This window comes from Coenobita brevimanus, chromosome 70 (assembly GCF_032717465.1).
Source record: "Coenobita brevimanus isolate Jiangsu-jjx chromosome 70, ASM3271746v2, whole genome shotgun sequence".
Classification (NCBI taxonomy): domain Eukaryota; kingdom Metazoa; phylum Arthropoda; class Malacostraca; order Decapoda; family Coenobitidae; genus Coenobita; species Coenobita brevimanus.
In genome coordinates, this window is record NC_137023.1 from 140,001 (window position 1) to 202,500 (window position 62,500).

The following is a 62,500-nucleotide window of genomic DNA, read 5'->3' on the forward strand; positions in this document are numbered from 1 at the left end:
TCCTTCTTTCCTTCCATCCTCTTCTGTCTTTCTTTCCTTCATTCTTTCCTCTTCCTTCTGCCTGTGGGTCACTTTACACTCCCTCTTCTGTCTTTCTTTCCTTCATTCTTTCCTCTTCCTTCTGCCTGTGGGTCACTTTACACTCCCTCTTCTGTCTTTCTTTCCTTCATTCTTTCCTCTTCCTTCTGCCTGTGGATGACTTTACACTCCCTCTTCTGTCTTTCTTTCCTTCATTCTTTCCTCTTCCTTCTGCCTGTGGGTGACTTTACACTCCCTCTTCTGTCTTTCTTTCCTTCATTCTTTCCTCTTCCTTCTGCCTGTGGGTCACTTTACACTCCCTCTTCTGTCTTTCTTTCCTTCATTCTTTCCTCTTCCTTCTGCCTGTGGATGACTTTACACTCCCTCTTCTGTCTTTCTTTCCTTCATTCTTTCCTCTTCCTTCTGCCTGTGGGTGACTTTACACTCCCTCTTCTGTCTTTCTTTCCTTCATTCTTTCCTCGTCCTTCTGCCTGTGGGTGACTTTACACTCCCTCTTCTGTCTTTCTTTCCTCCATTCTTTCTTCTTCCTTCTGCCTGTGGGTGACTCTACACTGAGTGACAAGCCAAATGGTTTCCTGTACACCGAGAAACCATTTACTACACTGGGTGGTAACCATATAACCAAATTATAGTGCCTGGTGGTTTAGTGGGTAATTAAGGCGCTCCAATCGGATTGAGCCAGTGAAGGTTTATATCCAAGGGATGGTTGGGGTTTATTGCTCATGTAATGCCACTCAGGGATGAGTGAGGCTGGTCACTCTCATCTTAAATGTCAGGACCAACTTGCCTAGCCCTGGGCTCCTACGTTCATCTTTAGACACCATAGGATTGGATGATGGATGGATGGACTATTATTATTATTATTATTATTATTATTATTATTATTATTACTACTACTACTACTACTACTACTACAATTACTACTACTACGACGCCTACTACTAGTTTTATAATAATAATAATAATAATAATAATAATAATAATAATAATAATAATTATTATTATTATTATTGTTATTGCCATTATTATTATTATTATTACTACTACTACTACTACTACTACTACTACTACACAGTCTCTCCCAAGCTGACAGAAATTCGGGGTCAAAGGCTAACCACTAAATGAATCGCAAAGGAAGAAATGTTGCGAAATCTCCTTATGCCCACGAGAGAGAGAGAGAGAGAGAGAGAGAGAGAGAGAGAGAGGAGGCTGCAGAATTGAAGTCAGTGATCGATGGTGTCCTTCTTTGACAATGATGTGTGTGTGTGTGTGTGTGTGTGTGTGTGTGTGTGTGTGTGTGTGTGTGTGTGTCGCAGGTGTGTGTGTGTGTGTGTGTGTGTGTGCAGTGTTGGCCACGACTCAGCACTGTGCACACTCGCTGGGTAGGTACTTACACACTCCTATACGCCTTTCACCTCAACTTGGCCCAGATTTTCGTCCTTTTGCAGCTTATTTCACGTAGCTCAGTGGCAGACAATACTACGGCTCTACATCCTTTCCACAGCACTTCTTCGTGACTAGCGGCTTATTTCACGTAACTCAGTGGCAGAAAAAGACAATACGACGGCTCTACATCCTTTCCACAGCACTTCTTCGTGACTAGCAGCTTATTTCACGTAGCTCACAGAAACAGATAATACTAAGCTCTACATCCTTTCCACAGCACTTCTTCGTGACTAGCATCATATTCCAGTGCTGATCTATTGCGTAAACTCAGCATTCACGATGGAGAGATGGCAATTTTAGGCCAAGTTAGAGTGAAAAGAGTATAGTGCGCGTGGCTGCCTCTTTGATTCAACATTACAGGCTTCAAACGTTATTTCCTAGCGATTTAGGCGGTTGAGGAAGCTCCCAAACACCTTTTCCTAAGCGATTTATTTGGCTTATCACACCTAACTCTCCTATTTTGTGTTATATAAATCCTTCAAGCCATATTCTACATGATTTTTTCTTGGCAAGGGAGAAGGAACCAAAGGCCAGGAGCCCGTCAAGTGTTCCCTCCAAGAAAAACAAAAACCAGATAACAGAGCGCCAAATTCAAGATCCGTTCATTTCGAGATGCCTGGACACACTGCGTTTGAAAGACTGGAGATCGTAGGCAGTAGGAAAAACAGACACAGGGAGACAGTTCCAGAGTTGGCCTGTTGCATCCATGAAAGACTGGGAGTAGCAGTTAACTCTTGCATTAGAGAGTTGGACACAAAAGGGATGAGAGTTTGCTGCTAGACGGGTGCTACGCGCCCGTCGTAGAGGTGGAGGGATGCAAGCAGACAGTTCAGAGGAGCAGTGACCATTGAAGTAGGGATAGAAAAGAGATAAAGAGGCAACAGTGCGGCGAAGAGACAGAGGTTGAAGGGAGTCAGTAAGAGGAGGAGAGTTAATGAGATGAAAAGCCTTTGACTCCACCCTGTTGAGAAGAGCTGTATGTGGGGAGCCTCCCCACACATGAGAGTTGTACTCCACACAGGGGCGGATAAAACCCCTGTATAGAGTCAACAATTGTGCAGGGGTAAAGAAAGAGCGGAGTCGGCTTAGCATACCCGATCTCTTGGAAGCAGATTTTACAAGAGATGTAATATGATCTTTCCAAGACAAGTCCCGAGCAAATGAAACCCCAAGCATGTTCAAGGATGGTGCAGGATTAAGCTGAATATTATTAAACATTAGAGGGTATATCAGTGGAAGATTTTGTCGGGTTGATAGGTGTAAGAACTGAGTCTTAGATGCATTAAAAACAACCAGATTATTTTTACCCCAGTCAGAGATACGAGCCAAGTCAGACATTAGGTGTGCCATAGCCTCATCCCTTGTTTGTTGAAGTAACTGCTGAGATGGGCGTTGCGGGAACCGAATGGAAAGGTGAAGGGTGGAGTCATCAGCGTATGAGTGGATAGGGTTAGATGTACAGCTTAGGTCATTGATGAATAAAAGGAAGAGAGTTGGTGATAGGACAGAGCCCTGAGGAACACCACTGTTTATAGATCTAGGAGAAGAACGATGGCCGTCTACAACAGCGGCTTTAGAACGACCAGAAAGGAAGCTAGCGATGAAGGCACAGATAGAAGGATAGAAACCGTAGGAGGGCAGTTTGGAAATTAAAGATTTATGCCAGACTCGATCGTAAGCCATTGAGATGTCAAGTGCAATGGCAAAGCTTTTAAAGTCCCGAAAGGAGGATGGCCAGGAGTTTGAAATAACGTACAAAAGATTACTAACCGTCCATATTCAAAAATAATACCGTTTTTCTTGCCAGCAGCGTCGGTGGTGGAGCAAAGCAGCGATGGCGTCTGGAGCAGATGAAAGTCACGCCTCTGAGCACTTCACCGCCGTGGATTATGCCCTGTTTAGCCTCATGCTGGCGGTGTCCGTGGGCATCGGGGTGTGGACTGCCTACAGGAGCCGCGGCAGGGAGTCCACGCAGGAGTACTTGCTGGGGAGTGGCGCCATGACACCCTTCCCTGTGGCACTGTCCCTCCTTGGCGGCATCATCTCAGCTATATCCATACTAGGTTAGTCTCTCTGTCTGTCTGTGTCTGTGTCTCTGTCTGTCTCTCTCTCCTTGGTGGCATCAACACTGCTATATCTATACTAGGTTAGTCTGTCTGTCTGTCTCTGTCTGTCTGTCTGTCTGTCTGTCTGTCTCTCTCTCTCTCTCTCTCTCTCTCTCTCTCTCTCTCTCTCTCTCTCTTTATCATCTCAGCTATATCCATTCTAGGTTAGTCTCTCTCTCTCTCTCTCTACCTACCTACCTACCTTCTTACCTACCTACCTAAGTGCATCAACAGGCCCCACACCATACTAATTCTCTCTCTCTCTCTCTCTCTCTCTCTCTCTGCCTACCTACTTACCTACCTACCTAAGTGCATGAAGAGGCACCACACCACACTGCTCTCTCTCTCTCTCTCTCTCTCTCTCTCATCATTCAACAACACGACTGATGCAACAAACTCCTATACATTCTCCCAAACACATGTCTTTCAGCGATTTAACATGACAATCCACCAAGTCAAAGCAGAATGTTAATGGCAAAAAAAATGAAGCAATGGACATCTCTCCTTGTCAGTCTCTAATTCTCCATCCTCTCCACTTCATCCCTCCACCTCATCCTTGGTCTCCCCCTCCTCCTCACTCACATACACTCTCCTAGTCAGTCTCCCATTCTCTCAAAGTCTTTCCCTTAACACATTTCAACCTCATCCTTATTCTACTTCAGGGAATCCCACTGAAGTGTACTTACATGGGTCTCAGCTGGGGGTGACACTGCTGGGCGTGATTCTGGGCAGCATCGTCACCCACCAGCTCACTCTTCCCCTTTTCTACGACCTCCGTCTTGTGTCCATTAGCCAGGTAAGTGTTTGGGCTTCGCTCTTGTCACTCTATCTATCTATCTATCTATTGCCAGACGCCTTAATCCCTTATACGGGGTGGCCACAAACAAATCGCCTCCACGTCACCCTGTCCCCCGCCATTTCACTGCCCTGCTCCCAGTTCACACACCCCTCTCTCCTATACCTCTCCACTCCATCCCTCCATCTCATCCTTGGCCTTCCCCTCCCTCTCTCCCCCTCTAACTGGGTCTAATATGCCATAGGCCTACTCTTTTCTGCTACTACTACTACTACTACTACTACTAATAATAATAACAATAATAATATCACCACCTCTACCACCACCACCCTACCACCACCACCACCACTACTACTACTACTACTACTGCTACTACTAGTAATAATAATAATAATAATAATAATAATATCACCACCTCTACCACCACCACCACCATCACTACTACTACTACTACTACTGCTACTACTACTACTACTACTAATAACAACAACAAAACAACAACAGCAACAACAACAATAATAATAATAATAATAGTAATAAAACACCTCACTCCACTTTATAAAGGCCATGTCTTTACGTCACAGTACCTTGAGCTGCGGTTCAGGTCGCGGGCTGTGCGTCTGCTGGGCACCATGTGTCAGCTCATAGTGATGTTCATCTATATGGGCGTGTGCCTCTACGCGCCCTCCCTCGCCCTCTCCACCGTCACCGGCCTCTCTGTTCTCGGCTCCATCGTGCTTATGGGCCTCGTGTGCACCTTCTACATCTCTGTGGTGAGTGGCAAGGCGGGGATCAGCGAGACAGCCACAGTGTACGGCCAGACTTGCTCGAAATATGTGATCGGCGAGATGAAACGAAGCAGCGGGTTAGGCACGGCTATGGAGGGGCAGGATAAGTGGATACAGCATCAAGGAGGGCTGAGGTGGGGGATACGGCGACCATCTCGGCGGCTGTATCCGAGGCAGACATTCTTCTTATGATTCTGCCTCTTAGAGCAGAGCGAAGGGCTGCTGTGGCGGGGCAGTCGAACAAATAATGATGTAGCGGCCACTCCTCGAGTTGGTGGCAGTGGGGGCAGGGTTCAGGATTCCTCCCTGTTAATTGAGAAGCAGGGGTAGCCCATCCTCAGGCGACGTAGAAGCACGATGAGCGAGTTGGGTGTGCGAGGTGGGGCGGAGAGGGACTCATAGTTGGCAGCTGTTGCATACCAGGTTGCGGAGCGTGAGTCCTCTGCAACTCGCTCCTCGATCGACTGAGCCTGGAGATGCTGGCCCCTGCTTTCCTCTTAATGCGAGAGGCGAGTCATGAGGGGGAAAGTGATGTCAGGTGGGGTGGTTGCTGAGCGAGGACCCTGAGCCTTAGGTCTTCCCGTCGATCACGTGTCTGGAGCAAGTGTGGCTGGACCGTTAGAGGAGTTGACGGAAATTCAAATCAAATCAGGTTCATCTTAAGTTTGGTCCTTTGCGTTCACTTAAACTTGGTACATTGTGGATTATGCCAATTTGATTCACTCAGGTTTATCAGTGCCTCCTTAGATCCAGCTTCCTTAACCAACGGGGCTGTGTGGTTGCAGGGTGTGAAGGCCGTGGACAGTAAGATGTAATAAGCAACATTAATCGCTTAGGAAAAGGCGTTAGGGAGCTTCCTTAACCAACGGGGCTGTGAGGTCGTGGACAGTAAGATGTATTAAGCAAAAGAAATCGCTTAGGAAAAGGTCTTAGGGAGCTTCCTTAACCGACGGGGCTGTGTGGTTGCAGGGTGTGAAGGTTGTGTACAGTAAGATGTAATATGCAAACTAAATCGTTTAGGAAAAGGCGTTAGGGAGCTTCCTTAACCGACGGGGCTGTGGTTGTAAGTGTTAGATGTAATAAGCAAAATAAATCGCTTAGGAAAAGGCGTGGGGGGGCTTCCTTAACCGACGGGGCTGTGGTTGCAAATGTTAGATGTAATAAGCAAAATAAATCGCTTAGGAAATGGCGTTAGGGAGCTTCCTTAACGAACGGAGCTGTGTGGTTTGCAGGGTGGTGTCAAGGTTAATCAAAATAAATCGCATAGGAAAAGGTGTTATGGAGCTTAACCGACAGAGCTGTGTGGTGTCAAGGTTAAGCAAAATAAATCGCATAGGAAAAGGTGTTCGGGAGCTTCCTTAACGAACGGAGCTGTGTGGTTTGCAGGGCGGTGTGAAGGCGGTGGTGTATACTGACGTGATGCAGACGCTGCTCATGTTCGGCGGGGTGCTGCTCGTGGTCATCATCTGCTGCCAGGAAATCGGTCTGGGCAGGGTCTGGACCATCGCTGACCAGGGCGCCAGGATAGAGTTCTTCAAGTGAGTCACCAGTAGTTTAAATTTCAAATGACCGAAAGTGCCAGAATGAGCAGTGGGAGTACCGTTTGAATCGTGTGAAAATGAGTATGTTTGAATTTTAACCGTGATGCACAACTCTCTCTCTCTCTCTCTCACTTCCTGTGTGCGTGTGTGTGTGTGTGTGACGGAAAGTGTCAGAATGAGCAGTGGGAGTACCGTTTGATTCGTGTGAAAATGAGTATGTTTGAATTTTAACCGTGAAGCACAACTCTCTCTCTCTCTTCCTGTGTGCGTGCGTGTGCGTGTGTGTGTGTGTGACGGAAAGTGCCAGAATGTGCAGTGGGAGTACCGTTTGAGTCATGTAAAAATGAATGAGTTTGAATTTTAAACGTGAAGCACTGAATTTAATCTCTCTCTCTGTCTGCCTCTCTGTCTCTCTTCCTGTGTCTGTCTCTGTCTCTGTCTGTCTGTCTGTCTCTCTTCCTGCGCGTGTGTGTGTGTGTGTGTGTGTTGAGAAGAGATACTATGGCGTGCATTTACTTTCACTAAATCTACTGTCATTTTGCGCACATATAAAACCCATTTATTCGAGTCAGCTTCATAAAATATCAACGACACAGAATTAAATAAAAATAACCACACAGTAGTCATTTTAAGAGCCAATATTAGAGTTAGGTTTATAATATTCAACGACACTGGAGTTATAAGGAGAAAAAATATATATATGACTGTACAGTAAAAGGCCGAGGATGAGATGGAGGGATGGAGTGGAGCGGTATATGAGAGAGGGGGGTGTGAGCTGGGAGCAGGGCTGTGAAATGGCGGGGGACAGGGCGACATGGAGGTGATTTATTTGTGGCCACCCCTTATGGGATTCAGGCGACTGGCAATAGATAGATAGATAGATAGATAGACAGTAACAGGACGCACTACAGCCTCCCGTTTCTGCCCCAGCATGAACACAAGCCCCTTCGTGCGTCACACCTTCTGGTCCACCACGGTCCTTGGATTCTACTTCACCTTGGAGGTCATCGGCATCAACCAGCCCAGCTACCAGAGATTTGCGTCAATCGGCAACCTCGCTACGGCTCAAAGGTTAGATGCCCTTGTTTATATCTCTGTCTATCCATCTATCTATCTACCTACCTATCTATCTGTCTATTTATTGCCAGACGCCTTAATCCCGTAAGGGGTGGCCACAAACAACTCACCTCCATGTCGCCCTGTCCCCCGCCATTTCATTGCCCTGCTCCCAGCTCACACGCGCCTTTCTCATATACCTCTCCACTCCATCCCTCCATCTCATCCTTGGCTTCCCTCTCCCTCTCTACCCCTCCACCTCACTCACATACACTCTCCTTGTCAGTCTCTCACTCTCCATCCTCTATACATGACCAAACCACCTTCATGTGTTTCTTCTAACGCTTCCTACCACATCCACATCCACACCACAAAGCTCCTTCACTTCCTCATTTGTCAGTCTGTCTCTCCAAGTAACTCCACACACACATACACTCTCTTCGTCAGTCTCTCACTCTCCATCCTCATCACATGGCCAAACCACCTCAGTGTGTTTCTCCTAACGCTTCCTATCACATCCACACCACACCACAACGCTCCTTCACTTCCTCATTTGCCTGTCTGTCTCTCCATGTAACTCCACACACATACACTCTCCTCGTCAGTCTCTCACTCTCCATCCTCTCCACATGGCCAAACCACCTCAGTGTGTTTCTCCTAACGCTTCCTATCACATCCACATCCACACCACAACGCTCCTTCACTTCCTCATTTGTCAGTCTGTCTCTCAATGTAACTCCATATGCTCCTCTCAAATAACTAGTGTTTAATATATATGGGCCTCGTAAGCCTCTTGTTTTTACTAGAAATTGGGAATCTCTTTTGCCGTGGGTGTGTGGCTGGTGTGGGTGTTTTACTCCTGTTAGTACCATCTGATGCTTGTTACGTGTTTTTCCCAAAGGCTAGTCATTTCTTTGGCTCTGTGTGTGTGTGTGTGTGTGTGTGTGTGTGTGTGTGTGTGTGTGTGTGTGTGTGTGTGTGTGTGTGTGTGTGTTAATTTACATGTCTTTCCCACAGGCTGGTCATCTCTTTCGCCGTGGGGGTGTGGCTCCTGTGGGGTCTGTTCTACTTCTCCGGCCTGGTTGCCTATGCCGCCTTCAGAGACTGCGATCCCTTGGCCTCAGGCAGGATACAGAAGCCCGACCAGGTCATCCCTTACCTGGTCATGCAGAAGCTGGGTCACCTCACTGGCGTTCCCGGGGTCTTTGTGGCGGCCGTCTATGGAGGCGTCCTTAGGTGGGTGATGTAGTGGGCCTTCCTTGTCTTATCAGCAGCTATCATCATCTCTCTTATCATCACTCTCACATCCATCATCACTCATTCATAATCACTCTCACATGCATCATCACTCACACATCCTTTATCATCACTCACATCTTTTATCATCACTCTCACACCCATCATCACCATCCTTTATCATCACTCTCACACCCATCATCACCATCCTTTATCATCACTCTCACACCCATCATCACCATCCTTTATCATCACTCTCACACCCATCATCACCATCCTTTATCATCACTCTCACACCCATCATCACCATCCTTTATCATCACTCTCACACCCATCATCACCATCCTTTATCATCACTCTCACACCCATCATCACCATCCTTTATCATCACTCTCACACCCATCATCACCATCCTTTATCATCACTCTCACACCCATCATCACCATCCTTTATCATCACTCTCACACCCATCATCACCATCCTTTATCATCACTCTCACACCCATCATCACCATCCTTTATCATCACTCTCACACCCATCATCACTCTCACACCCATCATCACCATCCTTTATCATCACTCTCACATCCATCATCACTCACACCCTTCCTCATCACACTCACATCGTTTATCATCACCCACATCCATCATCACTATCCATCCCTCTCACATCCTGTATCGTCACTCTTGCATCACTCAATCCTGCATCATCCTTGAACATGCTTGGGGTTTATATTGGAAAGATCATATTGTATCTCTAGTTTGAACTGCCGTATCTCATTCCCCCATCATCTACTGTCCATGTACTTTCCTATCTATCTATTTATCTATTGCCAGATGCCTTAATTTCGTATGGGGTGGCCACAAACAAATCGCCTCCATGTCACCCTGTCCCCCGCCATTTCACTGCCCAGCTCCCAACTCACACCTCCTCTCTCATATACCTCTCCACTCCATCCCTCCATCTCATCTTCGGCCTCCCCCTCCCTCTCCCCCCCTCCACCTCACTCACATACACTCTCCTCGTCAGTCTCTCACTCTCCATCCTCTCCACATGGCCAAACCACCTCAGTGTGTTTCTCCTAACGCCTCCTATCACATCCACACCACCCAAAAATATAAGTGTTCCATGTCGTCACACCAGAGGCAGTCTACAGTTCATGGAGGAAACAGCTCCAATGTGCTTCTGTTTTCAGGTGCATCAGTTCTTATCCTATTGATCCAACGATATATTAGTCCATTTCTCAATATATCACTTACTTTTTTTGTTTTTTGTTTTTAATATTCTATCTATCTATTGCCAGACGCCATAATCCCGTAAGGGGTGGCCGTTTGACTTTGAGTTACTTGTTTTACGGGGAGGGGCACTAACCCTCCACCAACCCACTTGTTGACACGTAGGCAGCACGTATGGTTTGGTTATATGGTTACCACCCAGCTTTGTAAATGATTTCTTGGCTTACAGGACTATCGTCATTTTCTTCTATCCACATGACAATACTGAGCCTACTACTCCTTTCTGAAGTTCTCTTGCAGCCATTTTGTTCCAGTTCCCTCTCCCTATCACAGCTTTCACAGCACACATCAGCCTTCCTCTGCAAGTGACTATTCTCCACATTTCAAACTTTAGCATTTACTTACACTAGTCATGCAAGAAAAAATAAATATATATAATAAATTTCTTGATAAAGTTGTCATCTATGTATGTATCAAACAACACACGGGGGCAGGGTGGCACAGTGGTAAAGTGTTGGACTCGGGACCGGGGGGTCATGAGTTCGAGCCACGCCTGGTAGCTGCCATGCCGAGAGATGTAACACCCTCCTGTCACCTAGCGGGGCTATATGATCTAATAAGGTCCAGCTCGAGGGATAATTTCCTTTTCAAACACCACATTCATACTTACCAAACACTGTCCCACTCTCCACACAGTTCGCTGTCCAGTAACGGCAACTCTATGGCCTGCCTGCTGTGGGAGGATTTTCTGAAGGACATTCCATACTTCAGCAGGATGTCCGATGCCGCAGCCACCAGGGTCCTCAAGCTGATATGTAAGGCTTTCTTCTCATGTCATCAGCAATAGTTCAGCAGTTTTGTGGGATCCATAAACTTTAAAATTCATTCCTCCTGTTATCAATACACTCTCAGCACTGCATGTTGTCCACGGCGCTGATAATTTTATACAAAGGAACCGGAGTATAACATCAGCATAGCGTACTGCCAAACATTTTCCTTACATCCTGGTAGACATTATGTTATCCATCTAATATCCAATCCTACGTTGCCCCAAGAGGAACGTAGAAGCCCGGGGCTAGGCAAGTTGGTCCTGACATGCAAGATGAGAGTGACCAGCCTCACTCATCCCTGAGTGGCATTAAGTGAGCAATAAACCCCAACCATTCCTTGGATATAAACCTGCACCGGCTCAGTCCGATTGGAGCGCCGTAATTACCCACTAATTTTGTAACACTTGTAGTAGTAGTAGTAGTAGTAGTTGTTCCCTAGGCAGTCTGGCCGAACAGCCCCGAGTCCCTAGGTTACTGATGGTGTGTGTTTGCGGCAGCTGTGGTGATGGGCGTGTCTGGCATCTGTGTGGGGGTGCTGGCGGGCAACCTCGGCAACATCTTCCACGTCATCGCCAGCATCTCAGGAGCCGTCATGGGGCCGATGCTGGGTATCTTCCTGGCTGGTATGAGTACACCCTGGGTAAACACAAAGGTGGGCAAGGGTTCGCACTCTCCAGTCTTATTATTCATCGTCTAAATCCTACGTTATCCTGTAAGGGGTGGCCATAAACAAATCGCCTCCATGTCGCCCTGTCCCCGGCCATTTCATTGCTCTGATCTCAGCTTACACCCCCCCCCTATCTCATATACCTCTCCACTCCATCCCTCTATATCCTACGTTATCCCGTAAGGGGTGGCCACAAACAAAACGCCTCCAAGTCGCCGTCACCCACCATTTGACTGCCCTCCCCCCCCTCCCTCATATACCTCTCCACTCCATCCCTCCACCTCATCCTCGGTCTACCCCTCCCTCTCCCTCCCTCCACTTCACCTACATACACCCTCTTAGTCAGTCTTTCATTCTCCATTTTCTCCACATGTCCAAACCACCTCAGTGTATTTCTCCTAATCTTCTCAGCCACATCCACATCCACCCCACAACATTCCTTCACTTCTTCATTCCACCTTATCCTCAGTCCCCCCCTCCCTCCACTTCACCTACATACACCCTCCTAGTCAGTCTCTCATTCTCCATTCTCTCCACATGTCCACAGCCTTACACTCTCCATATATCCCTTATTACTTCATCATCCAGTCCTACGTTGTCTCATGAGGAGCGTGTTAGTCAGAAAGGATGAGATGGAGGGATGGAGTGGAAAGGTATATGAGAGAGGGGGTGTGTGAGCTGGGAGCAGGGCAGTGATATGGCGGGGGACAGGGCGACATGGAGGCGATTTGTTTGTGGCCACCCCTTACGGGATTAAAGCGTAATAGTAAAAAAGGATGAGATGGAGTGGAGAGGTATATGAGAGAGAGGGGTGTGAGCTGGGAGCAGGGCAGTGAAATGGCGGGGGACAGGGCGACATGGAGGCGATTTGTTTGTGGCCACCCCTTACGGGATTAAGGCGTAATAGTCAAAAAGGATGAGATGGAGTGGAGAGGTATATGAGAGAGAGGGGTGTGAGCTGGGAGCAGGGCAGTGAAATGGCGGGGGACAGGGCGACATGGAGGCGATTTGTTTGTGGCCACTCGTTACAGGATTAAGGCATCTGGCAGTAGATAGATAGATAGACAGTCTGCTGGGAATCTATCTATCTATTGCTAGACCTTAATCCCATATGGGGTGGTCATAAACAAATCACCTCCACGTCGCCCTGTCCCCCGTCATTTCACTGCCCTGCTCCCAGGTCACACCCCGCTCTCTCACATACCTCTCCACTCTTTCCATCTCATCCTTGAGCTCCCCTTTCCTCTTCCCCCCTCCACCTCACTCACATACACTCTCCTCATCAGTCTCTCACTCTCCATCCTCTCCACATGGCCAAACATTGTAACACACGCCAGTAACTACATCAACACATATCCACACAAACCCACACAGATTCACCAGACCCAACCACAATCAACAGGGAGCAGTGTCGGGCTTCCTGGTGGCCCTCTGCTACAACGTGTGGGTGGTGGTGGGCAAGTTCCTGCGGGGGGGAGGACACCCTGCCCACCTCCCCCTCTCTGTTGGCGGCTGCCATGAGAACCTCCTCCAGCCTGTCAACGCCTCCACCATCGCCTTCGTCAGCAACATCACCACCGCCACACTCAGCACCAACCTCACCACTGACCTGACTGCAGACTTCACCACCATGGCACCTGATGCTACCAGGTTAACAAACAGTGTCGCCAAACAGGAAACTTTCTCTTTAACTACAAGTATTTCGTTTTGGTAACATCATTCAAATAATTTCCCGTACACCAGGAAACCATTTACTACGCTGGGTGGTAACCATATAACCAAATCATGGAGCCTGGTGGTTTAGTGGGTAATTAAGGCGCTCCAATCGGATTGAGCCGGTGAAGGTTTATATCCAAGGGATGGTTGGGGTTTACTGTTGACACAATGCCACTCAGGGATGAGTGAGGCTGGTCACTCTCATCTTAAATGTCAGGACCAACTTGCCTAGCCCTGGGCTCCTACGCTCCTCATGGGGCAACATAGGATTGGATGATGGATGGAGGGATGCAACATCATTCAACAAGAGAACTACTCATGAAATTCCTTTTTGACAATAAGTAGAGCACGAGAAGATGTTACGCTCTCTTGCTGTACCTCTTAGTTGTCTGGAGCTTCATCATCATCATCATCATCATCATCATCATCATCATCCCAACATTTTTTTTCCCAACCAAGGATGTGGTGGGACAGGGTCAGAGGGCAAGAAAGAAAAATGGCAGGAGGAGGACTAATCAAGAGAATGCCTAGTTAAATGAGCCACATACTCATTCACTCACCATTCAAGCTCCTGGAATCCTGACTCCACATCACAGACATAACTTTCCACACTTATGTCTATTTATCTATCTATCTATACCCCGACGCCCTAATCCCGCAAAGGGTGGCCGCAGACAAAACGCCTCGAAGTCGTACTGTCACCCACAATTTGACTGCCCTCCCCCCAACTCACTTCCCCCTCCCTCATATGCCTCTCAACTCCATCCCTCCACCTCATCCTCAGTCTTTCGTACTTCACCTTACTTACCAGCAAGAACCACTCTCCTGACTGTCACATCACATCGTAAAAAGAGGTGCCAAACTGAGTCATACGTTAATACAAGATTCTTTCATGCAGCTCAATCCCCTGTCAAGTTCCTAGCCTTGTCAACCTCCATGCCTCACTTCCTCACACACTCCTTCGCCATAACATCCACCTTCTTCGTCTTCCACACCTCCAACCTTCACCCTGAAAGAGATATACCCTTTTCACTATACTGTTTACATCCATCCTCTCCCCTGTCAGCTTCCTAGCCTTGTCAACCTCCATACTTCACTTCCTCACACACCCCTTCACCATAACATCCACCTTCTTCGTCTTCCACACCTCCTCCAACCTTCATGTTGAAACAGATTTATCCTTTTCACTACACTATTTGCCCCCTGGGGGTAGGGGGGTTTTCAAGAATACTCCCCCAGTATCCCTGCTTGTCGTAAAAGGCGACTAAAAGGGTTGGCGGAGGGTTAGTGCCCCTTCCCGGAAAACAACTAACTAAAAAAACAAACAAGAAGCCTCGGACAAGGACTGACCAAACGATGACGACCCAGGACCGGACAAAGGACTTGGTAATGAGTACATGGAATGTAAGAGGAGCGAATGATGAGGTGAAAGAGAGAGAGAGATTGTCCAGGTGCTTGAGGGTGCGAAAGTGGATGTATGTGGAATAACTGAAACAAAATGGAGAGGAGAAAGTGTGAGAGAATGGGAGTATGGATGGGGTATATGTGCAGGAGTAGGTGAGAATGAGAGGGCAAAGGAAGGAGTATGTATAGTTGTGAGTAAAAGATGGAAGAGGAGCATAAGACAGTATGGATCAGTTGGGTCAAGGATTGTGTGGGTAAAGTTGAAAGTTGGAATACAAATGTGGGCGATTGTATGTGTGTATGCGCCAACGCAAGATCGTGCTAGAAGAGTGAGAGAAGAGTTCTGGACAAATGTAGAAGTGTGCATGGAAAAGTTTGGAAGGAATGAGAGAGTGTTTTTGATTGGTGATATGAATGGTAAAGTTGGGAATGTGAAGGTGGATGGAATAGTTGGTGAGTGGGGTGTGCCTGCTGAGATAGATGAGAATGGGAGTGCGTTAGTGGACATTTGTGCTGGGAGGGGGTTGGTGATAGCCAATACCCTCTTCAGGCATAAAATGATCCACAGGTATACATGGCGAGTGATGAGAAGGGTGGGTGGTGAACTGAATGAAAGGAAGGCAATGATTGATTATGTGTGTGTGGATGAAAGGATGCGAAGATGTGTAAAGGATGCAAGAGTTTATAGAGGTTGGGGGAGTGGACTTTCTGACCACTACTTGGTGGTGGCCAGAATTAGAATGCAAGTAAGATGGAGGAATAGAAGAAGGGAAAGACGAGAGGAAGGAGTAGTTGCAAGGAGAGTGGAAAGGTTACAAGAGGATGAGAAAAAGGCAGAGTATAAGAGAGAAGTGGAGGAAGGATTGGGAAAATATGAATTGGAGCAGATGGGAGACGTGGAAGGTGTGTGTAAGATATTTACAGAAGAAATATGTGCAGCATGTGATGTGGTGTGTGGAAGGAAGAGAAGACGGAGGGGGGTGCAAGGATCAGCGTGGTGGACTGAAGAGGTGAGACAGGCTGTGGCACAAAAGAAGAAAGCATACAATGAATGGATGAGAAATAGGGGTGTGGAAGAAGTTGAGAGGCGGAAGAGAGAGTTATATGTGGAAAGAAAGAGAGAGGTGAAAAGATTAGTAAGAGAGAGTAAGAAGAGAGTGGATGAGGAATTTGGAAGGAATTTGAGTGTAAAGTGGAGGGACTGTAAGAAAATGTTCTGGAGAGAAGTGAAAAGAGTAAGACAGGGTGGAAGTGAAGTTAGCAGGGGAGTGAAAGATAAAAATGGTAGATTACTAGTGGAGAAGGGAGAAAAAGTGAACAGATGGAGAGAACACTTTAAGGAATTGTTGAACGTAGAGGATGGAAGTAATGCGAGTATAAGTGGCTGGGGAATGGCTGGGAGGAGGAGGGAGGTGAGAAGACAGGAAGAAATCAGTAGGATAGAAGTTGTGGAAGCAATGAAGAAAGTTAAATCAGGGAAAGCCCCAGGAATTGATGGAGTGTGTGGTGAAATGCTGAAGCATGGGGGAGAGATAGTAGAGAATGGATGTGGAAGATGTGCAGATTGGCCTGGGAGGAAGGTAGAGTCCCGGAGGATTGGAAGTCAGGTATAATTATTCCCTTGTACAAAGGAAAAGGGGAAAAAGAAGTGTGTGGTAATCATAGGGGTATTTGTCTTCTTAGTATAATAGGAAAAGTGTATGGTAGGATACTTATAGACAGAGTTAGAGAAAGAACAGAGAAATTAGTTGGAGAAGAACAGGAGGCTTTAGGAAGGGAAGAGGTTGTGTAGATCAGATATTCATTCTTAGATCTTTAGTGGAAAAGTTTCTAGAGAAGGGAAAGAAGTTGTATGCGGCTTTCATGGATTTGGAGAAAGCATATGACAGGGTGGATAGACAAGGATTGTGGAAAGTGTTAAGAATATATGGAGTAGATGGGAAGTTGTTGAATGCTGTGAAGAGTATGTACGATGGTGCGAAGGCTGCAGTGCGTGTGGATGGTGAACTAAGTGAATTTTTCTCTTTGAAAGTTGGTTTGAAACAGGGATGTGTCATGTCTCCATGGTTGTTCAATCTGTACATGGATGGGGTAATAAAAGAGGTACAAGGAAGGGTAGTGGATGTTGGAGTGGCCCTGGTGAGAGAGGATAGTGTTTGGAAACTCCCTGTACTGCTGTTTGCAGATGATACTGTGTTGTTGAATGAAGACGAAGGGGAGCTGCAAGGCTTGGTGGATGAGATTGGGAGAGTGTGTAACAAACGGAATCTAAAGGTGAATGTAGGGAAGAGTAAAGTGATGGTCTTTGAGAGAGGTGAGGTTAGTGAATGTACAGCGAGGTTGGATGGTGAGGAATTGGAAAATGTGAGTACGTTTAAGTACTTGGGTAGTGTGATGAGTAAGGATGGAGGTTTGGAGGGTGAAGTGCTTGAAAGGGTACAGCAGGGAAGAAAGGTTGCTGGTTCTTTGAAAGCAGTGATAAGAAACAGGGAAGTGAGCATGGAAGTGAAAAAGTTACAACATGACAGTATTGTGATACCAACTCTAACGTACGGAAGTGAAGCTTGGACATTGTTGGAAGGACACAAGTCAAGAGTGAGAGCAGTGGAAATGAGTTATTTAAGAGGAGCCTGTGGAGTCACGTGGAAAGACAGGCTGACGAATGAAGATATAAAGGAGCGTTGTGGTGTGGATGTGGATGTGATAGGAAGCGTTATGAAAAACACACTGAGGTTGTTTGGCCATGTGGAGAGGATGGAGGGTGAAAGACTGACGAAGAGAGTGTATGTGAGTGAGGTGGAGGGGGGAAGAGGGAGGGGGAGGCCGAGGATGAGATGGAGGGATGGGGGGGAGCGGTATATGAGAGAGGGGGTGTGAGTTGGGAGCAGGGCAGTGAAATGGCGGGGGACAGGGCGACTTGGAGGCGATTTGTTTGTGGCCACCCCAAACGGGATTGAGGCGTCTGGCAATAGATAGATAGACTACACTATTTACATCTATCTATCTATCTATTGCCAGACGCCTTAATCTCGTAAGGGGTGGCCACAAACAAATCGCCTCCATGTCGCCCTGTCCCCCGCCATTTCATTGCCCTGCTCCCAGCTCACACACACACCCCTCTCTCATACACCTCTCCACTCCATCCCTCCATCTCATCCTTGGCCTCCCCCTCTCTCTTCCCCCCCTCCACCTCACTCACATACACTCTCCTCGTCAGTCCATCCTCTACCATATCATCTAAAGCCACTCTCTACACTCCATACCATTCCTCATTCCACATCCCTCATGACTCGCACTATTTCTCATCCTATCCACACTCCACACTCATTCCCCAAAACCTTCATTTCTACAGTACTGACTCCAGGCTTTTCATTCCACACCAATCTTGCACTCAATGTTACTGTGGCACTCAAACTCCCTCATTTGGTCCTTTAGCATAGCCTCCATAATCATTCCTGTTTCACATCAGCACCTGGCTTGGTCATGTGGAGAGGATGGTGAGCGTGAGACTGACGAGGAGAGTGTATGTGTGTGTGGAGTTACGTGCAGAGACAGACTGACAAATGAGGAAGTGAAGGAGCGTTGTGGTGTGGATGTGGATGTGATAGAAAGCGTTAGGAGAAACACACTGAGGTGGTTTGGCTATGTGGAGAGGATGGAGAGTGAGAGACTGATGAGGAGAGTGTATATGAGTGAGGTGGAGGGGGGGAGAGGCATTCCCCATCACATCACACTGTACATCACCTTCCCCCTCAGCAACCATCACTCTGCCCTCATTCACACATGCCTCCAGATCACGATGTTTACATTCACAAAACTCCGCACATCCACCCTCCATGACTCATTCTGTCCTAAACCCTCTCTCAATAGCCTGACTTTTTTTTTTTCAGTAATACACCCGTCCATACACAATATATGGTATGTGTATTGAAGAGCCCTGAGTACATTACATATACTTATCTCATTCTGTCTCTCTCTCTCTCTCTCTCGCCTTAATCCCATACGGGGTGGCCACAAGAAATCGCCTCCATGTCGCCCTGTCCCTCGCCATTTCACTGCCCTGCTCCCAGCTCACACCCCTCTCTCCCATATACCTCTCCACTCCATCCCTCCATCTCATCCTTGGCCTCTCCCTCCCTCTCTCCCCCTCCACCTCACTCACATACACTCTCCTCATCAGTCTCTCACTCTCCATCCTCTCCACATGGCCAAACCACCTCAGTGTGTTTCTCCTAACGCTTCCTATCACATCCACATCCACACCACAACGCTCCTTCACTTCCTCATTTGTCAGTCAGTCTCTCCACGTAACTCCACATACACATACACTCTCCTCGTCAGTCTCTCACTCTCCATCCTCTCCACATGGCCAAACCACCTCAGTGTGTTTCTCCTAACGCTTCCTATCACATCCACACCACAACGCTCCTTCACACTTTAACACAGATATCAAACCACTCACTTATGACACCCCTACACAAGCTTGACTGCCAATATAAAAACTCTTAACAGTAATCAGTGGCTTTCTGTCCATACCATACGCACACCAAACCTTCCCTATACCCCACTGATTACCTTGGCATATGCTTTTCCCAAATCCTCAGGGAAAAGGGACTGATTAGGGAGGCTGCCAGAGATTGAGCAGTGTGGAGAGCTGCTATTAGATGACCAAATTTAACGCAGGCAGGCATGTTGCAGCCTTTATAAACAATGGCGGGGGACAGGGCGACGTGGAGGCGATTTGTTTGTGGCCACCTTGTACGGGATTGAGGCGTCTGGCAATAGATAGATAGATAGTTCTTTTCAGATGCAGTTCACATTCTTCCATTACATTTGAGCTGGGAGCAGGGCAGTGAAATGGCGAGGGACAGGGCGACGTGGTGGCGATTTGTTTGTGGCCACCCCGTATGGGATGAAGGCGTCTGGCAATAGATAGACAGAAATCCCCAACCACTAGTTAAGCCATCCTGTTCATCACTCAGTGTGTTGATATATTGCTTACTTATTCCATGATAATTCTTCCATTTAACTTTCCAACAACAATCAACAGACATATCACAATCATTTTGGCACTCAATTCACTTATTTCTTTTTTTTTCTTTCACACGGGCACAACTACAGCCTTTGGTCTTATTTCCTGGTAATGATTCAGTGAGTTTAATTCTTTACATATGCAAATGTTTGAGGGTGTGTGGTGTGGTGCCGGCAGGGGTGAGGGCAGGACCGTGTATGACGTCTCCTACTGCTACTTCGGCATCACTGGCATCCTCATGACCCTCATCATCAGCAACCTCATATCCTTCTGTACTGGTGAGCTGTCTTGTTGTAATGTCCACTCAGCACTGGTAATAGAATCATGGCACACCAACAGTTAGCTCTGGCAGCATCGACAAACTGGATGGCAGTACACCGACTAGCACCAGTAGTGGCAGACGGTGGTACCTTTTATCAGTGGTTGGGATCAGGCAGTTCCAGGTGGTAGTACATCAACAGTCAGGGCTGGTAGCATTGGTGGGAATGAATGGTAATGCAGCACAGATAGGAATGGCAGTCCTGGTGGGCCGAGTTGCATCAGCAGTACTTCCTGCTCTGTCACCTGCTGTTGTCATGCAGTACCAGTATGTTGTGACAGGTGATTAGAATGGCAAGACCATAATTCTAGGTTTAGGTAATGCAGTTCCACGGGACATTTTAAAATTCTGAACACTGCCCCTCTATACAGACCCAACACCACTTTTTCACAACACATAATTCAACTTTAGAATCTGAAATATAAAATGTACCATAGTTTATCAGATGCACATACTGTCAAAGCAGAGGAATAGTGGCCATGTGCAGTTTGCCACAAGGGTGTGCGAAGTAAGTTCATCTTGTGCAGCATTTGTGGCAAGTGGGTGCATAAAAGATGTAGTGGTATTAGAAGTAGACTTCGAGATAATGCTGCTTTCATGTGTACAGTGTGGTGGGGAGAGCATGTGGAGACTGTCAGGCGTGAAAGGATTGATCTTGCTGGTGAGTCTCTTGAGTGTGTTGAAGTTTTGTTATTTAGGGGACAAGTTATTTACTGGAGGTGGGGCTGCAGCTAACTCCGTGGCTGGGGTAAGGAGTGGTTGGAAGAAGTTCAGGGAGCTGTTGCCTCTCCTGACATTGAGAGCGCTCTCCCTCTGTGCTAAGGGATCATTGTATGCGGCGTGAGTTAGAACTGTAATGCTGTATGGTAGTGAGACCTGGACAGTAAAGGAAGAGGATATTCGTAGGCTCAAATGTACAGAAATGACAATGATTAGGTGGATGTGTAGTCTGCCCTTGAATGTAAGGCCTGGGGGGTTAGGTTTACAACTGAAGAGTTGAGAGGAAGGATGGGACTGGAGTGTATTGGTGCTGTGATGAGGGACAGATTGAGATGTTTGGACATGTGGAGAGGATGAAGGATGACAAATGGATGTGGAAAATGACAGGTGTGAACGTCGAGGGTAGAGTTGCAAGAGGCAGACCGAAAAAGACTTGGGATGAAGGCATGCAGTGTGACCTAAGGGATAAGGGACTGAACAGGGAGGCTGCCAGAGATCGAGCAGCGTGAAGAGCCACCATTAGGTAACAAAGGCAGATGCATGCAAGTATGATGAAGCCATTATAAGTTATACAACATAAAAATAATTCATACAAATGCAATCAACTTTCAAATTTCAATGGTGCATCCCCCCAAAAAGATGCCATACCACCTTAATGAAATCTCAACATGGTTTGGTAGTATGCTGTTATGTTTTATATATGCTTCTGAAGCCCTCAAATTAAATAAGTGTTAAATTCCATGCCAACAACGACTTAAAACATCAGGATATTCCAGTACAGCAACTCTCTGTCAGTTCTTGCATACTTCACAAGACTAATTTCCATACTTGAAAGTTGGTGAAGCCTTCCATGTTTTAACCAGTGATGTAACCAGCAGCAGAGGGAGACAGACTGAAAAGAGCAGCCCTGTTGGATTCACTGGTCTCGTTTTTGAAGACTCCACCACGCTTGCATGTATTGCCCTTGGTCACCTAATGGCGGCTCTCCATGCTGCTCGATCTCTGGCAGCTTCCTTATTTAGTCCCTTAACCCTGAGGTCACACTCAATGACCTCGTCCCAGGTCTTTTTCAGTCTACCTCTTGATAACCCTACCCTCAACATTAACATTTCTCACCTTCTGCACCCAATTATCATCCACCATCCTCTCCACATGCCCACACCATCTCAGTCTACCTCTCCTCATCACAACACCAATACACTCCAGTCCCATCCTACCTCTCAACTCTTCCATCGTAAACCCAGCCACCCCAGGCCTTGCACTCAGGGACGCACTGCACATCCACCTAATCATTGTCATTTCTGTACGTTTGAGCCTGTGAATATCCTCTTCCTTTACTGCCCAGGTCTCACTACCATACAGCATTACACTCCTAACACATGCCGCATACAAAGATCCCTTAGCACGGAGGTAGAGCCCTTCAATGTCAGGAGAGGCAACGGACCCCTGGACTACTTCCAACCACTTCTCATTCTAGCCACAAAGCTGCTCCATTACAAAGCTAAATTTATTACAAGGGCATATTATAATACAGTACTTGTATATATCAACTGTTCATACAAGCTCACCCCACCTCAATCAGACTTAGTTCCATATCATAACAATCTTTTTTTGGTAACCTGTTGGATAATACATACAAATATTAAGCTGATACTACACCAATCTTGGCAATGCTCTGCTTACAGTATTGCAGTATTGTGTAGTATGTCTGTTGATATGGAGGGTGTATGTGAGTGAGGTGGAGGCTGAGGATGAGATGGAGGGATGGAGTGGAGAGGTATATGAGAGAGGGGGGTGTGAGCTGGAAGCAGGGCAGTGAAATGCCAGGGGACAGGGCGACATGGAAGGCGATTTGTTTGTGGCCACCCCTTATGGGATTAAGGCGTCTGGCAATAGACAGATAGACAGATAGCACAGTCTGCCTGTAAAAGCTTAACTGAACTCTAAACTGTTGTTCTGATGCCTCCAGGTCCCCTAAGCCCGATGGCTGTGGATAGGCAGTTGTCGTTCCCCAGCTGCGGGAGGCTCCATCAGTGGCTGTGGAGGACCCGCCGTGGGTCACATCAGGCGGAGTACTATGAGGCGGACCATGTGACCACTATGACCATGTTGCCGCATACCAAGAATCATCACAACGGCAGCAATCCCTAGCTAATGCTGCCTTACCCCCATCACACACAAATCAATCCAGTCTTCTCCAACATGCACAGTCAAAGATACAACCACCTTCCCAGTTCCATCTCAATGTACAGCTGGTGAATTACAGTGAAAAACCCTATGAGAGTGAGAGACTGATGAGGAGAGTGCGTGTGAGTGAGGTGGAGGGGGGGAGAGGCAAGGGGAGGCCAAGGATGAGATGGAGGGATGGAGTGGAGAGGTATACGAAAGGTGTGAGCTGGGAGCAGGGCAGTGAGATGGCGGGGGACAGGGCGACATGGAGGCGATTTGTTTGTGGCCACCTCTTACAGGATTAAGGTGTCTGGCAATAGATAGATAGGCAGAATTCACCGCTCCTTCAGAAAATACCACATAAATGAAAATCCTCTTGTAATGATCCGATCTGAAGCCAAGAATATTGCAGTCCCTTACTTGACAATGTCCCTTACTTGACAATGTCCCTTACTTGACAATGTCCCTTACTTGACAATGTCCATTATTTTCTTCTATCTATCTATCTATCTATTGCCAGACGCCTTAATCCCATACGGGGTGGCCACAAACAAATCACCTCCACACTGTCCTGTCCCCTGCTATTTCACTGCCCTGCTCCCAGCTCACACACCCCTCTTTCATATACCTCTCCACTCCATCCCTCCATCTCATCCTTGGCCTCCCCCTCCCTCTCTCCCCCTCCACCTCACTCACACACACTCTCCTCATCAGTCTCTCACAATCCATAGTTTAGACAAATCAGTGCATAATTTTATATAAAAGCATCTTAACAGTACCATACGTGCTCCCTTCGTGTCAACAAGTGGGTTGGTGGAGGGTTGGTGCCCCTCCCTGTAAAACAACTAACTCAGTGTCAAATGGCCACCCTTTGCGGGATTAAGGCGTCTGGCAATAGATAGATAGATCTGAATAGCAGCAAGAGGAGAACTGTGCAATCATACAGCAGTTCACGTAATGATAGTTTGTAAAGAGTCATCCAAATGAAGGTACAAGAGACATGAGAGTTGGATTAATGTGTAAACGCTGAGCACACACTAGGTATGATTCAACAATTTTCTATCTATCTATCTATCTATCTATTGCCAGACGCCATAATCCCGTAAGGGGTGGCCATTTGACTCTGAGTTAGTTGTTTTACGGGGAGGGGCACTAACCCTTCACCAACCCACTTGTTGACACGTAGGGAGCACGTATGGTTTGGTTATATGGTTACCACCCAGCGTTGTAAATGGTTTCTTGGCTTCCAGGAAACCATTTGGCTTGTCACTCAATGTAAAGCCACCCGTAAAGGAAAGAAAAGCAATAAGAAGTGACAGGAAAGATGGGAGAAATAGGAAGAGAGGAGGACAGGCACAGAAAAAGAATGATAAAGGCTAAGGAAGAAGTAGGCAGCACTACATCAAGTGAGTGGATGATGGTGAGAAATAGGAAGAGAGGAGGACAGGCACAGAAAAAGAATGATAAAGGCTAAGGGAGAAGTAGGCAGCACTACATCAAGTGAGTGGATGATGGTGAGAAATAGGAAGAGAGGAGGACAGGCACAGAAAAAGAATGATAAAGGCTATGGAAGAAGTAGGCAGCACTACATCAAGTGAGTGGATGATAGTCGCCACCACCCACCACTAATTATAGCATATGCCATGTAAATAAACTTACTATACTGTAAATAAACAACGGTAATACTGACACAGTGTTTGAATGTTTGAATAATACCCCAGGGCGTAAGTGAGGTGGAGGGGGGGAGAGGGAGGGGGAGGCCAAGGATGAGATGGAGGGATGGAGTGGAGAGGTATAGGAGAGAGGGGGGTGTGAGCTGGGAGCAGGGCAGTGAAATGGTGGGGGACAGGGCGACATGGAGGCGATTTGTTTGTGGCCACCCCTTACGGGATTAAGGCGTAATAGTAAAAAAGGATGAGATGGAGGGATGGAGTGGAGAGAGGTATAACAGAGAGGGGGGGGGTGTGAGCTGGGAGCAGGGCAGTGAAATGGCAGGGGACAGGGCGACATGGAGGCGATTTGTTTGTGGCCACCCCTTATGGGACTGAGGCGTCTGGCAATAGACAGATAGATAGTGTACTGGGAAGGCTCAAATGTGATACAGCCTCTTGCCCTTTGCCTAGTTAGTTCCGAAGTTTGTGGAGAGAGAGAGAGAGAGAGAGAGAGAGAATGGGTATTGTTCTTGTGTCATAGCACCACAGAACCCATAGCACCACAGAACTCATAGCACCACACTCATAGCACCACAGAATTCATAGCACCACAGAATTCATAGCACCACACTCATAGCACCACAGAACCCATAGCACCACAGAATTCATAGCACCACAGAACCCATAGCACCACACTCATAGCACCACAGAATTCATAGCATACCACCAACACTGCATACAATATTTCCTTCTATCCTTTCCAGTAATTTCACACCTCACACTCATCACCCTCTCCTTCATTCTAAAATCTATTTATCTATCTATCTACAGCCTGATGCCCTGGTCCCGCAGAGGGTGACCGCAGACAAAACGCCTCCAAGTCGCTCTGTCCCCCGCCATTTCACTGCCCTGCTCCCAGCTCACTCCTCCCTCCCTCATATACCTCTCCACTCCATCCCTTACTACATCCACGGTCTCCCCCTCCCTCCATTATTTAAACCATCTATCCTTCCTATGCCTACAGCTGTTCTGAGAATTGTACCGTGGAAATTTCTTTGTCACTCAGCACCAAGTTTCAATCCTGTGAGTGTTAGCAGTAATACACATGTATCATTTACCTTTGTGTACGTTTTATGAGTTTGAGATGCCTGTGGAGTCACATGGAGAGACAGGCTGACAAATGAGGATATAAAGGAGTGTTGTGGTGTGGATGTGGATGTGATAGGAAGCGTTATGAGGAACACACTGAGGTGGTTTGGCCATGTGGAGAGGATGGAGGGTGAAAGACTGACGAGGAGAGTGTATGTGAGTGAGGTGGAGGGGTGGAGAGGGAGGGGGAGGCCAAGGATGAGATGGAGGGATAGGGTGGAGAGGTATATGAGAGAGGGGGGTGTGAGTTGGGAGCAGGGCAGTGAAATGTCGGGGGACAGGGCGACGTGGAGGCGATTTGTTTGTGGCCATCCCGAACGGGATTGAGGCGTGTGGCAATAGATAGATAGATAAATAGATCATTTGGAATTTCTGATAATCTTCACGTGGATGCTGTACGCTTGGGGAAAGTTCTGCCTTATACACCTGCCTCCCAGTTCGGACCTTTAGCCGTGAGACAACAGCTATACTCAGTTTTTTTTATCGAGGTGAAGATGCACTTGCCAGATTTGTGACTATTGGCTGATTGCAACATTACTTTACAATCTAGCATTATTAACTGACAACAAATATCTGAGAGGAAATTTGGGTTAGTAAATATTTATAGGACACGTTGCATTCAGCCAGTCCTCAACAACCTGTCAAGTGCACCTTCATCTCAATAAATAAAGGGAGTATAGTGAAGCAGTAGCCTGACACTCAAATATCTGGTACCGCTGTGTGTGGGAGGGGAGAGGTTGGGGGAGGAGGAAGGCATGGGGGAGCTGATGGTTCTGACTCCTCCCTCTTCCATCCCCATCCTTCTCACAAAGTTTCCAGATAGATAGACAGATAGATAGATGTTGGCTACTGCTTCACTTAACACTTGTCTCACACTTACTCTTTCGAAGTGGTGAGCAAGTGTATATTGCAGAACTTTCCCTGGGTGTACATTCAATTGCGTCCATTCTCATGTAGCCTTCAATTTTAAATATTCCTTAATACTGACACCTTTTAATCTCATAAAAGAATACCTGATAACCATGTGGAGAGGATGGAGAGTGAGAGACTGATGAGGAGAGTGTATGTGAGTGTATGTGTGTGTGGAGTTACGTGGAGAGACAGGCTGACAAATGAGGATATAAAGGAGAGTTGTGGTGTGGATGTGGATGTGATAGGAAGCGTTATGAGAAACACACTGAGGTGGTTTGGCCATGTGGAGAGGATGGAGGGTGAAAGACTGACGAAGAGAGTGTATGTGAGTGAGGCGGAGGGGGGGAGAGGGAGGGGGAGGCCGGGGATGAGATGGAGGGATAGGGTGGAGTGGTATATGAGAGAGAGGGGTGTGAGTTGGGAGCAGGGCAGTGAAATGGCGAGGGACAGGGCGACGTGGAGGCGATTTGTTTGTGGCCACCCCAAACGGGATTGAGGCATCTGGCAATAGATAGATAGATAGATAAATGGAAAATAAACGGCACATAGACCCAGAAAAAACACAATAAAAAATTCATACACGTACTTCACCTATATAACTAACTTATTACATGTCAGTATCGTTTGAAGTGAGGTAGGTGTGCATGGAAAAACACAATTAAAACATGGAAAAAAACACAAATAAAACATGGTAAAAAGCACTATTAAAACATGATAAAAAACACTATAAAATCATGGGGAAAAAAACACTAATAAAACATGGAAGAAACACTATTAAAACACGGTAAAAAAAAACACTATTAAAACATGGTAAAAAACACTATTAAAACACGGTAAAAAAACACTATTAAAACATGGTAAAAAACACTATTAAAACACAGTAAAAAAACACTATTAAATCATGGATAAAAAACATTAATGAAACATGGAAAAAACACTATTAAAACACGGTAAAAAACACTATTAAAACATGGTAAAAAACACTATTAAAACATGGTAAAAAAAAAACACTATTAAAACATGGTAAAAAACACTATTAAAACATGGTAAAAAAAAACACTATTAAAACATGGTAAAAAAACACTATTAAAACATGGTAAAAAAAAAACACTATTAAAACATGGAAAAAAAAAACAATTAAAACACGGTAAAAACACTATTAAAACATGGAAAAAACCACAAATCATGGTAAAAAAAACTATTAAATCATGGAAAAAAAACTAATAAAACATTGTAAAAACACTAATAAAACATGGTAAAAACACTATTAAAACATGGTAAAATAACACTATTAAAACATGATAAAAAACACTAATAAAGCATGGTAAAAAAACACTATTAAATCATGGAAAAAAAACACTAATAAAATATGGAAAAACACTACTAAAACACGGTAAAAAACACTTAAAACATGGTAAAAACAAACAAAACAAGTTAAAAAAAACACTTAAAATACGGTAAAAAAAACACTATTAATCATGGGAAAAAAAACACTAATAAAACATGGTAAAAACACTATTAAAACACGGTAAAAAACACTATTAAAACATGGTAAAAAAAACACTATTAAAACATGGTAAAAACACTAATAAAACATGGTAAAAACACTATTAAAACATGGAAAAAAACACAAATAAAATATGATAAAAAACACTATTAAACCATGGAAAAAAAACACAAATCATGGTAAAAAAAACTATTAAATCATGGAAAAAAAACACTAATAAAACACTGTAAAACCACAGCTAAAACATGGTTCAAAAAACACTATTAAAACATGGTAAAAACAAACAAAACACGTTAAAAAAAAACACTATTAAAATACGGTAAAAAAAACACTATTAAATCATGGGAAAAAACACTAATAAAACACAGTAAAAAAACACAATTAAAACATGGTAAAAACACTAATAAAACATGGTAAAAAAAACACTATTAAAACATGGTAAAAAAACACTAATAAAACATGGAAAAAAACACTATTAAAACATGGTAAAAAAACACTAATAATACATGGTAAAAAAAACTATTAAAACATGGTAAAAAAACACTAATAATACATGGTAAAAACACTATTAAAACATGGAAAAAAACATTATTAAAACATGGTAAAAACACTATTAAAACACGGTAAAAAACACTATTAAAACATGGTAAAAAACCCTAATAAAACACAGAAAAATATTCAAACATGGTAAAAAAAACACTATTAAAACACGGTAAAAAACACTAATAAAACACAGAAAAAACACCATTAAATCTGAAAGAATATCTCTGCAGGTACACACATTATATGACTTTTTTTACAGTGGTGTCTGAGAGAGGGGGGGCGTGAGTTGGGAGCAGGGCAGTGAAATGGCAAGGGACAGGGCGACGTGGAGGCGATTTGTTTGTGGCCACCCCGAACGGGATTGAGGCATCTGGCAATAGATAGATAGTCTCCGAAGTTCTCATATCAGCTTGGGCATAATATAAACACAGCAGACATTCCCCACAGCACACTGGTTCAACTGGGGAGAAACCCAATCTGACACTGGTTCAACTGGGGAGAAACCCAATCTGACACTGGTTCAACTGGGGAGAAACCCAATCTGACACTGGTTCAACTGGGGAGAAACCCAATCTGACACTGGTTCAACTGGGGAGAAACCCAATCTGACACTGGTTCAACTGGGGAGAAACCCAATCTGACACTGGTTCAACTGGGGAGAAACCCAATCTGACACTGGTTCAACTGGGGAGAAACCCAATCTGACACTGGTTCAACTGGGGAGAAACCCAATCTGATACTGGTTCAACTGGGGAGAAACCCAATCTGACACTGGTTCAACTGGGGAGAAACCCAATCTGATACTGGTTCAACTGGGGAGAAACCCAATCTGACACTGGTTCAACTGGGGAGAAACCCTATCTGACACTGGTTCAACTGGGGAGAAACCTTATCTGATACTGGTTCAACTGGGGAGAAACCCTATCTGATACTGGTTCAACTGGGGAGAAACCCTATCTGATACTGGTTCAACTGGGGAGAAACCCTATCTGATACTGGTTCAACTGGGGAGAAACCCAATCTGACACTGGTTCAACTGGGGAGAAACCCAATCTGACACAGCTGATAATCCAGTATGTCTGATGGTCCCCCCCTGAAGTGAGATTCCAGCCACACAATGGAAAAAAAATTGAGTGAAACAGCATATTTTAGTATGAAAAAGGAAAACCATACCCATTTTACACTTCCATCCATCCACCACCCAATCCTACGTTGCCCCACGAGGAGCGTCGTGGCCTATACTTCCCCACCCTTGTCACTGCACTTCATGACTAGTCAAAGCACCTTGAAAAAACCACCGCCAGCATTGGTTATTGCACTCTGGGTCACTCTGCACAGGCTGATGAATGAGAAGTGAAAGAACGTTGTGGGGTGGATGTGGATGTGATTGAGAAAATTAGGAGAAATACGCAGAGGTGGTTTGGACATGTGGAGAGAATGGAGAATGAAAGACTGACTAAAAGGGTGTATGTAGGTGAACTGGAGGGAGGGAGAGGGAGGGGAGACCAAGGATGAGGTGGAGGGATGGAGTTGAGAGGTATATGAGGGAAGGGGGAGTGAGCTGGGGGGAGGGCAGTCAAATGGTGGGTGACAGAGCAACTTGGAGGCTTTTTGTCTGCAGTCACCCTTTACAGGATTAGGGCGTTGGGCTATAGATAGATAGAGATAGACTCCGGGTCACTCTGAACACGGGAAACAATCCGGCAGGCCTGCATCATGCGCCTCATGTAATGTACAGCATGCGTTAACGGCAAAAACAGTGTCTGGTGGGCTGAGAGTTGTCTGGCAGGTCCATGTGGTTTTTCCCATTTGCCAGGTGGTATCCAGTGTGTACGATGACTTGTCCAGGGGCCTCGTAGTGCTCGTTAAATCCAATATTTGGTCTAGTGGGGTACAGTAAAGCAAGTGTCTACTACACAACTACAGACTGAAAGAATGAGTGTTCTTCAAAAGGGTATTAAACAAGAAAAAAAAATCCCACCATATAATTAGACAGCATTTCTTACAGCTCTTGACACAACACCACATCACATTCAAGACGCCAATGCTCCTTGACTTCGGTGAAAGGTAACATGCCTGGCTGTATTCTTTTTAAATAATTTACTATACTGATCACCCTAAAACTTCTTTACTCCCGAATGAACCAGTAAGTGGTGGGTGAGGGTCCCTTTGTGACTAAATAGTTTACCACAAATATCACACTTGAACTTCACCTCTGAGTGAGTCTGGGAGTGCTGGGTGAGGTTGCCTTTGGTACGAAACAGCTTACCACAGTCATTACACTTGAACTTCTTCTCCCTTGAGTGAATAAGTAGGTGCTTAGTGAGGTTACTTTTCAAATTAAATTGTTTACCACAATAATGACACCTGAACTCCTTCACTCCTGAATGAATTAGTAAGTGCTGGGTAAGGTTGCCTTTTTGACTAAACACTTTATCACATTCACTGCACTTGAACTCCTTCACTCCCGAATGTATGTCCAAATGCCTCGTCAGATGAGATTTCTGGCTAAACAGTTTACCGCACACATTACACTTGAACTCCTTCGCTCCGGAATGAACTACCGCATGTCGGGTCAGTTGGCTCTTACACGGGAACAGTTTGCCACAGTCCAGACATTTGAACTTCTCGACTTGGCCTGCAAGGGTGAGAGTGTCTTGGAGTGTCTCATTCACCCCAACCTCTATCTTCACATCTGGTTCCACAACAATCTCTTCACTAAACTCACTCTCAAACTTCACATGTGGTTCCACAATCATTTCTTCACTCTCTGACTTCATATCTAGTGCTTCCTTAATCACCTCCATGACATCATCCTTCCCAGCTCTCTTAATACCTGCTAAACGCTGTCTGTTCTCCACGCTACTTCACCTCACTGCTCATCTTACTATTTACGTGTAACATCATAAACAGCCAACACCAATGTCATGTCAGAAAATACCTATTAACCCTAAACACATGATATCAACACAGATCACTAATACTGGATCATAACTGCCATTACAAAAACCATGATTACTAAACCATTAATAACATATGGGTAAAAATGACCAATACATTTTTCAATCTTCCCCGCTGTCTATTTTCTACACACATTTGTAGCATTATAGTATACCACAATCTGTCAACATAATAAATATTCTATCCAGGTTTCACTCTTACAATACATCAATGGTTCACAGTTCTTATATGAAATGCATAAGGTGCCTCTAATAGCATGTGCTCAAAAAAATTATATCAGGTGTTCTCCCAGGCAACACCTCACTCATGTCCACACTTAGCATTTATAACCCAACCAGCTGCCTGAAGATCACACTGCTGATGCATCTATTTCAGTGATGTGACTTGTGGACCTGGAACAATAGTGGCCATCAGACCAGCATATCAAGGAACCTGATAACACTGTATAGCACTTTATGCACACACAGCCAGGATGCACAGCATGAAAATATGACTCACGCCACAACCCTTACCTTATACCTCAGCGCAGTCCACATCAGCTCCTCTGCTGCACTGACTGATGGATGACGTGTATTGTACATCAGGCATCCACGATCCAAGCTCCCTCACCACTAACCTGAAGCATAACACTCCATTACTATACTTTGCCTAATGTACAAACAGTAAGAGAGAAGAGTTATCTGGATTACTATCTATCTATCTATTGCCAGATGCCTTAATCCCAAAAGAGGTGGCCACAAACTAATCGCCTCCATGTCACCCTGTCCCCCGCCATTTCACCGCGCTGCTCCCAGCTCACACCTCCCCCCTCTCTCCTATACCTCTCCACTCCATCTGGATTACTTTGCCTGAGAAACATATGACCAAAAGTAGCGGAAATCTATATAAACAGCAGCACCACACACTGCCTTCCAGTTGTCAAGGTGCAGAGTTTGTGGATAATAGAAATAGTGTCCAAAGATGTTTTAATGGGATTTTTGGGAGATATTTTTGTCTTGTTCTTTTTAAAGCAATACCATATACAGTGGTTCCAGACACTAACCCTTTCCTCTGCACATACAGTGACCCCCTCTGTATAGGGGCTCCAGAACCTAACCTTCTGCTCTGCATGTACAGAGAGGCACAAATATCTTTCCAAAGTTTGATGAATACAGAGCAGAAAAATCAAACCATCTGAAACATACTGTAGAAGAGATGGGATTTTCACTGTACTGTGCCAGTTGATGAAACAAGAATGTGTCAATCTGTATATGGATGGAGTTATAAAAGAGATACAAAGTAGGGTAGTGGATGTTGGAGTGGTCCTAATGAGAGAAGGCAGTGTTTGGAAACCCCCTATTCTGTTGTTTGCAGATGATACTGTATTGTTAAGTGAGGTAGAAGGGGAACTGCAAGTCTTGGTGAATGAGTTTAAATGACTGTGTAAGAAACAGAATCTAAAGGTGAATGTAGGGAAGAGTAAAGTTATGGTCTTTGAGAGACATGACATCACTGAATGTACAGTGAGGCTGGATGAGGAGGAAATGGAAAATGTAAGTGCATTTAAGTATACAGTACTTGGGTAGTGTGGTGAGTAAGGATTGAAGTTTAGAGGGTGAAGTGCTTGAAAGGGTACAATGGGGAAGAATGGTTGCTGGTTCTTTGAAAGCAGTATAAAAAATAGGGAAGTGAGCATGGAAGTAAATAAGCTGCTGCATGATAGTACGTATTGTGATACCTACTTCAATGTATGGAAGCAAAGCCTGGGCCTTGTTGGAAGGACACAAGAGTGAGAGTAGTGGAAATGAGTTATCTGAGGGGAGCATGTGGAGTTCATTTCTTTTTTGAAGGCTCCAACATGCTTGCATGTGTCGGGCTAGGTCACATAATGGCAGCTCTCCATGCTCCTCAACCTCTGGCAGCTTCCCTATTTACTCCCTTATCCCTGAGGTCACACTCAATGGCATTGTCCCAAGTTATTTTCAGTCTACCTCTTGCTACCCTACCCTCAACATTAACACTTCTCACTTTCTGCCTCCGTTTATCATCCCCCATCCTCTCCACATGCCCAAACCATCTCAATCTACCTCTCCTCATCACAACACCTATGCACTCCAGTCCCATCCTACCTCTCAACTCTTCCATCGTAAACCTAGCCCCCCCAGGCCTTGCACTTAGGTACACATTGCACGTCAATCTAATCACTGCCATTTCTGTACGTTTGAGCCTGTGTATAGCCTCTTCTTTTACTGCCCAGGTCTCACTACCATACAGCATTACACTCCTAACACATGCCACATACAGCATTACACTCCTAACACATGCTGCATACAAAGATCCCTTAACACATAGGGAAGACCCCCTCAATGTCAGAAGAAACAACAGCTCCCTGAACTTCTTCCAACCACTCCTCACCCCAGCCACAGAGCTGCTCCAGCCCCACCTCCAGCACACAACATGTCTCCCAAATAACTCACCAGCAAGTTCAATTCTTTCATGCCTGACAATCTCCACCTGCTCTCCCCGACACACCGCACACATGAAATCAGCATTATCTAACAGTCTACCTCTAATACCACTACATCTCTTGTGCACCCACTTATCACACACACTGCACAAGATGGAATTACTTCCCATGTTCTTGTGGCAAATCGCACATGGCCACTCCCCCTCTTCTTTGACAGTACCATCCCCAGCCCTAGATACCATCGTTTTTGTTTTACCTGCATTTACTCTTAAGCCCTTGTGCCCCATACCATCTCTCCATATCCTAAATCTTTTCTCCATCTCCTTTTCATTCTCTGCAGTCAACACCAAATCATCAGCATACAACGTCTCCAATGGGAGTCCATTTCTGAAGTCACCTGAGAGGGCTTCAAGTACCATAATGCAAACCAACATAAACAGAAAACTCATCACTCACAACTCCATTTACCCTTACCTTGGTGCCATCACCCACATACATGGCCATAACCACCCTACCCAGCCACTCCTCCATCCCAAGCTTTCATATCGTCCACTTCATTGATAAACAGACTGACAAATAAGGAAGAGAAGGAGCATAGTGGGTAGGATGTGGATGTGATATAAAGCATTTGGAGAAATACACTAAGGTAGTTTGGACATGTAGAGAGAAAGGAGAGCGAGAGACTAATGAGGAGAGTGTAGGTGAGTGAGGTGGAAGGGGGGGTGACCGAGGATGAGATGGAGTGATGGAGAGGTATATGACAGAAGGGGATGTGAACTGGGAGGAGGGAAGTGAAATGGCAGGGGACAGGGCGTGAGCGAGGCAAATTTGTTTGTGGCCACCCCTTAAGGGATTAAGGCGTCTGGTAATAGATATGGTGGATAGACAACTTAACCTAACCTAATTCAACCAAACTTAACCTAATGTAATTGACCAAAACAATTTCAAGATGAATGAGCTTTGGCTCCATATTGACCCACTGCCCTCTGTAGGATGCCACTGCTGACATCAACAAACCTAACTTGTTGCTCATTAACCTGTGGACTGCCAGCCACAGCTCAGGCTGGGAAGCACTGCGTTGCAAGCCACAGCTCAGGCTGTGCTAACCTTCCAATGGCCATGCATCAGTGCTCACTACTTCATCCCTATGCAAACTTACGCATGGCGCTACGCAAAGACGGAGGGAGAGAGAGAGTTTTGTTTTTTTCACCAGATGATGCCCTGGATGTTTATTGTCAAGTTTATAATAAACAAAAACTTAAAAAAAGATAATTCATTTTTTGCTCACCACACGGTGAGATTAAAAAAAAAGGTAACTACACAATCCATGGGTTAATAACAAATGCTATTATTGCATTCTGCAGAACCTGAGTGTCATGAATGAATTATACAATTACAAAAGACAGTCCCTGTCAAAAAAATATTCATCTTTAGTTAATGGGCGCTCTCCTGCTGTTTGTCCAGACTGTTTTGAGTCTGTATTGCTCAAGATCATGGTTAATTAAGGGATCAGTACTGCTTAATGCTTCAAATGGCTTGTAATTCATGTATTGGTGTGGGGGGATGGCGTCTCAAAAACCGGTTGTGTAATGACAGAAACGAAGGTAAAATTCTACCCAATCACATAAAAACACGGGGAAAAATACTAAATGTGGTCCAGGTCGAGTATGGGCTATAACGAAAACATTACTCCAAAATGCATGTCAGTAACTACAATTCATTCATTCATTCATTCATTGCCAGATGCCATGTATCCCAAATGGGGTGGCCAAGGGCTTAGAGTTAATTGTTTTACAGGGAGGGGCACTAATCCTCCACCAACCCCACTTGACACGTAGGGATGCTAACAGCATCTGGTGTTCCCCAGCGGTCACCCATCCAAGTACTAACCAGACCCAAAATTGCCACCGAAATTCTGCCAATTCTATCTATGTGTCTATCTATCTATTGCCAGACGCCATAATCCCGTAAGGGGTGGCCATTTGACTTTGAGTTATTTGTTTTATGGGGAGGGGCATTAACCCTTCACCAACCCACTTGTTGACACGTAGGGAGCACGTATGGTTTGGTGATATGGTTACCACCCAGCGTTGTAAATGGTTTCTTGGCTTACAGGAAACCATTTGGCTTGTCACTCAATGTAAAGCCACCTGTAAAGGAAAGAAAAGCAATAAGAAGTGACAGGAAAGATGGGAGAAATAGGAAGAGAGGAGAACAGGCACAGAAAAAGAATGATAAAGGTTAAGGAAGAAGTAGGCAGCACTACATCAAATGAGTGGATGATGGTGAGAAATAGGAAGAGAGGAGGACAGGCACAGAAAAAGAATGATAAAGGCTAAGGAAGAAGTAGGCAGCACTACATCAAGTGAGTGGATGATGGTGAGAAATAGGAAGAGAGGAGGACAGGCACAGAAAAAGAATGATAAAGGCTAAGGAAGAAGTAGGCAGCACTACATCAAGTGAGTGGATGATGGTGAGAAATAGGAAGAGAGGAGGACAGGCACAGAAAAAGAATGATAAAGGCTAAGGAAGAAGTAGGCAGCACTACATCAAGTGAGTGGATGATGGTGAGAAATAGGAAGAGAGGAGGACAGGCACAGAAAAAGAATGATAAAGGCTAAGGAAGAAGTAGGCAGCACTACATCAAGTGAGTGGATGATGGTAAGAAATAGGAAGAGAGGAGGACAGGCACAGAAAAAGAATGATAAAGGCTTAGGAAGAAGTAGGCAGCACTACATCAAGTGAGTGGATGATGGTCGCCACCACCTACCACTGCTCTTGAAAAATATGGTTAGTGGTGAATAGTAGGCAAGATACTCGTTTATAATAATGAGTTGATCGTCAAAATGACCCTTCTCGACCTGAACGATGCATACAGGTTCCCGCTCATTTTAATTGGCCTATTAGACCGTAACGTTTGCTTGGATAACATTGTAACTTACTGGTGGTGACTTTCCAACAGTGCAGGGACTCTCCTCGCCCTCGTCTTGGCAGGTTAAACGCCAAACACCGCCTCACAATAGCGTGTAGTGAGGACAGCTGACGCCACAACACTTTACTGATGCTGACCCCCGCCATCTTTGCACTCAAAATCTGAAAAATACAGTAATGAATTAACACATACAACCAAAAAGAAAAAGTATATATCCTCTCAAAGTGCCCAATTAATATCTGAAAATATATGTCCTATGAAACATTTGAATTTGTATAAAATTTAAGGGTGACTAAGAGTGTAATACTAATATAAGTGAAGAAGGACGGCGAATACAATGCTTCCAATTATCCAGCGTTCATTTAGCTTATATAAAATCTAAATACTGTTGCCATAAGTTACGGAATATCTCAACAATCAGGAGCATTTGGTCGCCATTTATTGCTAAAGAGCTGATTCACATTGTACGATTTTCTTTCACTGATCATTCATTACTATGTAAGGGTTGCCCCACAAAATATATGTGCATTTTATTGATACACTGCTAAATATGTGGCAACCATTACGGTATTTGCTTATTGGAATTCTAAAGTCAGGTAGAATGGTAAGTGGGAAGATGGCGAAAGTTGTCATCAGTAACGTGTTGTTGGTAGTCAGGTGATGGTTGCCATGGTTACAGATGGGTGCTTCAAGGTAACTAATTCCCAGTCGTCTATTTACATATCAATTCATTTAGCAAGTGTACTAGTTTTCTGAGTTACACGAGCTATGAAAGTGATGGTGGTTTATTGCTTTTATAATAAATGTAAAATGTGTCGTTAAATGGTCGGTATTGAAACGCGAATCAGGCGATGTACGATAACTTTCACTTCATCAATCTGCTTAGCCCTTTATTGTAAACCACCTTCTTTTGTTGTATTAGCACTCCGCACCTTTTACAGCAATAAATATTTCAATTCAATTAATTTTTTTACGAAGGAATAACTAAAATTCCTATGTATAACAGGGGGATTGGAGAAGAGATTCCGATTCTTTCTGAGACTCAAGTGTGATCGTCTTTTTTGTTAAAGTATAGGTACTTAAAATAAACAGTATGGACGGGATGAACGGTGTGTGCATTAATGCTGGTGAATTTCATGCGGATACTGAATGGATGGTTGCTTTAACGTATTGTGGAAGACGCAGACACCATCACATTAAGGTAGGTCATGTGTTGTGATTGTGTAACTCAGAGAATGGCTGGAAATAAGCTGTATACCCCCAGTCCATGAGTCTGTCGGGGGTCCTTTATGCCGGGATCAGTGCAGTTGATATTGGTAGTACGAATGAATGTATTTATTTGGGAACTAGGAATACTAGACCATACAATACCTGTATTCTCTTAGCCTTTCACAGAGCCCTAATTCCGTTTTTCCTTTTTGGCAGGATGTTCTGAGTAAGTGCCGATTGAAAAGCCACACCTCAGTGAACCAGCGATGACCCTCACATGAAGACCTTTGGCTGATATTCAAAATCATTCACCAAGATGGGCCGTGCAGTGTAGTGAAGGATTTTATCACCGCTCTTTAACGCATGGCAGTGGCTGTGCATTTCCTCTTGTTGAAATGGGTAACGAGTGCCTTTTTCTGCTTTTTTTTTTTGTTATTTTTCAGTATAATTATTGTCATCTAAAAACACAGTTACCACAAGATTTTCATCCGTTTTTTTGGTATGTTAGACAGTTTTTGAGACATTTTTTATTCAATGACATTTTTGTTACAAGTTAGTTTTTTTGACTCCTGAAGGTTAGGTTAGGTTATCTGCAAGAGTAAAGTAAAAATAATTTGCGATGAAATTTCCTTAGCTTTTGTCTTAGAATTGTCTGAAATACCAAAAATCTATCTATCTATTGCCAGACGCCTCAATCCCGTTTGGGGTGGCCACAAACAAATCACCTCCACGTCGTCCTGTCCCCTGCCATTTCACTGCCCTGCTCCCAACTCACACCCCCCTCTCTCATATACCAAAAATAATTGACCAAAATATTGTAATTGTGTTGTTGGCTGAATCTATAATTTTACCTAATTTTTTCTGCTAGCTACATACTGTTGGATAATTTTGCATTTTTGGACAGTTAACATGTGGAGAGGATGGAGGGTGAAAGACTGACGAAGAGAGTGTATGTGAGTGAGGTGGAGGGGGGAAGAGGGAAGGGGAGGCCAAGGATGAGATGGAGGGATGGGGTGGAGAGGTATATGAGAGAGGGGGGTGTGAGTTGGGAGCAGGGCAGTGAAATGGCGGGGGACAGGGCGACTTGGAGGCGATATGTTTGTGGCCACCCCAAACGGGATTGAGGCATCTGGCAATAGATAGATAGAACATTATTCTGATTTTACTTCTAATCTTACCCAGCTAAGTTAACGTACGGTACTGAAACTAAACTGATCAAACCTAACTACCCTAACAATCTAACTAAACTAACCTAACTGCTTACGTGAAGGGTGTGACTGTCCGTAACTGCAATAATACCTGCTGGACTGGAGTGCTGTCACCCTCCATAGCTCCTTCCATTATTGTAGTATTTTAAATCCGCAAAGAATAAATTTTTAACTTTCAGGCACACACAGTTTTGTGGATGAAAGAAGGGTTTTCTGATTATTTTTTAGTGGTTCATTGGATTTTGACATATTTCTTTGGGAATTGCCTCGTTTCCCTGTTTTTCCTGCCTCCTTCATCCCTCTGTTGAACGTAGGAGCCCATGCAGAGAAAAGAAGCAGTTTCACTAATATCAGATGACTTGTATGTGAGTGAGGTAGAGGGAGGGGGAGGCCGAGGATGAGCTGGAGAGATGGAGTGGAGAGGTATATGGGAGAGGGGGGTGTGAGCTGGGAGCAGGGCAGTGAAATGGCGGTGGACAGTGACATGGAGGCGATTTGTTTGTGGCCGTCCCTTATGAGATTAAGGCATCCGGCAATAGATAGATAGATAACTACTCCATGTATAATGTGAGAAGAGAAATGAAGATGATGGTGATGATACTGATAATGATTTTTGTCAGCAGATGGAGGAGTGGATCCCATATCTCATCTCACCATCTTGTTCTGACATCAAGATTGGCTGGGATTTGGTGGAAGATGCTGACAACCAACACATCAGGGTGGAAGAAGATGAGAGACACCTTTATTATGCTGTGGACTAACTTGGGCTGATGATGATGATAGATGGAAGTGCAAGAAGTCTATCAGCACTAAAATGATCATAGCCATTCGCTGTGATGTTAAAGGTAAACCAGATTTCTTTTTCGTATGCAGTGTAGATGCAGGCCTGGTCAGTCAGCCACACCCCAGGGATTTTTATAAGTAAGGTGTGTCACTCTAGCCAGGGCCCATGTGGTACAGTTGTGTTCATGAGTCCTGATACACATAGGGGTGTATTGTCTCTTGTAATGCTTACTGCTTTTAGAATAGGGAACTTTTGCGCTTACTGTCTGTTCTTTATCGTACCATCGGTGGGCACAACAGTAGATGATGCGACTACATGTGTATTGGAACTCGTGAACGCGACTGTACATCTGTTCAGTGCCCTAAGGATTTTCAGGCATAAGGTTCCTCACTAGTGTAGCAAGGGCCCATATCTATCTATCTATCTACCTATCTATTGCCAGACGCCATAATCCCGTAAGGGGTGGCCATTTGACTTTGAGTTAGTTGTTTTACGGGGAGGGGCACTAACCCTCCACCAACCCACTTGTTGACATGTAGGCAGCACGTATGGTTTGGTTATATGGTTACCACCCAGCACTGTAAATGGTTTCTTGGCTTACAGTTTTGCTCACTTCCTGGCTACTTAACGCTCATGAAGTGGAGCAGTACTTATGTCCACAGCTGTACACACACTCTTACTTGCCGCATTTTGCTCTTGTCCTCTCCAAACCTCCCCCACTCCTTTGCTCTCCCTCCCTCACCCTGCTACCTGTAGTTAGGGTGAGGGGGGAAGGGGTATGGGGTGGGGCATTATTGGAGGGTACCTATGTGGCAACCATCATCCACTCACTTGATGTAGTGCTGCCTACTTCTTCCTTAGCCTTTATCATTCTTTTTCTGTGCCTGCCCTCCTCTCTTCCTATTTCTCACCATCATCCACTCACTTGATGTAGTGCTGCCTACTTCTCCCTTAGCCTTTATCATTCTTTTTCTGTGCCTGCCCTCCTCTCTTCCTATTTCTCACCATCATCCACTCACTTGATGTAGTGCTGCCTACTTCTTCCTTAGCCTTTATCATTCTTTTTCTGTGCCTGTCCTCCTCTCTTCCTATTTCTCCCATCTTTCCTGTCACTTCTCATTGCTTTTCTTTCCTTTACAGGTGGCTTTACATTGAGTGACAAGCCAAATGGTTTCCTGTAAGCCAAGAAACCATTTACAACGCTGGGTGGTAACCATATCACCAAACCATACGTGCTGCCTACGTGTCAACAAGTGGGTTGGTGGAGGGTTAGTGCCCCTCCCCGTAAAACAAATAACTCAAAGTCAAATGGCCACCCCTTATGGGATTATGGCGTCTGGCGATAGATAGATAGATAGACATAGACCTATTATTATTCTAAAACCTTTCTCTTGTTTCAGGTTGGCTCCGGACACTCTTCGGATTACCAAAGGCTCGATGCAAGACCTGGTTCAATTAACCTTCGCAATCGACTAAGTACATTTTTGTGGGGGCCAGATATCCATTTTGGGGCCATTTTTTTTTTGCTGAATATTGCAAAAATTTTTTCATATTTTGCAAGTTTAGTTTTTTTATTATTATTATTTCTGCTGCTTTTTTTTTTTTTTTTTTTTCAAGTTTGGCTGTTTTATGTTTTTACCATCAATTCAAGGATTTTTTTCGTTTCATATATTTTTTTAACATTGATGATTTATACTTCTCCATTGAATAAAAGATTTGTATATTTCAAAGTTCTTTTTTTGTGTCTTGAAATGAAGTCTTTAATATATCAAGTTAAAATAATATTAAGTTACTCACAGGTATACTATAATCGTGGCGCATGTCTCCGAGGTTGTCATTATCGTACCCTGGCAACCTACCATTCAAAAGTGCTTCCTATTTTGTACCATATACACGAATCATTTAATTATACACGAATATATTATACACGAATATATTATGCACGAATATTAGACACAAGTCATATACACGAATATATTATGCACGAATATCTTGTGCACGAATATTATTATACACAAATCATATTATTATACACGAATATATTATACACGAATCATATTATACACGAATATATTATGCACGATTATTATTATACACGGTTATATTATACTCGAATCATTATACACAAATATTATTATACGAATCACTTGAGTCTCATCTCATACACGAAATGGGACGCACTTTTGAACGGTAGGTTGCCAAGGTACGATAATGACAACCTCAGAGTCATGCGCTGTGGCTGTAGTAATTTCAGTCACGCAGGTTAAAAGTTTCATTGAAAAGCTACGTAGAAATTAAATGGAAGGAACCAAGACAGTAAATTTTGAAGTTTTATATTGCATACTAAAAACAGATTAAGAAATACAATAGGAGAGGCAGTAGGGGTAGGTGAGAGAGTTCTTCATCACTCAGCAGGGGACCACAGCCAGCGTTCTTCACTCGTTCTTCATCATCACTCAGCAGGGGACCACAGCCAGCGTTCTTCACTCGTTCTTCATCATCACTCAGCAGGGGACCACAGCCAGCGTTCTTCACTCGTTCTTCATCACTCAGCAGGGAACCACAGCCAGCATTCTTCACCAGTTCTTCATCATTCAACATAGGACCACAGCCAGCGTTCTTCACCATCACTCAGCAGGGCACCACAGCCAGCGTTCTTCACCATCACTCAGCAGGGCACCACAGCCAGCGTTCTTCACCATCACTCAGCAGGGCACCACAGCCAGCGTTCTTCACCATCACTCAGCAGGGCACCACAGCCAGCGTTCTTCACCATCACTCAGCAGGGCACCACAGCCAGCGTTCTTCACCATCACTCAGCAGGGCACCACAGCCAGCGTTCTTCACCATCACTCAGCAGGGCACCACAGCCAGCGTTCTTCACCATCACTCAGCAGGGCACCACAGCCAGCGTTCTTCACCATCACTCAGCAGGGCACCACAGCCAGCGTTCTTCACCATCACTCAGCAGGGCACCACAGCCAGCGTTCTTCACCATCACTCAGCAGGGCACCACAGCCAGCGTTCTTCACCATCACTCAGCAGGGCACCACAGCCAGCGTTCTTCACCATCACTCAGCAGGGCACCACAGCCAGCGTTCTTCACCATCACTCAGCAGGGCACCACAGCCAGCGTTCTTCACCATCACTCAGCAGGGCACCACAGCCAGCGTTCTTCACCATCACTCAGCAGGGCACCACAGCCAGCGTTCTTCACCTTCACTCAGCAGGGCACCACAGCCAGCGTTCTTCACCTTCACTCAGCAGGGCACCACAGCCAGCGTTCTTCACCTTCACTCAGCAGGGCACCACAGCCAGCGTTCTTCACCTTCACTCAGCAGGGCACCACAGCCAGCGTTCTTCACCATCACTCAGCAGGGCACCACAGCCAGCGTTCTTCATCACTCAGCAGGGCACCACAGCCAGCGTTCTTCACCTTCACTCAGCCGGGGACCACAGCCAGCGTTCTTCACCTTCACTCAGCCGGGGACCACAGCCAGCGTTCTTCACCTTCACTCAGCCGGGGACCACAGCCAGCGTTCTTCACCTTCACTCAGCTTGGGACCACAGCCAGCGTTCTTCACCATTACTCAGCAGGGGACCACAGCCAGCGTTCTTCACTCGTTCTTCATCACTCAGCAGGGGACCACATAGTTCTTCATCACTCAGCAGGGGACCACATAGTTCTTCATCACTCAGCAGGGGACCACATAGTTCTTCATCACTCAGCAGGGGACCACATAGTTCTTCATCACTCAGCAGGGGACCACATAGTTCTTCATCACTCAGCAGGGGGCACAAGCAGAATCCTCAGCAGTCGTCAGGAAGAAAGGCCCGGGTTGTTCACCAGGATAGCAGGGTCAGCAGCAGACACTCGACACCTATGGAGCAGACACCTATTAGTTCTAACCCACATTAGTTTTTAATATATATCCATCCATCATATACATCTATCCATCCATCCATCTTATCCATCCATCCATCATATCCATCCATCATATCCATCCATCCATCCATCCATCCATCATATCCATCTATCCATCCATCCATCATATCCATCCATCCATCATATCCATCCATCATATCCATCCATCATATCCATCCATCCATCTATCCATCCATCCATCATATCCATCCATCCATCATATCCATCCATCATATCCATCCATCCATCATATCCATCCATCCATCATATCCATCCATCCATCATATCCATCCATCATATATATCCATCCATCATATCCATCCATCCATCCATCTATCCTATCCATCCATCCATCATATAAATCAGTATTAAACATTATAACAGACAAATCTTTTAAGAGCAAGAGTACTGTACACACCAACAGTTCTCCACACCACTTTGCTGGAGCGTGACCACCACCAGAGTCTTTCAGTGGCACTTTGCCGGGACACAACCACCACCAGAGTCCTTCAGCGACACTTTGCAGGGGCATGACCACCACCAGGCTCCTTAGGCATCACTCAGCAGGGCTACAACCACCACCAGAGCCCTTCAGCGGCATACAACGGGTACAACCACCACCAGGTTCCTTCAGTGGCACTCTACAGGGGCACGACCACTACATGGTTCCTTCAGTGGCACTCTACAGGGGCATGACCACCACCAGGTTCCTTCAGTGGCATTTGGTAGGGCCACAACCACCACCAGGATCCTTCAGCGGCACTTTCCAGGGGCACAACCACCACCAGAATCCTTCAGTGGCACTTTGCTGGGGCATGACCACCACCAGGGTCCTTCAGCGGCACTTTGCAGGGGCACAACCACCACCAGAATCCTTCAGTGGCACTTTGCAGGGGCATGACCACCACCAGAGTCCTTCAGTGGCACGACCACCACCAGAGTCATTCAGTGGCACTTTGCAGGGGCGTGACCACCACCAGAGTCCTTCAGTGGCACAACCACCACCAGAGTCCTCCAGTGGCACTTTGCAGGGACACGACCACCACCAGAGTCTGTCAGTGGCACTTTGCAGGGGCACAACCACCACCAGAGTCCTTCAGTGACACTGCAGGGGCACGACCACCGGTAGAGTCTGTCAGTGGCACTTTGCAGGGGCACAACCACCACCAGAGTCCTTCAGTGGCACTTTGCAGGGGCACAACCACCACCAGAGTCTGTCAGTGGCACTTTGCAGGGGCACAACCACCACCAGAGTCTGTCAGTGGCACTTTGCAGGGGCACAACCACCACCAGAGTCTGTCAGTGGCACAACCACCACCAGAGTCTGTCAGTGGCACAACCACCACCAGAGTCTGTCAGTGGCACAACCACCACCAGAGTCTGTCAGTGGCACAACCACCACCAGAGTCTGTCAGTGGCACAACCACCACCAGAGTCTGTCAGTGGCACAACCACCACCAGAGTCTGTCAGTGGCACAACCACCACCAGAGTCTGTCAGTGGCACAACCACCACCAGAGTCTGTCAGTGGCACAACCACCACCAGAGTCTGTCAGTGGCACTTTGCAGGGCACAACCACCACCAGAGTCTGTCAGTGGCACAACCACCACCAGAGTCTGTCAGTGGCACTTTGCAGGGGCACAACCACCACCAGAGTCTGTCAGTGGCACTTTGCAGGGGCACAACCACCACCAGAGTCTGTCAGTGGCACTTTGCAGGGGCACAACCACCACCAGAGTCTGTCAGTGGCACTTTGCAGGGGCACAACCACCACCAGAGTCCTTCAGTGGCACTTTGCAGGGGCACAACCACCACCAGAGTGTCAGTGGCACTTTGCAGGGGCACAACCACCACCAGAGTCTGTCAGTGGCACTTTGCAGGGGCACAACCACCACCAGAGTCTGTCAGTGGCACAACCACCACCAGAGTCTGTCAGTGGCACTTTGCAGGGGCACAACCACCACCAGAGTCTGTCAGTGGCACAACCACCACCAGAGTCTGTCAGTGGCACAACCACCACCAGAGTCTGTCAGTGGCACTTTGCAGGGGAACAACCACCACCAGAGTCTGTCAGTGGCACCACCACCACCACAGTCTGTCAGTGGCACAACCACCACCAGAGTCTGTCAGTGGCACAACCACCACCAGAGTCTGTCAGTGGCACAACCACCACCAGAGTCTGTCAGTGGCACAACCACCACCAGAGTCTGTCAGTGGCACAACCACCACCAGAGTCTGTCAGTGGCACTTTGCAGTGACACGACCACCACCAGAGTCTGTCAGTGGCACTTTGCAGGGGCACAACCACCACCAGAGTCTGTCAGTGGCACAACCACCACCAGAGTCTGTCAGTGGCACTTTGCAGGGGCACAACCACCACCAGAGTCTGTCAGTGGCACAACCACCACCAGAGTCTGTCAGTGGCACAACCACCACCAGAGTCTGTCAGTGGCACAACCACCACCAGAGTCTGTCAGTGGCACAACCACCACCAGAGTCTGTCAGTGGCACAACCACCACCAGAGTCTGTCAGTGGCACAACCACCACCAGAGTCCTTCAGTGGCACTTTGCAGGGGCACAACCACCACCAGAGTCTGTCAGTGGCACTTTGCAGGGGCACAACCACCACCAGAGTCTGTCAGTGGCACTTTGCAGGGGCACAACCACCACCAGAGTCTGTCAGTGGCACAACCACCACCAGAGTCTGTCAGTGGCACAACCACCACCAGAGTCTGTCAGTGGCACAACCACCACCAGAGTCTGTCAGTGGCACAACCACCACCAGAGTCTGTCAGTGGCACAACCACCACCAGAGTCTGTCAGTGGCACTTTGCAGGGGCACAACCACCACCAGAGTCTGTCAGTGGCACTTTGCATGGGCAGTACCACCACCAGAGTCTGTCAGTGGCACAACCACCACCAGAGTCTGTCAGTGGCACAACCACCACCAGAGTCTGTCAGTGGCACAACCACCACCAGAGTCTGTCAGTGGCACAACCACCACCAGAGTCTGTCAGTGGCACAACCACCACCAGAGTCTGTCAGTGGCACAACCACCACCAGAGTCTGTCAGTGGCACAACCACCACCAGAGTCTGTCAGTGGCACAACCACCACCAGAGTCTGTCAGTGGCACAACCACCACCAGAGTCTGTCAGTGGCACAACCACCACCAGAGTCTGTCAGTGGCACAACCACCACCAGAGTCTGTCAGTGGCACAACCACCACCAGAGTCTGTCAGTGGCACAACCACCACCAGAGTCTGTCAGTGGCACTTTGCAGGGGCACAACCACCACCAGAGTCTGTCAGTGGCACAACCACCACCAGAGTCTGTCAGTGGCACTTTGCAGGGGCACAACCACCACCAGAGTCTGTTAGTGGCACTTTGCAGGGGCACAACCACCACCAGAGTCTGTCAGTGGCACAACCACCACCAGAGTCTGTCAGTGGCACTTTGCAGGGGCACAACCACCACCAGAGTCTGTCAGTGGCACAACCACCACCAGAGTCTGTCAGTGGCACAACCACCACCAGAGTCTGTCAGTGGCACAACCACCACCAGAGTCTGTCAGTGGCACAACCACCACCAGAGTCTGTCAGTGGCACAACCACCACCAGAGTCTGTCAGTGGCACAGCCACCACCAGAGTCTGTCAGTGGCACAGCCACCACCAGAGTCTGTGAGTGGCACTTTGCAGGGGCACAACCACCACCAGAGTCTGTCAGTGGCACAGCCACCACCAGAGTCTGTCAGTGGCACAGCCACCACCAGAGTCTGTCAGTGGCACAGCCACCACCAGAGTCTGTCAGTGGCACAGCCACCACCAGAGTCTGTCAGTGGCACAACCACCACCAGAGTCTGTCAGTGGCACAACCACCACCAGAGTCTGTCAGTGGCACAGCCACCACCAGAGTCTGTCAGTGGCACAACCACCACCAGAGTCTGTCAGTGGCACAACCACCACCAGAGTCTGTCAGTGGCACAACCACCACCAGAGTCTGTCAGTGGCACAACCACCACCACCAGAGTCCTCAGTGGCACTTTAGGCACAACCACCACCAGAGTCTGTCAGTGGCACTTTGCAGGGGCACAACCACCACCAGAGTCTGTCAGTGGCACTTTGCAGGGGCACAACCACCACCAGAGTCTGTCAGTGGCACAACCACCACCAGAGTCTGTAACCACCACCAGAGTCTGTCCGTGGCACAACCACCACCACCAGAGTCTGTCCGTGGCACAACCACCACCAGAGTCTGTCCGTGGCACAACCACCACCAGAGTCTGTCCGTGGCACAACCACCACCAGAGTCTGTCAGTGGCACAACCACCACCAGAGTCTGTCAGTGGCACTTTGCAGGGGCACAACCACCACCAGAGTCTGTCAGTGGCACTTTGCAGGGGCACAACCACCACCACAGTCTGTCAGTGGCACAACCACCACCACAGTCTGTCAGTGGCACAACCACGACCAGAGTCTGTCAGTGGCACAATCACCACCAGAGTCTGTCAGTGGCACAGCCACCACCAGAGTCTGTCAGTGGCACAACCACCACCAGAGTCTGTCAGTGGCACAACCACCACCAGAGTCTGTCAGTGGCACAACCACCACCAGAGTCTGTCAGTGGCACAACCACCACCAGAGTCTGTCAGTGGCACAGCCACCACCAGAGTCTGTCAGTGGCACAGCCACCACCAGAGTCTGTCAGTGGCACAGCCACCACCAGAGTCTGTCAGTGGCACAGCCACCACCAGAGTCTGTCAGTGGCACAGCCACCACCAGAGTCTGTCAGTGGCACAGCCACCACCAGAGTCTGTCAGTGGCACAACCACCACCAGAGTCTGTCAGTGGCACAACCACCACCAGAGTCTGTCAGTGGCACAACCACCACCAGAGTCTGTCAGTGGCACAACCACCACCAGAGTCTGTCAGTGGCACAACCACCACCAGAGTCTGTCAGTGGCACAGCCACCACCAGAGTCTGTCAGTGGCACAACCACCACCAGAGTCTGTCAGTGGCACAACCACCACCAGAGTCTGTCAGTGGCACTTTGCAGGGGCACAACCACCACCAGAGTCTGTCAGTGGCACTTTGCAGGGGCACAACCACCACCAGAGTCTGTCAGTGGCACAACCACCACCAGAGTCTGTCCGTGGCACAACCACCACCAGAGTCTGTCAGTGGCACAACCACCACCAGAGTCTGTCAGTGGCACAACCACCACCAGAGTCTGTCAGTGGCACAACCACCACCAGAGTCTGTCAGTGGCACTTTGCAGGGGCACAACCACCACCAGAGCCTGTCAGTGGCACTTTGCAGGGGCACAACCACCACCAGAGTCTGTCCGTGGCACAACCACCACCAGAGTCTGTCCGTGGCACAACCACCACCAGAGTCTGTCCGTGGCACAACCACCACCAGAGTCTGTCCGTGGCACAACCACCACCAGAGTCTGTCCGTGGCACAACCACCACCAGAGTCTGTCCGTGGCACAACCACCACCAGAGTCTGTCAGTGGCACAACCACCACCAGAGTCTGTCAGTGGCACAACCACCACCAGAGTCTGTCAGTGGCACAACCACCACCAGAGTCTGTCAGTGGCACAACCACCACCAGAGTCTGTCAGTGGCACAACCACCACCAGAGTCTGTCAGTGGCACAACCACCACCAGAGTCTGTCAGTGGCACAGCCACCACCAGAGTCTGTCAGTGGCACAGCCACCACCAGAGTCTGTCAGTGGCACAGCCACCACCAGAGTCTGTCAGTGGCACAGCCACCACCAGAGTCTGTCAGTGGCACAGCCACCACCAGAGTCTGTCAGTGGCACAGCCACCACCAGAGTCTGTCAGTGGCACAGCACAACCACCACCAGAGTCTGTCAGTGGCACTTTGCAACAACCACCACCAGAGTCTGTCAGTGGCACTGCACACCCACCACCAGAGTCTGTCAGTGGCACAGCCACCACCAGAGTCTGTCAGTGGCACAGCCACCACCAGAGTCTGTCAGTGGCACAGCCACCACCAGAGTCTGTCAGTGGCACAGCCACCACCAGAGTCTGTCAGTGGCACAGCCACCACCAGAGTCTGTCAGTGGCACAGCCACCACCAGAGTCTGTCAGTGGCACAGCCACCACCAGAGTCTGTCAGTGGCACAGCCACCACCAGAGTCTGTCAGTGGCACTTTGCAGGGGCACAACCACCACCGGAGTCCTTCAGTGGCACAGCCACCACCAGAGTCTGTCAGTGGCACAACCACCACCAGAGTCTGTCAGTGGCACTTTGCAGGGGCACAACCACCACCAGAGCCTGTCAGTGGCACAACCACCACCAGAGTCTGTCAGTGGCACAACCACCACCAGAGTCTGTCAGTGGCACAACCACCACCAGAGTCTGTCAGTGGCACAACCACCACCAGAGTCTGTCAGTGGCACAACCACCACCAGAGTCTGTCAGTGGCACAACCACCACCAGAGTCTGTCAGTGGCACAACCACCACCAGAGTCTGTCAGTGGCACTTTGCAGGGGCACAACCACCACCAGAGTCTGTCAGTGGCACAACCACCACCAGAGTCTGTCAGTGGCACAACCACCACCAGAGTCTGTCAGTGGCACAACCACCACCAGAGTCTGTCAGTGGCACAACCACCACCAGAGTCTGTCAGTGGCACTTTGCAGGGGCACAACCACCACCAGAGTCTGTCAGTGGCACTTTGCAGGGGCACAACCACCACCAGAGTCTGTCAGTGGCACAACCACCACCTGAGTCTGTCAGTGACACAACCACCACCAGAGTCTGTCAGTGGCACTTTGCAGGGGCACAACCACCACCAGAGTCTGTCAGTGGCACTTTGCAGGGGCACAACCACCACCAGAGTCTGTCAGTGGCACTTTGCAGGGGCACAACCACCACCAGAGTCTGTCAGTGGCACTTTGCAGGGGCACAACCACCACCAGAGTCTGTCAGTGGCACTTTGCAGGGGCACAACCACCACCAGAGTCTGTCAGTGGCACTTTGCAGGGGCACAGCCACCACCAGAGTCTGTCAGTGGCACTTTGCAGGGGCACAACCACCACCAGAGTCTGTCAGTGGCACAACCACCACCAGAGTCTGTCAGTGGCACAACCACCACCAGAGTCTGTCAGTGGCACAACCACCACCAGAGTCTGTCAGTGGCACAACCACCACCAGAGTCTGTCAGTGGCACTTTGCAAGGGCACAACCACCACCAGAGTCTGTCAGTGGCACAACCACCACCAGAGTCTGTCAGTGGCACAACCACCACCAGAGTCTGTCAGTGGCACAACCACCACCAGAGTCTGTCAGTGGCACAACCACCACCAGAGTCTGTCAGTGGCACAACCACCACCAGAGTCTGTCAGTGGCACAACCACCACCAGAGTCTGTCAGTGGCACAACCACCACCAGAGTCTGTCAGTGGCACAACCACCACCAGAGTCTGTCAGTGGCACAACCACCACCAGAGTTTGTCAGTGGCACAACCACCACCAGAGTCTGTCAGTGGCACAACCACCACCAGAGTCTGTCAGTGGCACAACCACCACCAGAGTCTGTCAGTGGCACAACCACCACCAGAGTCTGTCAGTGGCACAACCACCACCAGAGTCTGTCAGTAGCACAACCACCACCAGAGTTTGTGAGTGGCACAACCACCACCACAGTCCTCAGGCATCACTCAGCAGGGGTACAACCACCACCAGGTTCCTTCAGTGGCACTTAGCTGGGGCACAACCACCACCAGGGTCCTCTGGCATCACTCAGCAGGGGCACGTCCACCACCAGAGTCCTTCAGCAGCACTTTGCAGAGGCACAACCACCATCAGAGACCTTCAGCAGCACTTTGCAGAGGCACAATTTACCACCACCAGGATCCTTCAGCGGCACTTTGCAGGGGCACAACCACCACCAGAATCCTTCAGTGGCACTTTGCTGAGGCATGACCACCACCAGGGTCCTTCAGCGGCACTTTGCAGGGGCACAACCACGACCAGAATCCTTCAGTGGCACTTTGCAGGGGCACAACCACCACCAGAGACCTTCAGCAGCACTTTGCAGGGGCATAACCACCACCAGAATCCTTCAGTGGTACTTTGCAGGGGCACAACCACCACCAGGATCCTTCAGCGGCACTTTGCAGGGGCACAACCACCACCAGAATCCTTCAGTGGCACTTTGCTGAGGCATGACCACCACCAGGGTCCTTCAGCGGCACTTTGCAGGGGCACAACCACCACCAGAATCCTTCAGTGGCACTTTGCTGAGGAATGACCACCACCAGGATCCTTCAGCGGCACTTTGCAGGGGCACAACCACCACCAGAATCCTTCAGTGGCACTTTGCTGAGGAATGACCACCACCAGAGTCCTTCAGCAGCACTTTGCAGAGGCACAATTTACCACCACCAGAGTCCTTCAGCGGCGTATGACAGGGACACAACCACCACCAGGGTCCTTCAGTGGCACTTTGCAGGGGTACAACCACCACCACAGACCTTCAGCAGCACTTTGCAGGGGCACAATTTACCACCACCAGAGTCCTTCACTGGCACTTTGCAGGGGTACAACCACCACCAGGGTCGTTCAGTGGCACTTTGCAGGGGCACAATTTACCACCACCAGAGTCCTTCAGTGGCACTTTGCAGGGGCACAACCACCACCAGGGTCCTTCAGTGGCACTTTGCAGGGGTACAACCACCACCAGGGTTCTTCAGTGGCACTTTGCAGGGGCACAACCACCACCAATGACCTCAGATACCAATCAGCAGAGGTACGACGACCACCAGAGTCCTCGAGCATCACTTGGCAGAAGCACACCCACCATCAGAGTCCTCAGGCATGACTCTGCAGGGGCACATCCACTACCAGTGTCCTTCCGTGCCATTTGACAGTGGCACGACCACCAAGCTCCTCCAGCAGCACTTGGCAGAGGTACAACCACCACCAGGGTCATTCAGTGGCACTTTGCAGGGGCACAACCACCACCAGAGTCCTTAGGCAGCACTTGGCATGGGTATTGCCACCACCACAGTCCTCAGGCATCATTCAGCAGGGGTACTGCCACCCCACCGTCCTCAGGCATCACTCAGCAGGGGTTCAACCACCACCACAGTCCTCAGGCATCACTTGGCACGGGCTGGACCAGTTAATCACCTCTCAAGAGCACAACTGCATGGGCATGATGACTAGAGTCCTCCAGCAGGAACACAACTAGAGTTCTTCATTGTTGCTTGGCAGGGGCAAGGCCAGAGTTCCCCAGGATGGCAGGATCAGCAGCAGGCACACACACACCTATGGAGCATAATGTATTAATTCAGACCTGTCACCTCTTTATACAAATATATATCAATTATAAACGTAGCTTTTAATCATATATCAATTATAAGCATAAGATTTAAACCTTTGAAGGGTAAGAGCACTCAGCACACACCATCAGTTCTCGGCAGCACTTGGTAGAGGCACAACCACTTGGCAGGGGCACGAGCAGACTCTGCCACGACAGCAGACTTAGCAGCAGGCACAACAACCTATGGAGATTCAATGTAGTGTAGTAGTTCAAATCCATACTCTGCAGGGGCACACAGTCCTGCAGCACCACTCAGCAGGGGAACGACCAGAGCAGTACACCAAGACAGCAGAGTCAGCAGCCAGCACACGAAACCTGTGAGGCAGAAGCTTATTAGTTCCAAGTTATCCTTCAGTACCATCTAAACAGCTTAAACAGTAACATTCTTCATATGGTCCTAGGCTAGTAAGCTGAGTCAAGGCTTGATATATCAGCAGCTTAGTATGGTGGTTTACTTATGACATTTCTACACACCACAGTAGGTCTTCTATCAATTTATCTATCTATCTATCTATTGCCAGACGCCTCAATCCCGTAAGGGGTGGCCACAAACAACTCACCTCCATGTCGCCCTGTCCCCCGCCATTTCATTGCCCTGCCCCCAGCTCACACCCCCCTCTCTCATATACCTCTCCACTCCATCCCTCCATCTCATCCTTGGCTGCCCCCTCCCACTCCCCCCCTCCACCTCTCACATACACTCTCCTCGTCAGTCTCTCACTCTCCATCCTCTCCACATGGCCAAACCACCTCAGTGTGTTTCTCCTAACGCTTCCTATCACATCCACATCCACACCACAACGCTCCTTCACTTCCTCATTTGTCAGTCTGTCTCTCCACGTAACTCCACACACATACACTCACATACACTCTCCTCGTCAGTCTCTCACTCTCCATCCTCTCCACATGGCCAAACCACCTCAGTGTGTTTCTCATTGCTTTCGAACTACATTAAATAAACAGAAATAAGACCAAAATCTAGGCCAAGTTATTTTAAAAGTCACGGTACCACATCACCACATACTATCAACCATGGAGGGGCTATGGGCTATCACACAGGGGGGGAGGGGCTATGGGCTATCACACTGTGGGGGGAGGGGCTATGGGCTATGACACCACTAGGGGGAGGGTCTATGGGGCTATCACACCATGGGTGGGAGGGAAGGGGCTATGGGCTATCACACCACGGGGGGGGAAGGGGCTATGGGCTATCACCACAGGGGGCTATGGGCTATGACACCACTAGGGGGAAGGGGCTATGGGCTATGACACCACTAGGGGGAAGGGGCTATGGGCTATCACACCACGGGGGGGGGGAGGGGCTATGGGCTATCACACCATGGGGGGAGGGGCTATGGGCTATCACACCATGGGGGGAGGGGCTATGGGCTATCACACCACTAGGGGGAAGGGCTATGGGCTATCACACCACGGGGGGGGGAAGGGGCTATGGGCTATCACCACAGGGGGCTATGGGCTATGACACCACTAGGGGGAAGGGGCTATGGGCTATCACACCACCAGGGGAGGGTCTATGGGCTATGACACTATGGGGGGAGGGGCTATGGGCTATGACACTATGGGGGGAGGGTCTATGGGCTATGACACTATGGGGGGGAGGGTCTATGGGCTATGACACTATGGGGGAGGGTCTATGGGCTATGACACTATGGGGGAGGGTCTATGGGCTATGACACTATGGGGGGAGGGTCTATGGGCTATGACACTATGGGGGGAGGGTCTATGTGCTATGACACTATGGGGGGAGGGTCTATGGGCTATGACACTATGGGGGGAGGGTCTATGGGCTATGACACTATGGGGGGAGGGTCTATGGGCTATGACACTATGGGGGGAGGGTCTATGGGCTATGACACTATGGGGGGAGGGTCTATGGGCTATGACACTATGGGGGGAGGGTCTATGGGCTATGACACTATGGGGGGAGGGTCTATGGGCTATGACACTATGGGGGGAGGGTCTATGGGCTATCACACCATGGGGGGAGGGGCTATGGGCTATCACACCATGGGGGGAGGGGCTATGGGCTATCACACCACGGGGGGGGAAGGGGCTATGGGCTATCACACCATGGGGGAGGGGCTATGGGCTATCACACCACGGGGGGGAAGGGGCTATGGGCTATCACACCACTAGGGGGGAGGGACTATGGGCTATGACACCATGGGGGGGAGGGGCTATGGGTTATCACACCACAGGGGTCTATGGGCTATCTACCAGGGCGGGACTATCACCATCACTGGGCTATCAACGGGGACTATCACTACAAAGGCTACAAATACTATCACGTTGGGCTGTACGTAGCGATATCAGTAATAATGCCTACATAAACTACTTGCTCTTTCACCCGAGGGAACCGGGCCACTCTCCCTTAGTCGTCTATCTATCTAGCTATTGCCAGACGCCTTAATCCCGTAATGGGTGGCCACAAACAAATCGTCTCCATGTCGCCCTGTTCCCCGCCATTTCACTGCCCTGCTCCCAGCTCACACCCCCCTCTCTCATACAGTATACCTCTCCACTCCATCCCTCCATCTCATCCTTGGCCTCCTCCTCCCTCTCCTCCCCTCCACCTCACTCACATACACTCTCCTCATCAGTCTCTCTCTCCATCCTCTCCACATGGCCAAACCACCACAGTGTGTTTCTCCTAACGCTTCCTATCACATCCACATCCACACCACAACGCTCCTTCACTTCCTCATTTGTCAGTCTAGCTCTCCACATAACTCCACACTCACATACACTCTCCTCTTCAGTCTCTCACTCTCCATCCTCTCCACATGGCCAAACCACCTCAGTGTGTTTCTCCTAAAGCTTGCAAAAATGATAATAGTCTAGTTACGAGGCTGGAACGAGTCTGCCCGCTTCCTGGCTGGCCGAACCCTCCAGCGTCCCAATTCTACCAAAGGCACACAAAAGTAACGCATAAATACCTAAAAAAAAAAATACCTGGAATTTCCGGTATAAGAGCACAATACCACTACATACCGTGAGGAGGAGGAGTAGCCTTGTGGTAGTCCCCTGTGGTAGTCCCCTGTGGTAGTCCCCTGTGGTAGTCCCCTGTGGTAGTTCCTGTGGTGTATAGTTCTTTGTGGTAGTCCCTGTGGTTGTCCTTGTGGTAGGCTCTGTGGTAGCCGCTGTGGTAGTCCTAACGATCCAGCCAGCTTCTGAAAAATAATTCGCTGGTGAGATGACGTTACCCCCATCACCTCCGAACCGCCACGTCATCACCATCACCACCCAGACACGCAAACTGTATCGGCAACTATCGCTAATCCTGACCGACTCTGCTTCGATTTTCAAAGAGTGGAGGTCGTAAGTTCAAGTCTAGGATGGAAAATGAATCGCTAATGCAAAGGAGCTACGAACCTTCCCCCCCCTCCATGTCGTCTGCTGCGGTATGTAAACACTAGAGGGCGTATAAGTCTAGTATGCAGAGTAAATCGCTAAAGAAGAGGTGCTAGGAGGCCTTCTATGGTAGCTAGAATACGATACTGACTTAAAAATACATATAAAAAATTATTCGAAAAAAATAAATCAATAGAAAAAAGGAGTTAAGTATGTCCCACTGAAAGGGTTAACCGAGGGGAGACTAAGCTATACACACACACACACACACACACACACACACACACACACACACACTGCTAGATAGACAGACAGACAAACACACAGGATCAGACACACAACACACACACACACACACACACACACACACACACACACACACAAACACACACACACACACACACACACACACACTGCTAGATAGACAGACAAACACACAGAATCAGACACACACACACACACACACACACACACACACACACACACACACACTGCTAGATAGACAGACAGACAAACACACAGAATCACACACACACACACACACACACACACACACACACACACACACACACACACACTGCTAGATAGACAGACAGACAAACACACACACACACACACACACACACACCGCTCGCTGGTGCAGTGGTAACGTTCTCGCTTGCCAACTGGTGGACGGGAGTTCGCGCCTCGCTCAGGTTGCGAAAAGTTTCACTGACGAAGTGGGTGGTTACTGTCCCCCTCGAGCAAGGGGACGGGTGTGTGCTTGTGTGAAGGTCACAGCCTTGCCCTTAGATCGGACTATATGAGCTCTCAGCTCCCTTCCGGGAGGGTAAAAGCTGACGATCACGACCATCAAGTGATCCTGACCGACCCGGTGAATTACACACACACACACACAGCCAGCATTTAGCACAACGGTATAGGGCGCGTTGTTGAAAATGACACCATCTTCCTTCACGGGACCGTTAGCCACTGGTACGACAAAGTAGGGGTCCGTACGCCCCCCACACGCCCCCGTCCCTCCTAAATCCGTGCCTGCGTAGTGTTAAGAATCGCTGGCCTTATCTCCGACCCTCCCAGTTGATAATTTTTGCTGAGGTGAAGTGTTATCAGTTTAAACCACACTGTTGTCTATGCAAAACTTCTTCTACGTACGCTTGAAGTTTGATTTCCAGCCCGTAATTACAATTGATTTATTTATTTATCTTTATAACCGTTAAATCACACTGTTGTCTACGCAAACCCTCTTCTATATTCACTAAAAGTTTGATTTCCAGCCCGTATTTATGATTACTTATTTATTTCCGTATTTTTAAAACCCATTCATCGTCCATACCAACACAGCATCATCCCAGAGTCTCTCATGCTCGGGCTGCCACCACCCTACTCGTCACTTTTCCACTCCCAGCTAGTCTCTCGCGCATAAAGCTTGATGCTCAGCGCTCTGTCTCCAGGCTAGATCAAGTTCTCTCTCTTGATCTAGTCTCCTGCATGACCGGAACTGGCCACGTCAAGCGGGTGCCTGCAATCCCCTCCAGACACCGGCAACCATCCCTAATTCGCTTGAAGTCCGCCTGCGTAGACTCGGGCTGGGCTATCCTTGTCCTTCCCAGATCACCGGCACTGACCCCATCCCCTGCCCACGCTAATCTCATGAGCATCCCCTCCTACACTGCCTTCTTGATTGTCCCGCCACCGCCTCACTTCGCCTCCCTGGCCTCATCAATCATACACGAGTGTCACGGCTGCCGAGACAGTCTTCCTCTCCCCTACATCTTCTCTACTTCAAGCCGTCTCCACCTGACCCCCACCCAAATAGCCAACCTCACGCATAATCCTACTCTACCACTCTGACGGTTTCACTTGCCCACGCTGTCATTCAAGTGGATAAATCTATAACAACAGCAGCCCAGGATCTCCAGTGCGTTGACGGCTGTGGTGGGAGGTTGACGTCTGCCTCCGTACTGCCCCCCCGCCTACCCCCTAATAATAATAATACAGTAATAATAATAATAATAATAATAATAATAATAATAATAGTAATAATAATATTAATAATAGTAATAATAATAATAATAATAATAATAATAATAATAATAATAGTAATAGTAACAACATGAACAACAACAACAATAATAATAATAATAATAATAATCTATCTACTACTACTACTGCCAGACGCCTCAATCCCGTTCAGGGGGCCACAAACAAATCTCCTCCACGTCGCCCTGTCCCCCGCCAATTCACTGCCCCGCTCCCAACTCACACCCCCCTCTCTCATATACCTCTCCACCCCATCCCTCCATCTCATCCTCGGCCTCCCCCTCCCTCTCGCCCCCTCCACCTCACTCACATACACTCTCTTCGTCAGTCTTTCACCCTCCATCCTCTCCACATGGCCATATAATAATAATAATAATAATAATAATAATAACAATAATAATAATAATAGTAAAAATAATAATGATAATAACAGTAATGATAATAATAATAATAATAATAATAATAATAATAATTCTTAAGTGTTCCTTCTTAGATCCTAAAACCTTCATTAGAATTATCTTTTAAGACAATGTACACGCATATGATGAAGGAACGAAGGAGGGAGGAGGCAGGGAGGGAGAAGGAAAGAGGGAAGGAGGAGGGAGGGAGAAGGAAAGAGCGAGGGAGGAGGGAGGGAGGGAGAAGGAAAAAGGGAAGAAGGAGGGAGGGAGAGAGAAGGAAAGAGGGAGGGTGGAGGGAGGGAGGGAGAAGGAAAGAGGGAGGGAGGAGGGAGGGAGAAGGAAAGAGGGAGGGAGGAGGGAGGGAGGGAGAAGGAAAGAGGGAGGGAGGAGGGAGGGAGGGAGAAGGAACGAGGGAGGGCGGGAGGGAGGGAAGGACGGGGAGAAAAGCGATACTCCGTTGCAATGATGTGGAATACGTTAATCAGTCAGTCTGTCAGTTACATATTCCTTTATTTGAAATTTTAAAATATATAAACATGATAATTACACAGATATGAAACCGTCACCTGTACATTATTCTGATGCGTATATTCCTTGATGTACGAAGGGGAAATAATACGCTAAGAAGGCGGGGAATAAATCAAACATGGGATGGTGTCAAGGGGGCGGTGTTTTTCTTCATCGTTTGGCGCGTGTTTTTATATCCCGTTTGGTTCCCAGGCCTCAGCATCACCACTGAGCCACGAGGCTGGGGTGAAAGTGATAATGCGTGAAGGACAAGGTTAGATTCAAGCAACCCTTCCGCAGCGTAAATAATCTATCTATCTATCTATTGCCAGACGCCTTAATCCCTTATACTGGGTGGCCACTAACAAATCACCTCCACGTCACCCTGTCCCCCGCCATTTCACTGTCCTGCTCCCAGTCCACACTCCCCTCTCTCATATACCTCTCCATCCCACCATCTCATGCTTGGCCTTCCCCTCCCTCTCCCCCCTTCCACCTCACTCACATACACTCTCCTTGTCAGTCTCTCACTCTCCATCCTCTTCTGTGTTCCTAAAATCATTCTGACATCACCATACTCCCTCATATACCATCCCTCCATCTCATCCTTGGCCTTCCCCTCCCAAGTCACCATACTCACTCCTTCTCCGCGTCATTCATGTTAATACAGTGTACCTTTGGGCTGCCTATGGTACCCGGAGGACAGGTACAGAGGGGCCTGTGGTTACTGGGGGTACAAACGGTGCCTTCAGGACATATCAACAAGGTACACACGCCCTGGCAGGTTCTAAACAGGCACAGAGCATCATCCGGACACTCGCTGCTGGTGGTGCACTGGTGGAGGTGGGGAGGTGGAGGCCGAAGATGAGGTGCAGAGGCAGCGATGTTACCTGGCTTGGTGCCTGAAAGTGAATGGTTATTATTATTATTATTATTATTATTATTATTATTATTACTACTACTACTACTACTACTACTACTATTTATTATTATTATTATTATTACTACTACTACTACTACTACTATTTATTATTATTATTATTATTATTATTATTAGTAGTAGTAGTAGTAGTAGTAGTAGTAGTAGTAGCAGTATTCGTTATTATTATTATTATTATTATTACTACTACTACTACTGCTACTACTATTATTATTATTATTATTATTATTATTATTATTATTATTATTACTACTACTACTACTACTACCGCTACTACTACTACTACTGTTACTACTACTACTATTATGATGATGATGATGATGATGATGATGATTAGTAGTAGTAGTAGTAATAGTAGTAGTAGTAGCAGCAGCAGCAGCAGCAGCAGTAGTAGTAGTAGTAAAAGTAGTAGTAGTAGTAGTAGCAGCAGTAGTCGTAAACACAGGCAATAAAAATGCTCTTCCCCACCCACTGAACCCTCCGGCTGAACCTAGTAACGGTGTACAGTATAATGTGTACAATTTAATAAGGTGTGGTGTACATGCTGTGTGTACGTAATAACGTGTGTACAACTTGATGAGGTGTGGTGTACATGCTGTGTGTACGTAATACCATGTGTACAACTTGTGGTGTGGTGTACATGTTGTGTGTACATAATACCATGTGTACAATTTGAGGTGTGGTGTACATGCTGTGTGTACATAATCCCATGTGTACATTTTGAGGTGTGGTGTACATGCTGTGTGTACATAATAACGTGTGTACAATTATAGGTGTGGTGTACATGCTGTGTGTACATAATGCCATGTGTACAATTTGATGAGGTGTGGTGTACATGCTGTGTGTACATAATCCCATGTGTACAATTTGATGAGGTGTGGTGTACATGCTGTGTGTAATTCACCGGGTCGGTCAGGATCACCTGATGGTCGTGATCGTCAGCTTTTACCCTCCCGGAAGGGAGCTGAGAGCTCATATAGTCCGATCTAAGGGCAAAGCTGTGACCTTCACACACGCACACACCCGTCCCCTTGCTCAAGGGGGACAGTAACCATCCACTTCGTCAGTGAAACTTTTCGCAACCCGAGCGAGGCGCGAACTCCCGTCTACCAGATGTGTACGAGAACGTTACCACTGCACCAGCGAGCGGTGTGTGTGTACATGTGTGTGTGTGTGTACATTTTGAGGTGTGGTGTACATGCTGTGTGTACATTACAGCATCTAGTGTACAGATTGAAAAATATGTACTATCATGGGGTCCAGAGGGAACGTGTGTGTGTGTGTGTGTGTGTGTGTGTGTGTGTGTGTGTGTGTGTGTGTGTGTGTGTACAAGTGGTGTACGGGTGAGTAAGCTGTACTAACCTGAAGTACTCGCAACCATCATCATCACCATCATCATCATCATCATCACCAGCCGCCCAGCCATGTCCGCCATTTTGGTTCCAAGGTGAAAGGGATGTCACCTGTGATAGATAAAAAAACAGGTAAGGAGAGATAGATAGATAGACAGATAGAGAGAGAGAGAGAGAGAGAGAGAGAGAGAGAG

At 47.4% G+C, this 62,500-nt stretch overlaps 1 protein-coding gene and 1 long non-coding RNA gene across 2 annotated transcripts; both read left to right on the plus strand.

The window, feature by feature from the left end:
* The first annotated feature begins 3,319 nt into the window (after positions 1-3,319).
* Positions 3,320-23,081, plus strand: LOC145406330 (sodium-coupled monocarboxylate transporter 1-like). The gene is made up of 11 exons (XM_080277492.1): positions 3,320-3,548; positions 4,253-4,386; positions 4,971-5,159; positions 6,561-6,712; positions 7,646-7,786; positions 8,789-9,007; positions 10,939-11,057; positions 11,570-11,724; positions 13,142-13,405; positions 20,076-20,169; positions 22,900-23,081. The coding sequence occupies exons 1-11, from the start codon at positions 3,320-3,322 to the stop codon at positions 23,079-23,081; spliced, it is 1,878 nt and encodes a 625-aa protein (XP_080133618.1).
* A 15,219-nt stretch (positions 23,082-38,300) lies between these two features.
* On the plus strand, positions 38,301-41,925 carry LOC145406475 (uncharacterized). Its single transcript, XR_013898527.1, has 4 exons — positions 38,301-38,402; positions 38,627-38,809; positions 40,242-40,463; positions 41,803-41,925. It is a non-coding gene; the product is annotated as an uncharacterized LOC145406475 (long non-coding RNA).
* The last annotated feature ends 20,575 nt before the right edge of the window (positions 41,926-62,500 follow it).

Bases quoted from the DNA above. Each gene is read 5' to 3' on its own strand.
- LOC145406330 (XM_080277492.1), top strand. From the start codon at position 3,320: ATGGCGTCTGGAGCAGATGAAAGTCACGCCTCTGAGCACTTCACCGCC. The intron at 6,713-7,645 runs GTGAGTCACCAG...TTTCTGCCCCAG, and splicing joins GCCAGGATAGAGTTCTTCAA to CATGAACACAAGCCCCTTCG. The intron at 13,406-20,075 runs GCCAAACAGGAA...GGCAGGGGTGAG, and splicing joins CCAGGTTAACAAACAGTGTC to GGCAGGACCGTGTATGACGT.